Source organism: Camellia sinensis, chromosome 5, assembly GCF_055761805.1.
Source record: "Camellia sinensis isolate YWXY chromosome 5, ASM5576180v1, whole genome shotgun sequence".
Taxonomy (NCBI): Eukaryota; Viridiplantae; Streptophyta; class Magnoliopsida; order Ericales; family Theaceae; genus Camellia; species Camellia sinensis.
Window position 1 is genome coordinate 31,352,748 of NC_138965.1, and position 72,013 is coordinate 31,424,760.

Sequence of the window (72,013 nt, forward strand, 5' to 3'; positions counted from 1 at the left end):
GCTATATCAACACCTCATCAGATAAGCATATAAGCTATATCAACATCTCAACGGATAAGCATACAAGCTGTATCCACACTTCAACAGATAGGCATATGAGCTATATCAACACTTCCATAGATAAGCATATGAGCTGTATCAACACATTAACTGACAAGCATATGAGCTGTATCAGCAGAGTCCATCCCCTATCTCCTCTCAAACAACATCCGGTTTAGAGGTCCATCCCCTATCTTCCCCTAAACCGTGGAGTACATCCCCTATCTCCTCCCACATACACAGCGTATATACACATAGGTCATATACATAATCAATCAATACATACAGTTAATGTATTCTGTCAACCGTCATACTCTATGACACATCCAATTGATTAGTTTTAGTTTGCCTAATCATCATGCAGTGTCTACAACAATCATAGTTACCCTCCACCGGTAGCCCAAAGCAATTATTTCTAAACAGATAATAAAAGCTCCAACAGATAAAATATCAATGTTTGCAAAAGTGAGCGATTAATAAATCCAACTCCACCATTTTATAATATAATGAGCCAATTTCATTATTTCCAACTCAATTCCATATAATCACAATTTTCCCAAATTAATTATACCAATTAATTTATACAACAAATTATGGTTTTCTACCCCATTTCCCAATATTGGCCCAAGAGTCCAAATATTCTCAACAAACACCAACAACTTCATTTTGAAACCCAATATACATATTCAAGGATCAAAATGACAAAACCCCCATTTATACTTTTTGAAACCCTAAGTCCCAAAATCATTCCATTTAACAAAATGCCCAATAATCTAGGTCAAAACCCATAAGAGTGAGTAGGAATCCCTACCTCAAAAGATAACACCCAACGAAGAAGATGAAGAAAACGAAAATGCTCCAAATCACAAATTTCTCGGATCAAAAGATAGCCCTCGACGATCAATAACTTTTTTACAAAGGCCAAAAGTGAGGAAACAACTCCTACTAGATCAATACTTAGAGAGAATGTAAGGTTTTAGAGAGAGAAGGTTTCTAATGGTGTTTTTGGAAAAGTAAGAGAGAGAAGAGATGTGAAAAAGTGATTTAAAATGTCAAAACTCAAAACCTTTAACCAGTAGCCCCGCTCGAGCGTGGAAACCCTCCCTCGAGCGTCACTCACAGACTCCCCGCTCGAGCGTCCAAACCGCCGCTCGAGCGTCCAAACCACTGTAGAGGAAATACTGGAAGGGTGATATTCCCGCTCGAGCGCCAAAACCCCCGCTCGAGCGGAGAAACAACAAAAGGTTCTACTCGAGCGTCAAAAGCTCCGCTCGAGTGGACAGGTCAAAATCTGGGCAACTACTTTTGGTTCCTAAGCTCAACCAACCTGTTTCGAACCTGCCCAACACAACCCAAGACTCAAATACAAAGAGTAAAGGATGTAAACAAGATATACACAACAACCAACTCCACGGAACCTAAGTCCGGATACAACAATCAAAGAAAAGGGAAACCGGGATCGCTATATCTATTCTTCCTTTCAGCAATTTCATTTTGCTGTGGAGAATAAGGGGCTGTAGTTTGGTGAATAATGCCATGTTGTGCACAAAATTCATTTAATGGTGCATCATATTTACCACCCCTATCACTTCTAACCATTTTAATGGTTTTACCAAGTTGATTTTCAACCTCTGTTTTGTAGAGTTTAAACATTTCTAAGGTTTCATCTTTACTTCTAAGTAAATAAACATAACAATATCTTGTGCAATCATCGATAAATGTTATGAAATACTTTTTGCCTCCTCTAGTTTGAATAAATTTTAGATCACATACATCAGTATGAATTAATTTTAGAGGTTCGGTTTTCCTTTCAACCAATTTAAATGGAGCCTTAGTTAGTTTCGCTTCTACACAAATTTCATATTTATGATTAGGATTAATTTCAAACTTTGGTATATAATCTAAACCAATTAATCTACGCAAAGCATCAAAATTCACATGTCCTAATCTACCATGCCATAAATTCGACTCAAGAATATAAGCAAAAGATGTGTTATTCTTATTCATAGCAACTTTTGGTACAACTGTCATTACATTCAATTTAAAGAGACCATCACTCATGTATCCCTTACCAACATACATACCACTCTTTGTTAATACAAATTTATCAGACTCAAAGACAAGCCTAAAACTATTTTTACTTAACAAAGAACCAGAAACTAAATTCTTCCGGATGTCAGGTACATGCAGTACGTTGTTGAGGGCCAGTTCTTTTCCTGATGTCATCTTCAAGATCACTTTCCCTTGTCCAGCCACAGAAGAAGTAGAAGAATTTCTCATAAAAAGTTGTTCACCATTTGCAGCCTCATTGTAGGTAGTGAACATCTTCTTGTCCGCACATATGTGACGAGTTGCTCCAGTGTCAACCCACCACTCTTTGGGATTTCTAACCAAGTTAGCCTCAGACACCATAGCAGATAGGTTGATGTCATTCACTCCGTCAGAGATGTAATCCAATTCTGTTACATTGGCCTGATTGGTGGTCTTCTTACTTGTACTTCCATGATCCTTCTGAGGGCGGAGGCAGTCAGAAGCACGATGTCCAGTCTTGCCACAGTTATAGCATTTTTCTTTGAACTTCTTGTTGCTATCGCCTTGTTTAGGACCATCTCCAGTAAACTTCCTCCTTTGTTATGTGGTTTATGAACTTGTTCAACCACATTAGCCTTGGACTCAATGGGATTTTTCCCATTCCTCTTTTCAGCCTTTCGGTTATCTTCCTCAATTCTTAATCTTACAATCAATTCATCCATGGTCATCTCTTTGCGTTTATGTTTTAAATAATTTTTAAAGTCTTTCCAAGCCGGTGGTAACTTTTCCACTAAAGCAGCGCCTTGGAATGACTCGCTAAGAGACATACCTTCTGAATGAATATCATGCAAAATTATTTGAAAATTTTGAACTTGAGAAATTACCGTTTGGGAGTCTACTATAACAAAGTCCAGAAATTTACCGACGACAAATTTCTTCGTGCCGGCATCTTCTGTCTTGTATTTCTTCTCCAAAGAATCCCACAATTCTTTTGTTGTTTTTAGAGGACTGTATACATTATACAGCATATTGTCAAGGCCATTTAGGATGTAGTTTCTGCACAGGAAATCTGAATGTTTCCAAGCATCTACAGCGGCAACAACTTGCCGATCACTTTCACCCTCTTAAGTGCTGAAGCCTCTTCATGGAGAAACCGGGCCAAATTAAGAGTTGTAAGATAGAACAGCATCTTCTGCTGCCATCTCTTAAACTCAGTATCGTTAAATTTTTCTGGTTTTTCTCCATGATTGATTGGTACATGAACATGGTTCTGGACCGGTGTTGGTGTAACAATAGGAGTACCACTACCAGATGCAGTTTCAGTTGCAGTAGCCATAATCTCTGATTACAAAAATCAGAAAAAATTAAACAGAAATTAATTTTCTAGTTACTAAAACCAGAAAATAAATTATAACACAAAATAATTTTATTTTCCTTGTTACTAAAACTAGAAAAATAAAATATCACAATAATTTTCTGTAACACAAATTAATATTCTGCAATTGTTAATGATACCAGTATATTACTATCAGTTATCAAAGAAAAGAGACAGTATATTACTACTATCTGTCAAATAGCATAAACCACTATTTGTTTTTCCAACCAGAATATGTCTTATGAAATCACATAAAATTAAATACAATGAAGATACCAAAAAAAGGTCTGTCTTAAGATTGTTGGACAATCTTCTCTGTATTTAAATAAATTAAATTCTGTTGTGTACTAAACAACAACCAGAATATAAAGAAATAAAGGAAATGAGAGAATTTGTTTGATTACAAAAATCAAACTCGAAATAAAAATAAATAAATAAATAACAGATTTTATTTTGTTACAAAAATAAAATTAAAATCTGATTTAAATAAATAATAATAACACTGAAAATAAATTAAATAACTTACTTGATTTAATTTCTTCGAATTATAATTTGATCAAGTCCAGTGTTTGGCACTGTGTCCTTAAGACAGATTCGTCCTCTCCACGGTGTTTTTAGAATTTGGACGTCTATCTCCCAGGATGAAATGATCTACTACAAACAATAGTAGCACTATAAATTATTTGCCTTACGAACACACTAAGTGTTTACACTCTTTCTTTGAGAAATTAAATACAACAAAATGCAAAGATTTATAGCAGAGGATGGAGTACGAAAATTCGAGTAAAATCCAAATGGGAGGCTAGTCTATTTATAGATGTAAAGGTGGCTGCTGGTTTTGAATTGAACAGGTATGAAACCTGTTGGTTTTGAATTCAAACAGATTTGAATCTGTTGGGTTCATAATTTAAACAGATACAAAAAACGGAAAGGGCCATGCTTAGATGTACAGTAAAACCAAACCAGTTTATTTCCGGTTTAATCTGAATTCTGGATTTTATTTTATACAAAATAAAATAAAATTCAAATGTTTTTTGCCCAAAAAGATTAGTATTAGGCTGAACAAGCCCAACCAAACCTCACACCCGCGCCCAAGCCCAGGCCGCCCGACTAGACGAACGGCGCCGGCGCACGCGCGTGTGGTGATTTTTGGGTCCAATGGGTCTAGCCCATAACCTCTCCCTCTAAAACACTTGGGTACCCCTTGGGGCACACCCCAAGTACCAAACTCAAGCCTTATAAACCCATTCAAAACTTCCCACCAATTCAATGTGGGACAAGCCATTTTACAACCTTAAGGAATTTCCACCAAAACTCCATTTCCATAGAGCACACTTTGGCTTCAATTTTCCATTCACTCGGTAATATTTTTGAGCAACCAAATATACCACGTGAATCACAACGCGGCATAGAACGCGTTACCACTTTGACCCGTAAAAATCGACGCACGGGGCCCACTTAAAAAATAGACCAAACTTAAGAAAAAATTCTAGTTTTATCCAGAATTTTATAACTATTTCCAACACTTCTAACTCATTCTCTCTCTCTCTCTTCTTCTTCTTCTTCTTTTTCTTCTTCTTCTTCTTTTAAATATATATACTCTAGAATGTTTAAACAAGATTTTAATGGTATCTAAGGTCTTGTTTGGTTAGAGGTTATTTAAAATAATTAATAAAGATAAAATAAGTTAAAATAGTCAATAAAATAAAATATTACATCAAACTCATAATCATTTCATTATTTCTATCACAACTATCAAATCAACTACCAAAAATAAATGAATAAAGAAACTATATATTATCTTAAACACAACTTTTTTAGTCAGGTTAAACTAATTAAAAAGTCAAATAGCTATCTAAAATAATCTATTTTTAAGCGGAACCTAAATATTTAGTATTTTATATTTATTATTATCTTTTAAGAAAGAAATACACCCTATATATCAAGCATACTCCTAAAAGATAAGGAAGAGAAGCTGTTAGGCAACAATTGTGGTAGATTGAAGAAATAAAAATTAAGAGTAACGTCAAGGATCGTGAAAAAAATATTTATAGAAATGATTATGAAAGATTTTTCACTCTTAAATTACATATATAATAAAATATTACACATTAATCAAAAGATAAAAAAAATTATAAAACATTTCATAATATATACATATATTTTATAATTCCTAATATTATTCAAAAATTAAAAAAATATTTATAAAAATGATCATGAAAGATTTTTCACTCTTAAATTACACATATAATAAAATATTACACATTAATCAAAAGATAAAAAAAATTATAAAACATTTCATAATATATACATATATTTTATAATTCCTAATATTATTCAAAAATTAAAAGGTCCTTTACCAAAACTGCCAAACTCTCTTGGCTCTAGCGAGAGTCAAGCCCCTAATCTCTTGTACGCGGGAAGTGAGTTCCTACCGCTAGATTATAAGTTTGTTGGTTTTTTATTGATTTTTAGTGAATATTTTAGTTAGTTTTTTTTTTTTTTTTTTGAAAAGTAATCAAAAACTAAAAGTAAATAGGCAAAATTAAAAATGTAAATTAAATTAGTAAGACAAAAAATTGAATGCCAAATAATTTTCGTTTTCTAGTTCAAAAACTAATAATAAGATTTTCGTTTTACTTTTTTTGGATTATCGTGGACACATGGCATAGTATATACGGGTCATTAAGATTAGATTGAAAGTTTTTGTCACGCTTGTACCCAATGCCCAGTACCCACATGTATCAAAAAATTTGTCCTGATTATACATGATTGTTGTACCCCGTCACAAAATGATGATTAGGGTGAGCGCGAGTCGGTTGTGGCCACGAAACCTCCAATCTATCATCCGTTTGCTAGATTGATAGATTGGAAAATCAATCCGCATCCGTTCGCCAATCTGGCGAATGTGGATTGAGTGGATTAGTGGTTTGGCGGATGGATGCGAATCGGTTTGGCAGTTTAAAATTTTATAAATTTTCAACATAATTCAACTTGTGCACTTCCTCAAAAAAAAAAAAAATGAAAGTATTATAGTCAATGACTTAAAAAAGTATTACAATCACTGCATGCCTCATCCAAAGAAAGAAAGTTTGAAATTTTAGAATATCACAATCACTATAAAGTATTACAATCTGTGATTCTTAAAATATAAAAACAATTCAAACCACCAAAAGTATAAATAGAGCAGTAGTAGAGATTGTATGTTTCTGTATTGTTACATCTATATATGTTTTTGAAAACAAAAACCAACCAGCATATATTATATTTTCTATAAATTATTTTTAGAGTTAGATTTAAAAACCAAAAAATATACATAAATAATATGTTTATTTTTTTCAATTCAAAAAATATATTCAAGTTGAAAATTTTTTTTCAATAGAATATTTAAACTCATTTCCAATTGAATACATAAACAAAATATTTAAACAAATTGAAAACACAAAGTCTTATAAATTATTAGGGGTACTCACGGTTTGGCGGTTTGGTTGTGGCCAAAGGAATCTCAAATCCGCCATCCGTCCACCAAATTGGCGAATTGGAGAAAATCAATCTGCAACCGTCCACTCGTCATCACGCATCCGTCCAAAATGCGGCGAATCGATTTGATTCGGTCGATTTTGACGGATCGGTATATCCGCTGCTTACCCCTTATGATGACAAAGATTGATCGATCTAACAGTCACCATCAAACAATCTGGCAAACCTCTGTGGTAGTTGAAGTGGGACCCATCGTCGGTGCGTACATACCATGTGATAATATGGAGAAGTTATTCAGTGGTTTTAGGGTATAGTTACGTGGTATTTTATAAATGTTTTGATTGGTGCAAAAAATGGGATTCAGAATTTTTGCGTTGGATGATTAAAAAAAAAAACAAGAGCATGCTATATAATAATTGGTAAGTAACACGAACACGTGACGTCCCAAAAACACCAAATAACTTTTCAATAATATGGCCTTGCACCACGGATGCACCCATGGACAATCGGGTCGGGTTGATCGGGTTCAGACTATGCTGCCGATATTATGTAATGTATGGGGAATTACTCTGATATTGAACAGTCGAAAACAATTTACAAATAAATAAAAAATATTATAAATATTAATAATTAATTATATAAACTTTTTCATTGATGTGTAATTAATTTTTTCTGAACTAACTGCACACTAATTGTCCCATGTAAGTATAGGTATCATTTCAAGTTGTATTGGATGTAATCTAATTATTTCAAGTATGTCTCTAATGTTGTTGTTGTTGTTGTTGTTTTTTTTTTTTTTTTTTTTTTTTTTTTTTTGAACATGAAGAAAATGATGTTCTGAGGTGTCATCACTACATCCGTAAGCCCAGGCCTCGTGGTAGCCGGTTGCCAGCCTGATTTTACCCAACCCATAGGAAGGGACCCCCTACCGAGGCATCAGTGGAGTTCATCAACTGCCCTAGCCACGGCCAAGTTTCGATCAGAGTATAGCGCGAGATCTCCAAAGAGAGTCCCTGGAAAATCTAGGACTTTTCGCGCCCCTTAGGAGTCGAACTTAACTCATGGCTGTGGAAAGGCAATGTCTTCACCATTGGGCCACCACCCTCGGTGGTCTCTAATGTTGTGTTTGAATCATAAATTTTGGTAGAGATTTAAAAAAAAAGAGAAGGAAAATGTAAGTTTTTGGTATAGTTACATGTCATCCTCCTTTCTTCTTTCTCTTTCAAAATCTTACCCAAATTTATGATCCAAATTAGGGGTGCAAGATGGACGAGTTCGAATAGGTTGAGAGGTTGTCCAAGCCGAGCCCAAATTGTGCTGAGAGCTACCCAGGCCCATGCCAAGCTAGAATTGTAACCAATGTTGTCTACCCAAAGCCCAATCTGAGTTAAACTCGAATTGCCCAAATTACCCGAATTGCACATAAATTTCAATTTTTTTTTGGCTTCTTTTTTTAGTGCAGTTAAGGTAATTAATTTGTTAAAATTAGACTATTTACATTTTTTTATAAAATAATTAATAATAATAAAACAAATAATTTATACAATATAAGAGAGACGACGTTATAACTGTCTTCGTATTTTATAAGTGAGAAAAAATAAATAAACAAAATTTTGTATAGTGTTTGAGAGGGAGATTTGCACCGGGCCATGGTGCCGAACCAAATCTGCACGGCCTCCCGAGCTATCGTGTTTGGCCGAGCTATGTCGCTAGCCAGAGTGCAAAGACGTGCATGTGTATAACCAGGCTGTGATTCGGCTAAGTACTCGGTTGGACCCGCAATGGTGCTTCTAGACCGAGCCAAACACAGCCTGGAATGAATTTGGACCGGGATGAGGGTCGGCATGCCTCACAGTCAGTTAATTCGGATGGACCGACCTCTTACAGCTCGGTCGTCTTGGTCGTGGTGGTGTTTCTCTCCAAGGGATAGGCCGGCATGCCTCACGGTCAGTCAGTTCGGATGGACCGACCTTTTACAGTTCGGTTGCCTTGGTCATGGTGGTGTTTCTTTCCAAGGGATAGGTCGGTCATGATATCCCGATTAAGTGTGCCATCTGGACCAGTGGTGTGAAGGAGGGAAAATCCACTCTTGGCACGCGTCAATATCGTTTGGCAGTTCCACACATGCTGTTTGGAGGTTTTGGCCTTTACACACGTAAGGTAATGAGAAGCGAGCACTGCCACCTGTCCAGGGAAGGACAGCAGAGGTAGTGAGCGCACAATCCCTGAGGCTACATGGCCAGCCTAAAAAAAGGAGGAATGAGGGACGTTGGAGGTAAGCAATCTGAACAACTTTTTCTCTCCCTAAAAGTGCTCTCTTCTTCTTCAAGTGGTCTAACTTGATCATCGGAGGGACTATCCGGCAACACACCACCGGGCAGCTCACCGTCTTTCTATTTTCAGGCCAAGCAACGTTACGTGGAGCTTGAGTTTAAGGAGTACTGAAAGAAAAGGATATTTCACCCCCGTACAATTGGTGCCGTCTGTGGGAAAAACTTGAGCTACAAAACTTCATCTTCAAGATTTTTCGACCGTTTCCATGGCTAACAATGATGAAACTCCACTGTCTGTCATCGATGGTGTCACACCGGAGTCTGTTCAACGGAGAGAAGGCCCCTCTGCTATTCCAGCCATTGCGGACCTGGAGACCTCTTCGAAAGGTGCGCGAGACAAACGCGCAAGGAGTATTGATCGCTCAAAGAGTCTAAAGGGCCGTCGACGACGGGGGGAGTCGCATGCACAGTGCCTGGAGCACAAACTCAAAGACCAGGACACCTTCATTCACAAGATGGAGGCAGAGATAGAGGTGCTGAAACGCTAGATCAAGGGGAAGGGTGTTACTAGAGAGGGCAGCCTCAGTGAGCGCACCCCATCTCTTCACTCTGGCAGTCGCCGCCAAGAAAGGACGCACTCTCTCTCTATCACCAGAAGCTATGGGGTTGGGGACTTCGACCCACAGGTAGGCAAATCTCACACTCGCGACAGCACCTACCATCCCTTACGCCCATCGTCGACATCGCGATACTCTTTTTCTATAGCGATCCCGGATTTACCCTTGTTGTACAGTAATCCGGACATGTGTCCGTGGATGTTGGTAGTTGTTTATTATCTTGTTTGCATCCTCTTTACTTTGTTTATTGAGTTATAGGATGTGTTGGGCAGGTTTGTTACAGGTTGGTTGTGTTTGGGAGCCTAGTGTTGCTGCCCAGATTTTTGGACCTTCGCTCAAGCGAGTAGTTGGTCGCTCGAGCGAGAGTTGAGTTTGTGTCTGGTGGGTCGAGCCAGAGTGGCTTCGCTCGAGCGAGTGATGGCGTCTGGTTCTGGACCTGAGAGTTGCATTTCTTGGCTCGAGCAAGCTTTTCTTGGCTCGAGCGGTCTGGGTTTGTTCTTCGCTCGAGCGAGAGGTATGTCGCTCGAGCGTGCTTCTGGTTGCAGACCTGAAGGTTTGAGTTTTTGGCTCGAGCGAGAGTTTCTTGGCTCGAGCGAGAGTTTTCTGTGTCTGGTCGCTCGAGCGACCAAGTCTTCGCTCGAGCGAGAGTGTTTTATATCAGCGGACAGTAGCGTTTTGAAACATCACTTTTTCACTTTATCTTTCTTTCAAACCCTTGATCCGAGACCCTCTCTCTCTAAACTTACACTCTCTCTAAGAATTGATCTCCCTAGAGTGTGAATCTAGCCTAGGGCCTTTGTTAAAAAGATAGAGGGCGTTGAGAGCTTTGATTTAATCTGAAAAAGTTTGGATTTGGAGCACGTTGATCTTCGAGTCTTCATCTCCTTTTTGGCTTAAACTTCGAGGTAGGGATATCCTACTCCTCTCTATGGATTTTGTCTTTAAATTTTAGTATTTTGAGATGTTGGGGTTGGTTTGGTAATTTGGTAAAAGTTTGGGGCTTTTGTGCAATTTTACAAAAGTTGGGGTTTTATTCATAATAAACCTAGATGCATGTTTGGCATAGAGAAATGGAATAAAAGTGGAATCATTGATGAAAATGGAACCTAAGGGTTGAGATGTTAATTATGGATAATGACTTAATTACATTGTTTGATTAATTGGGATAATTAATTGTGAGAAATGAGGAAATGTAATGTTGATTGAATATCCATTGTGCATTTATTTTCTGTTTAAAAATAACTGCTTTGGGCTATCGGTGGAGGATAGTCGTGATTGTTGTAGACAATGCATGATGATTAGGCAAACGGAAACTAATCAATGGAATGTGTCATGGAATTTGACGGTTGATAGAATACATTAACTGTATGTATTGAGTGTTTGTATACGTTATGTGTAGAGGAGGAGATGGGGGATGTACTCCGCGGTTTAGGGGAAGATAGGGGATGTACCTCTAAACCGGATAGTGTTGGGAGAAGATAGGGGATGAACTCCGTAGATACAGCTCATATGCTTGTCTAGTAAAGTGAAGATAGAGCTCATATGCTTATCTGTGGATATTGTTGTTATACATATCTGTTGTAGAATGTGGATATAGCTTATTTGCTTATCTGAGAATGTGGATATTGTTGTTATACATATCTGTTTAGAATGTGGGTGGTGCTTATATGCCTATCCGTTGAAAAAGGGAAAATGAAAGGTAACTTGGACTCGTAAGTCATATGACATAAATATGTGATTTATGTGAATGTATCAGTGTTGGCCATCTATCAATTGCTAATATTTTAGTCATTGTTCATGGTTGGTTTAGTGTATTTCTACTGGGCTGTGGCTCACCCTATATGGTAATATCATTTTCAGGTACAGGTAGCATGCCACCTCCAAGGACATAGCTTGGGAGGCTAGAGGCGGACATACTATTGTCGTTATCTTTTTGATGTATTACATGTAATTTCAAGCCAAGGGCTTTATGTGTAAACGAGTTAGAACTCTTTTGTTGTAACCAAGTGTTAACTTGGAAAGCTGTAAGTCTGTAAGGCATTTTTCTTTTGTTGTTAACATGTAATACTTTTGTATGAAATTCTGATAAAATGGAAGAGTGTGGAGCTTTTACATATTAATGCATGTCTCATTGTTGGGTTTGATGTTATAATTTTGAGGGCATTACATTTTCCGCCCATTCGGGAGACCTGAGGGATGTATTAGAGGAGAGGGCTCGCCGGAGGGAGACTCAGAGATTACTGGCATTGCAGAAGCTAAGCTCCCAAACTCGTTGTAGTGAGAAAGTGGTAATGCCAGCACCTAGAGTGGTGGCCCCCGCGCTTGTAGACAAAGAGCTAGCGAGACTTACAGCTACACCGTTGTCTCCAGAAATCGAGAGTACACCACTCCCTATCGGATTCCACCAACCTAAGTTTACGTTGTACGACGGTAGGACAGACCTGTACATGCACGTGAGTCATTACCGGCAAGTAATGGCTGGGCACCGGCGCAATGACGCCCTGATGTGCCTCATATTCCCAGCAAGTTTAGGAGAGTTGGGCCTGAAATGGTTCGAAAGGCTTCCGGAGGAGAGTATCGAGGGATGGCAGCAACTAGTGGAGGCCTTCGTCACCAGATTCAAAACCAACACTCGAACGTCAAAGAAGGTCAACCATCTCCTGGGCGTCAAGATAGAGTTTGGAGGTTCGCTGAAGGCGTACAATGCGAAGTATTGGAAAAGTTACAACGAGATCCTCGACTGCCCTACCAATCTGGCGATTACTCAATACAAGCGTGGTCTCCTAGTCGGACATAGGCTGCGAGATTCGTTTACGATGCACCAACCCGCAACCATGGAGTCCTTAATGCAACGAATCAACGAACACATCCGTGGGGAGGATGATGCCGCTTCCACAACTGAGAAGGCTAATCCGGTCGCGGCGGACAGAAGAATGGCGGGAAAGGTTCGATCGGTGGGGCAGGAGGATAACCGCCTGAACGACCGATCAAAAGATCAACGTCGTGGCTCAAACCGCGATGATAGAAGCAAAGGTTGCAGAAACGACCGAGCTAACGCTCATTGCAATGAAGAGGAAGATGCCAAGAGAAAATTGAAAGCGCGAACCGGTATCACCACAGTCTTTAAAATCCCTATTTACCGCATCCTGAGTGAAATCCGAGGTGAACCATTCGTTCGTTGGCCGGCCAAGTTGGGGAATACACAGAGGGGCTTCAACTCAAGATATCGTTACACCTTCCATAAAGAACGGGGGCACCGAACGGAGGACTGCTTGCCGCTCAAACAACATTCGGAGAAGCTGGTGGCGGCGGGACATCTGGACCAATACATAGATGGGGGTATGAAAGTGTCACGACCCAAGCCCGCCCTTGTACGTTTAGCATCGTAACCGGCCAGTAATCTGTGGATTACCAAAGGCCTCTGAACAGATAAACACATAATAAGGGGCTGCAGAAGTAATTATACAAAATAGACAAGGTCCAATGAGCTGTGATAACATACATGGGACAGAAGATTTCAAACTTACATATACGTAAGCGTGTCGGTCGAAGGACATCAATATTTACAAAAGTGTAATCCCCACGACCCGACTTCACAAAAAGACAGAGACTAGCATAGGTACAAAAACAACCATGTAACTAGACTTCGATCGGAACCTCCTCGGGAGGCACAACGGTTGGCTAACAAAACAGAGATAGGCCGTCGACTTTGGCCCTGATCACACGATGGCTCACCTACATACATAATATAAACTGTGAGCGAAAGCTCAATGAACAATAACAGAGTAAAGGGGTTTCAATGAATGAGTCCGTACAGATTCAGAAATCATAATTCAGTTTCGTATCAAATTCGTAATTTGTCCAGATCATATACAGAAATCATAAGGTATGCTTAAGTATACGTGATACATCCATTAGCATTAACAGAGCAGATACAGAACAGATGCAGACACGTGAGGGTTATGAATAACCAGTTCCATAAAGGAACCTCCGGATCCTGGTAACAGAGAATAAATATGCTGAGCCCCATGATGGAGCCTCCTGTACGGGTAACAGAGTGTAGGCAGATTAAGTTCCATGATAGAACCTCTGATACCGGGTAACAGCCAACACATATCACATGATGCTAAGGATGTCACGAATACATATCAGAAATTTGACAGTCATTCATTGTACAGAACATAGCACTTTAGAAAACAGATCTTATTTTATCACACAGAAAATAAATACAGTTGAACATAACTTTACTACGTTATTACTCACAGTTGGCCCTGAGACAGATAGACGGAGCAGATTGGTCAAACGATACGCGGCACGTGACCTACATAACACATAACAGACACACACTTGAAACACACGTTCTAATTGTACATAACTTATGTCGTGCTCTTAGTGTGTTTCTAACCTTTAATCCTCATTATGGAGTCTTAAACATGGCATAGGAATGCCTAGGATGGAATGAGGATGCAAGAATGCATTGGAAAATATTTCTTGAAACTTGCTGAAAATAAGGTCCACGCTCGAGCGTGGCGTTCCCCGCTCGAGCGGACATGTAAACAATGAAGCTTCGCTCGAGCGAACTGTAAACTCTTGAAAAAGTGCTGGATGCAAGATTTTTATGCTTGACGGGCGCTCGAGCGTGAGACTTAGAACCTCGCTCGAGCGTGGATTCCCTCGCTCGAGCGGACTGTAAAACACAAGAACTTCTGGGTATATGCATTTCACACTCGAGCGTAAACATCGTCGCTCGAGCGGAAGTGCACGTACTCAGAGTGTACGCTCGAGCGTGGATCAAATTTTTAGAAATTCCAGATTTGATCACCAAGCTCAAACTCAACTCCAAATGCAACAAACTCAATTTTCTGGGCCCAAAACTTGAGGAAATACATGAAAACTCATAAAACAAAATGTTTTGAAGATCATTTTACAAAATCAAACCCTAGAAGTATGCCAATTGAACAACATTCAACTTGAAACTTGAAATTAATTCGTGAACATAACATGCATGTACATTTTTGAGCTAAGGCTCTCCAAAACATGATCAAATGCTACTAAATAACATGAAACTTATTGTGTTTCCAAAATTAGAGTGAATTCAACACATGCATGAAGGAATTCTTGGAAATCAATCTTCAAAATGCTATGAAACATTCATGCATTCATGGATTGATCTACTTCCCTACTCCTTAAGCTTGATTCTCACATCCTATAGCTCAATTTACTTGAATTCATGCATGAACAACCTAAATTCACAATTAAAAGAATGAATTTCCTACCTTAAGTCTTGCATTCCAAGTATGCCAACCCAATTTTGCAAGTTCTCATCAATTCTTCTAACTTCCAAAGCCAACTCTTGTTGAATCAAAACTTTTCTCCTACTCTCCCTCTCTCTCTCGGTTTCGTCTTGTGGATGGAGAAGAGTGGGGAATCAAAGTGTATGAATTAAGCCTCAAAAAAAACTTTTGAAAGTGGCCCACTAATGGCAAGAATGAAATAAACTCAAACTAATGTAATTTAACCTCATTTATTCTAATTTAATCGTTCTGAATTGAATTTTAATTAAACATACCATAAAATTCTATAAATCCTAACTAGTACATAAATCAAGTCAATTTCTGATTCGGACGCCGATAAGGCTTTCAATTCGCAAACCAAAACTAAAACGTGTACAGATCTTTCTACGCCTAACAGATATAGACACAAACAATGCATCACACACATGCAGTTTAATGCAGAATTTACCTCAATTGCTAATTAGGCATAATTAATCATGGATTAACGTTAATCAGAGGTTGAGGTTGTTACAGAAAGCCGCTCCACTGGGACAAACCGAGCCAAACGGCCTAGCCGCCCTAGACGCAGTGCCGCGAGGCGTAATCAATGTCATTCATGGCATCATTGAACCGGCACGGGTCTGCGAGCTGAGTGGGATGATCAAGAAAGCCGAGCACATGAGGGAGGTGCTCTCTGTTCAGCCCGCTGTGAAGAGAGGAAAGACCAAAGAATAAGATATCCTTACCTTTTCAAGTAAGGACTTGGAGAGAATTCAAATGCCCCACAACGACGCCTTGGTAATGACTCTTCACATCAAAGACTTCGACATTAAGAGGATTTTGATTGACCAGGGGAGTTCGGTCAAAATCATGTACTATGACGCGTTCAAACAAATGAAGTTTGAGGACAAGGACTTGGCCCCTGCAACGTCTCCATTGGTTGGCTTTAACTCTCAACCAGAATGGCCGATCGGAAAGATCATACTGCCGGTCAGAGCGGGATCAGTCATGAAGCAAGTGGAGTTTTGGGTGCTTAAAGTCCCATCAACCTACAAATTAATTTTGGGCAGGGGCTGGTTGCACGCCATGCAAACAGTAGCGTCGACCTACCATCAGGTTCTGCGCTTCCCAGCACAAACCGGGCAGGTAGAAGAGGTTTAGGGAGAACAGGTAATGGCAAAACAGTGCTTCGTTATGGTGAACATCGACCGAGCTACCAAAGGCTTCGTTCAAATGATAGAGGGCCCGGAGGGAAAAGAAGTCCTAGAAGACGTAGGAAGAAAGGCCGAGGAGAAATCAGTTGAAGACTTGGTAGAGGTACGCATTGTCACGACCCAAACCCACCCCTGTAGGTCTGGCATCGTAACCGGCCAGTAATCTTTGGATTACCAAAGGCCTCTTGACAGATTAGCAAATAATAAGGGGCTGCGGAAGTAAATATATAAAATAGACAAAGTCCAATGAGCTGTGGTAACGTACATGAGACAGTAGATTTCAAAACTTAGATATATATACATGAGCATGCCAGTCAAAGGACGCTAATATTTACAACGTATTTACAGAAGTGTACATCCCAAGACCTGACTTTACAAAATAGTCACAGAGACTAGCATGAATACAAAAGCAGCCATGGCAATAGACTTCGATCAGAACCTCCTCGGGAGGCACAACGGTTGGCTGACAAAAACAGAATAGAAGGCCGTCAACTCTGGCCCTGGTCACACGCCGGCTCACCTACATACATAATATAAACTGTGAGCGAAAGCCCAGTGAATAATAACAGAGTAAAGGGGTTTCAATGAATGAGTCCGTTCAGATTTAGAAATCATAATTCAGTTTCGTATCAAATCCATAATTGGTCCAGATCATATACAGAAATAATAAGTCATGCTTGAGTTTACGTGATACATCTATTAGCAATAACAGAGCAGATATAGAACAGAGGCAGACACGTGAGGGTTACAAGTAACCAGTTCCTTAAAGGAACCTTCGGATCCAGGTAATAGAACAAAAGCTAAGTCCCCATGACGGGGCCTCCGGTACGGGTAACAGAGTGCAGACGGATATAGGTTCCATAAAGGAACCTCCGATACCGGGTAACAGGCAATAAATATCACATGATGCTAAGGATGTCACGAATACATATCAGAAATTGAACAATCATGCATTGTACAGAACATATCATTTTGGAAAATAGATCTTATTTTATCACACAGAATATAGATACAGTTGAACATAACTTTACTAAGTTATTACTCACAGTTGGCCTTAAGACAAACAGACGGAGCAGATTAGTCAGACAGAACGCAGCACGTGACCTACATAACACATAACAAATACACACTTGAAACACACGTTCTAATTGTACAAAACTTACGTCGTTGGCTCTTAGTGTGTTTCTAACCTTTAATCCTCATTAAAGGGCCTTAAACATGGCCTAGGAATGGCTATGATGGAATGAGGATGCAAAAATGCCTTGAAAACCATTTCCTAAATTTTGCTGAAGATAAGGTCAACGCTCGAGCGTAGATTACCTCGCTCAAGCAGACGTGCAGATATTGAAGCTCTGCTCGAGCGTGAACTTCCTCGCTCGAGCGGACTGTAAAATCGGCAAAAGTACTAGATGCATGATTTTCATGCTCGACGGGTGCTCGACCTCAGCTCGAGCGTGAGACTCAGAGTCTCGCTCGAGCGTGGGTTCCTCTCCGCTTGAGCGGACTGCAAAACACACAAACTTCTGGGTATACGCATTTCACGCTCGAGCGTAACTATCGACGCTCGAGTGGAAGTGCGTGTACTCAAGATTCACGCTCGAGCGTGAAAGTACCCGCTCGAGCGTGGGTCAAATTTCTAGAAAATCCAAATTGACCTCCAAGCATGAAACTCAACCTTTAAGCCTTCAAAACTCATTTTTCTGGGCCAATGTTTGAGGAAACATAAAATAACTCATAAAACAACATGTATTAAAAATCATTTCAAGAAATCATGGCCCAAGAGTAACCCAATTTGTGCAAAATCAACATGAACTCTAAGAACATGCCATTAATACAACATGCAAGAATCTCATTGAATCCAAACCCTCCAAAACATGATCAAACTTGATAATTTGATGGACAACAAGATGAATGACCATAATGTGAGTGAAATTAACACATGCATGGAAGAAATCCTAGAATTCAAACTCAAAGCATGGAAATTTATGCATGCATGCATGGATGGACTCTCAAAACCACACTTTGAGCTAAATCTTGACTTTAAATACAATTTCACCAAGAACCTAGCAAGAACAACTCACATTCATAATTAAAATGATGAATTTTCTACCTTTAGGTCTTCAATTCCAAGTGTGGAAGCTTAAACATGCAATCCTCCTTCAATTTCTCTAACTCTTCAAGCTAATCTCTAAATGAATTCAATTTCCTCCCTCACTCCCTCTCTCTCATGGTTTTGGCAAGGAAAGAGGCTGAAAATGGTGTATGAACTAATTCTAAACAATGTATGAGAAAGTGGCCCACTCAAGGGCAATTTGGTAATAAACTTAACTAATGTAATTTAATATTATTTAAACTAATTTAATTAAACCAAATCAAATTTTAATTAAACCTACCATAAAATCACATATATTCTTACTAGTATAAAACACAAATCAATTTCTGAATCGGTCGCCGATAAGGCTTCCAATTCGGAGTTTAAAGTCAAAGACATGAACAGGTCATTTTATCGCAAACAGATAGAAACACAAAAATATTGAAATACACATGTAAATTAATCCCAAATCCTTCCTAAATTACCATTAGACATAATTAAGTGCAAATTAACATTAATCAGAGGTCGGGGTTATTACACGCATCGACGAGAACGATCCAACTAAGTTCTTTCTTTTGGAATCATCCCTGTCCAGCACTGAGCAACTCGAATATGTCGACTTCTTGGTTTCCAACATGGAAGCTTGCTAGAAGCGGGGGCAATAGAAGAAGTGCAATATCCTCGGTGGATCTCTAACATGGTAGTGGTGCCGAAGAAAAACTGTAAATGGCGAGTGTGTGTCGATTATAAGACGGTCAACTGCACGTGTTCAAAGGATAGCTTCCCCCTCCCGAGAATTGACCAGCTGGTAGATTTAACCGCTGGCCATCAGAGGTTTAGCTTCCTGGATGCATACCGTGGCTACCATCAGATAGCCATATATGAACCAGACCGAGAGATCATTTCATTCACCACTCCGAGAGGCCTGTATTGCTACAAAGTCATGCCGTTCGGACTAAAAAACGCCGGGGCAACTTTTCAGATGATGGTATCCAAGATGTTCGCTCCCCTTCTAGGCCGCACTATGGAAGCTTATATCGATGATATGGTGGTAAAGAGCAAGGAAAAGTCCAAGCACCTTGCCGACCTGGCAGAGATGTTCGCCATATTTAAGCACCACAAGCTTCGTTTGAATGCCTCCAAGTAGGAATGGCAACGGGGCGGGGCGGGGCCGAGGATCCCCCTTCCCGTCCCCGACCCTTGATGGCAGAACTTCTCCCCGTCCCCGTCCCCATCCCCGACGGGGAACCAACTATCGCCCCCACCCCCGCCCCCTAACGGGGATCGGGTTTCCCCGACCCCGAAAATCCCCGGCCAAAAATACAATATCAACGACATCAAAAAAAAAAAAAAAACATCTCAACAACATCAAAAAAGCAGCATCAAGAACAGATCTTCATCACCTTCAAGAACATCATGAACATCAACAAAAAAAAAAATCCATGAGAGAGAGAGAGGAGATCATTTTCATCTTCATCAGAAAATGATCTTCATCACCAACAAATCTGAAAGCAACATCTTCATCTTCATCGCCATCATTTTCTAGATCTGAAGAACAAAAGCAAAAAACAAGAGAGGGAGAGAGAGAGAGAGAGAGAGAGAAAAAGAGATCCGTGTGAGAGAGAGAGGAGATCTGTGAAAGAGAGAGAGAGAGGGAGATACCGTGAGAAGAAGAGAAGAAGCCAGCGGTGAGGGAGCTGCCGGTGAGACGAGAGGAGCCGGCGGTGAGAGAACTGTGAGACGAGAGGAGCCGGCGGTGATGGAGCTTCTTCAGTTGTGTGTGTGAGAATGAGAGAGAGAGAGAGAGGGGTAGGCCAGCTATAACACACAACACACATATATATATATTTATATATATGAACACTGTGTTCAGAACACACACACTCATATATTTATATATATATATATATATATAAACAAGGTCGGGAGGCTGAACGGGGAGAGGGCCGGGGCCGGGGTTGGAAAATGTATCCCCATCCCCGGCTCGAATATCATCGGGGATTTTTTTTAAATACCATCCCCGGCCTGTCGGGGGTATTTTTCGAGAAAAAACCGTTCAATTCGGGGTCGGGGGGTCAGGTCACCGTCGGGCCGGGTTGAAATTGCCATCCCTACCTCCAAGTGCGCCTTCGAAGTTCGCACCAAAAAGTTTCTGGGTTTTTTGGTCACAAATCATGGAATTGAAGCTGACCCTTCCCAAATCAAGGTGATACAAAAGCTGGTGCGCCCAAACTCCATGAGGGACGTGCAATATCTTACTGGGATGGCAGCCGCGCTGAACAGATTTATAAGCCGGTCTTTAGATCGTTGCAGGCCCTTCTTGAAAATTTTGAAGGCCAAGTTCTTTTGGGATAACGAATGTGACCGTGCGTTGGCAGACCTGAAAGTATACCTTTCCTCAGCACTTATCCTAGTCACACCGAAACCAGATGAAGAACTGTATCTTTACTTGGCGGTCTCTCAACATGCGGTGAGCGCTGTCCTAGTCCGTGCAGAAGGTACCCAGCACCTTCCCATCTTCTACATAAGCAAGACCTTGCTTCTGGCTGAATCAAGATATCTGCCGCTAGAAAAATTGGCCCTGGCCCTGATGATGGCTTCTAGAAAACTGGCACACTATTTTCATGCCCACACAATAGTTGTTCTAACGGAGTTTTCACTTAAGGTGCTCTTTGAAAAGGCGGACTTTACTGGGAGGATTTTGAAATGGGCCGTAGAATTGGGGCAATACGACATCAAGTTCCAACCGCATACCGCAATCAATGCTCCAGCTCTTGCCGACTTTGTGGCAAAATTTGCCCCTGGCATGCATCCTGTTTGCCCAGTCAATTTAGTTGGCGCAGCCTTCGGTTCAAGCAACTAGGACAAGTGGCGAATCACAAATGGAAGAAGGGCAGATGGAAGCCGACATGGAAAAGCTAGATAACTTATCGCAATGCAGACCCAATTGAGACATGGAAAGAGGCCAGAATAAACCAACCAGTACCTTGGAGTTGAGAAGCTCCCAAAACCCATCAGACTGCTGGAAGTTGTTTATTGGCGAGATGTGGCAGCTCTTCGTCGATGGGGCCTCCAACAGACATGGCGTCGGGCTGGGTATCGTGCTGACTTCCCCGGACGGGCTGGTTATCGAGCAAGCAATTACGCTCGGCTTCCCGGCGTCCAACAATGAGGCGGAATACGAGGCCCTCCTTGTCGGATTGAGAAGTGCATTACGAATGAAAGCGTCGGCTCTTATGGTATTCAACGACTCCAAACTGGTGGTCAATCAGGTCTCTAGGGAGTATGAAGCCAGGAATGAAAGAATGGCCAAGTATCGGGGCACTGGTGCGCGCGAAAATCAAAAAGTTCACCACAATAAGAGTGGAACAAATTAACCATGAAGAAAACAACACAGTTGACGAACTGGCCGACCTTGCATCCACGCAAATAGCTTTCCCCAATCCTTTGATGATAGAATTTTTACCTCGGCCAAGCATTGAAGAACCAGAAGTGTCTGAAGTACTCTGCACCGACTTGGGACCATCTTGGATGGACCCCATCATCGCCTTCCTAAAAGATAGAATTCTACCAGAAGAAAAGAAGGCGGCCAACAAAATCCGGGCCAAGTCAGAACGGTTTTGGCTCTCTCCATTTGGAGCCTTATACAAGAAGTCTCTCACCGGGCTGTATCTAAAGTGCGTCTACCCAAGCAAGGTGGAAGCTTTTCTCTATGAGATTCATGAAGGCATCTATGGGAGTCATATTGGAGGAAAGTCTTTGGCTTACCGAGCAATTTCCCAAGGTTATTGGTGGCCGTACATGCAAGCAGACGCACAAAAATTCGTCCGTAGGTGTGAAAAATGTCAAAAATTCGCTCACCAAATCCACCCTTGACCGTTCGCGCTTTGGGGGTTGGATATTGTGGGACCACTCCCAACAGCTCCAGGCAACCGCAAGTTTTTCATCGCTGCTACCGACTACTTCACTAAATGGGTTGAAGCCGAGCCATTGGCAACCATAAAGGAAAAATATGTGAAGAGGTTCGTCTGGCAAAATGTTATCACTCGTTTCGATATACCGAAGGCCCTCATCTCAGACAATGGCACCCAATTTGATGGGAAACTTTATTGCGGATTTTGCGATGAGTTAAAGATCGAGTTCTACAACTCAACACCGGCCTACCCTCAGTCAAACGGTCAAGCAGAAGCCTTAAACAAGACCATCCTGGACGGGCTGAAGAAACGGCTAGAGAAGGCCAAAGGGAAGTGGACTGAAGAACTCCCCAATGTGCTCTAGGCATACCGCACCACATCGAGACGCTCGACCGGGGAAACACCATTTGCCTTGGCCTATGACATGGAGGCCGTCATCCCACTGGAAATCGGCATGCCAACCATCCGGTCTGAAAGTTTTCAGCCGGACTTGAACAATGAAGCAGTGGACTTTGGAACTTGACCTAGTTGAAGAAATAAGAGAATGGGCTCTGATCCACATAGCAGCCCATCAGCAAGAACTCTCCAGGAAATGCAACAAGGCTGTGCATCCAAGGCTATTCAAGATCGGGGACTGGGTCCTGAGAAAGGTGATAGGCAACACCGTGATCCCTGGCGAAGGCAAACTTGGTGCAAATTGGGAAGGGCCGTATAAGGTGACTGGCCTGGCAGACAAAGGGGCATATCATTTGGAAGACTTAGATGGTAAAGCTATCTCCCAGACCATGGAATGCAGCTAATCTTAAGATTTTTTACTTTTGAAATGTAATTGTTCCTTAGCCTTTCGAACCTTTAGCCTTTCGGCATTTGATGTAAATCGCTGACATGTAATGAAAGATAGCCCTACTTTTTTCTTGTATTATGTGTTTCTGTAACAATGACATCACAAAGATATTGGGCCACTATGGATGCAAGGGGCAAGGAGACCAACTTGCACTAGGCCGAGCTGATTTTTCCTCACCGGTGTGGAGACAGGCCGTACAAACAGTTGGTGTTCTTCCCAACTTCCGTAAGGGCCGAGCTGAATTTGCTCGCCCTAGTGAAATGTTGGCATTTTGCCCAAATCGCAAGAGGCCGAGCTGACTTTGCTCGCCCTTGGAAAATGTTTGCGTCTTGTCAAACTTGCTAAAGGCCAAGCTGAGTTTGCTCACCCAAGTGAAGTGTTGGCGTTTTGCCCAAATCGCAAGAGGCCGAGCTGACTTTGCTTGCCCTTGAAAAATGTTTGCGCCTTGCCAAATTTGCTAAGGGCCGAACTGAGTTTGCTCGCCTAAGTGAAGTGTTGGCATTTTGCCCAAATCACAAGGGGCCTAGCTGACTTTGCTCGCCCCCGTAAAATGTTTGCGTTTTGTCAAACTTGTTAAGGGCCGAGCTGAGTTTGCTCGCCCAAGTGAAATGTAGGCGTTTTGCACAACTTGCAGAGGGCCGAGCAGACTTTGCTCGCCCGAGTAAAATGTCGGTATGTAATCAAAATTGCAAAGGGCTGAGTTGATTGCTCTTCCGAATAAAATGTCGGCATTTTGTCCAATTTCCTTATGGGCTGAGCTGATTTTGCTCACCCGACGAAAACGTTGGCGTTTTGTCCAATTGGTGTAAGGACCTAGCTAATTTTGCTTGTCCACAACACCAAACTTTGTAGCCGAGTTAATTTTACTCGCCCGAGCTGGAAGTTGTATTCGATAAACATTTCAAATCAAAGAATATTTGCACATTATAACCGAGACAATAACGACCGCACAGAAACAGATACGTGGCGGGCAAAAAGTTGAAAATTTCATTGATGGAGCAAGTTGGATTACAAAAGTGGGGCCAAGCCCCGTTACATTCAAAAAAAAAAGAGAGATCAATCTAAATCTACAAGAGCATCTTGTTCCGCCAATCCCACCTCAACTTCATCTGTCGCAGCATCAACCACTACGACAAACTCCTGCTCGATCTCTTGATCCTCAACCCCTTCAGAAGCTTCGGAAGGATTTTGATCAGCCGGTTGCACGGTGGTTGCTTCTTCTTCAGCTGCCTTCTTTGCCTCTTTAATAAGCCTCTTCTGCACGGCGCTTGCATAAGCTTGCATGTAGGCCGGAATGAAAGCAGTGGGCGGGTTTTGGAACACCTCGGCATCTTGACCAAGGCCAAGTTTTTCCACGGTGGCTTTCCAACCGCACTGGAAAAAGATGTCCTTGGTCACCTGAACTTGCCGCTCGTAAGTCCTCTTACCCTCCGCGTAGCCACGGTCCTCGACTGCGTCGACCGCCTTGTCCCACTCGACTTCGTGGGCGTCACGAAGTTTACACAGCTCGGTGATGTAGCGAGCCTTTGTCAATTAAAGGGCCCTCTGATTTTCCTCGTCTGCCCGGGCCAACCGCTCAGCGAGTCTATTGCGCTCGGCCGTAGCTTCTTCGTGCGCAGCCTTCAGTTTACTCAGCTCGGCCATCTTGGCCTTGTTATCGGTTATGGGCTCTCACAAACTTTTTCGCGCAGCTATCATTCGCTCGTGGGCAAGATAGTTCTTCTGTGCGGCCTGCAAACACATGAAGATTGTCAGAATGGAAAAGATTGAGCAACAACTTGACAACCAAGGAGACTGCCAACTTACCAACACTATTGACTTCGCGGCCGACTGGAGCACCTTCAGGTCGGACAGCTCTTCATGCTTTTTCATGTCGGCGAGAATGATCAGCCCCTTGGTCATATTGAAACCAAGAGAGTAATCCTTGTCCGCGTAGACTAAGTCTGCAGCGGAGACAGCCCGGCCTTTGTATGTGAACTCGGGTGACCAGATTGCGGGGGCACTAGATCGTACGGATGGCCTAGTAAGCGGTTGTTCGGTCTGGTCTCCCAAGTCGGTGGAAGCATGCTCGGTTGAATCCTCATCCGCCAGATGCTGTTTCGTCTGATTTTTTCTCGGTCTCTTCTTCAACCGACCAGCAGATTGTTCGCTGGCCAGAGCCAGCACAGCACAACCGGCGTGGAGGAAGTCCCCCCAGATGCCTCCGGTGGCTGGAAGTCGCTCACCTCACCGGTGATCATTAACTTAATAGCTCGGATCTTGGCCATTTCTTGCTCGGCCGTCAAAAGGACCAGTTTGATCGGTGGAAGGCTGGGATCTGGTTCTGGAGAAGGTGCACGCAGAAAGTCGGTCACCCTGCTCTTGCGCGGCACCGTGTAGTGATAGCTCGGTTCGAAGCCGAGCAATTTGGGTGATTCTCGCTCCTCAGCCGGATGGCACAACACAACCCTTATAGCTTCCTAGTTAGCGCGGTAGTAATCCTCTGCCAAGAGTTTATAATCTGCAACAAGAAGGCAAGTGTTAGACCGGCAATAAGAAGATTAATTCAGAAAGAAAATAATATATATTCGCCGAGACGCTCACCGGCACTCCCAAAATCTTTCCTAATGTACCAGCCCGATATAGGCGCCTCGGTGTCCTCATAACGACCGGACACCCATAGGAAGTTGTCATCGTTTGATTCTTTATCTGGATTACCCTCGATGAGTTTTGCTCGGCCTTTTTTGACCTTCAGATACCAGCAAAGCCCACCTTTATTTTTGCTAAGACTGTATTGGTGAAATATCTCGGCGAGGCCGAGATTTAGACCGAGTATTCTATTTAGCTCAGCCACACCGTTTATTATCTTGTATGTATTGTTGGAGACTTGGGTCGGGCACAACCTAGTTTGCTTTAAAAACTCGCAGATCAGCGGTTGGACTGGGAAACGCAGGCCTCTTTCTACAATGGGCACCATCGTGAAAGGGCATTTGTCCAACTTACCCCAGGGAGTGTCTCCTTTCTTGGCGAGCTCCAAGTGAACATCATCTGGAATGTTGTACTCTCTACGGAACTCGACAAGGGCCCGAGAGAACTCACCATGAACCGATAGTTCCCCATCTATCCCGGTTTTATTTATTGGGGTGATTTAGGTCGTATCTCGGTGAAATGTTTTCGAGTGTTTGCTCGGACTTTGAGCTTCATCGGTGGTAATGCTGAACAGGCCTGGTCAGTCCTAGTTTGTTCTGCATTATTAAGAAATAAGTCCAAGGATTAGCGTGGCATAAATTGCATGGCTTCTATGTGGAGTTCCTAGCTCGGTGAAAGTTTTCTGGGGCATTTGACCGGTCTGACTCTTACGTCGGCTCAACTATCTGGCTGATTTGGCCTTCCTAGTTCAGTTTCGGCTTTCAGCTCAGTCGAGGCCCCAAAAAGGGACCACAAACCAGTTTTTGCTCGGCCGAACCCCTATCTACGGATCTAAGTGCTGGCTTTTCCTTGGTCTTACCCAGGGCTCGTTTTGTTCATCCCAAAAATGAAGTTCATTTGTTGAAGCTAAGGGAAACCAGGGGCACAAAGGCCCCATCCGTTTCTTCAATTTCAGTTTTCCCTAGTGTATACAAGTTTTACGCAAAAAATGGAGGGACTGGTGGAGCACCAACAGTCCCAAACTAAGAACGTGAAAAACATAAACGAAGAACACGAAGAACACTGACATAAAAATACGAGAAAGGGGTATAGAAACTTACTGATGCCGGGTGCCACACAGAGATCAGTCAACCACAAGCTTGATTGCAGCTTCTGAAGGAACATAAATGGATGAAAATGGGGCGAATGGCAGTAATGTCAGTGATGGCAAAAGCTTGGAGATTTGGAGGCTAGGGTTTGGCTTGAGAGAGAAGATGAACAGTAGGGGCGCATGTGACCCCTTGTGTGCGTATATAAAGAAAGGGGGAAGCCAAAGGGCGGCAACCATTTGAATTTTGCGCGTGAGGAAGACAGCTATGGGGCTGTACAGGGCCAATGGCGTGAGGCCACGTGGTGTCGAAAAGACGGCTCTGTTAGTACGGTTGTACGATCGATGACAAGACTACTGGCGCAACCCCCGATTACCGACCAATCTTGATAGCCCAGTCAGAAAGATAATCCCAAATCACGCTCGGCTCGGATGGGATTAAGGGGCAATTGAGAGAGAGATTTGCACCGGGCCATGGTGCCGAACCAAATCTGCATGGCCTCCCCGGCTATCATGTTTGGCCGAGTTATGTCGCTAGCCAGAGTGCGAAGACGTGCATGTGTACAACCGGGCTGTGATTCGACTAAGTACTCAGTTGGACCCGCAATGGTGCGTCTGGACCGAGCCAAACACAGCCGGAATGAATTTTGGACCGAGACGAGAGCCGGCATGCCTCACGGTCAGTTAATTTGGATGGACCGACCTCTTACAGTTCGGTCGTCTTGGTCATGGTGGTGTTTCTCTTCAAGGGATAGGCCGGCATGCCTCACGGTCAGTTAATTTGGATGGACCGACCTCTTACAGTTCGGTCGTCTTGGTCGTAGTGGTGTTTCTCTCCAAAGGATAGGCCAGCATGCCTCACGGTCAGTCAGTTCGGATGGACTGACCTCTTACAGTTCGATCGCCTTGGCCATGGTAGTGTTCCTTTCCAAGGGATAGGTCGGTCATGATATCCCGGTTAAGCGTGCCATCTGGACCAGTGGTGTGAAGGAAGGGAAATCCACTCCTGGCACGCGTCAATACTGTTTGGCAGTTCCACACATACTGTTTGGAGGTTTTGGCCTTTACGCGTGTAAGGTAGTGAGAAGCGAGCACTGCCACCTGTCCAGGGAAGGATAGCAGAGGTAGTGCGCGTACAATCCCTGAGGCTGCATGGCCAGCCTAGAAAAAGGAGGAATGGGGGACGTTGGAGGTAAGCAATCTAAATAAGTCTTTCTCTCCCTAAAAAGTGCTCTCTTCTTCTTCAAGTGGTCTAACTTGATCGTCGGAGGGACTATCCGGCAACACACCACCGGGCAACTCACCGTCTTTTTGTTTTCAGGCCAAGCAACGTTACATGGAGCTTGAGTTCGAGGAGTACGGAAAGAAAATGATATTTCGCCCCCGTACAGTGTTAATTTCTTGTGTAAATAATACATATTCAATATAATATAACGATCTAAATTACTTTAATATCATCTAATGACTAATAATTTATATGTATATTCAATAATTACATATATATAATTCGGACTTCGAGTTACTCGGGTTGTTTGATATTTTTGCCCAAGTCTGTCCAAATTTAATTCAAACTTCTAAATTTTTACCTAAGGTCATACCGAATTTAAAAATATTTTGTCCAAATCCTGAAAAATTTCAGGCTAGGCTAGGCTAAAGTTGAGCCCGCCTAAGTTGCACCCTTAATCCAAACAACGTTTTTAAATTCTGCATACTTAACCAATTAGATATGAGCTATTAATTTATTTATTTATTTTTTGGTCTTCAAGTTATAATTCTTTTAATTTTGAACATTAATAAAATTTAATTGTAAAATAAATATGACCTTATAATAAGTTTTTAATTTGTGCTCTAGAAAGAAGTGTGTATATATATGTGTGTTACTTTTCTTTCTAGGTTATTTTGTAATTAAAATAATATAAAAATCAATATTAATATTTCATTATTGTATTTACTTTCTATCAATTGCAAAATAAAATAAAAGATAATAATAATAATAATAATAAAAGTTTGGGTAAATTACAAGTGCACTCTTTGAGATTTGTTTAAAATACAGATTGCCTCTTGTGGTTAGAAAAACTACAAATACCCCCTTATTATAATTTTTTATTTAATAGAATTAACTAAAAAAAATAAAATTCATAATTGCTATCCTATATAATACTAAAATTACCTAAATTATTAATTGGAACATGTTTTTAACATCATTAAATTGTTAATTAACTTGATGATTTATTAATAAAATGAGCGATTTGTTATGAAATTAGCAACTTGAAGAGGTGGAATGTAATTTTTAAAACCACAGAAAGATATTTGTATTTTAATCAAATCTCAGAGAGTGCAATTGTAATTTACCCTAAAAGTTTGAGAATCCTAGGCTTGGTGTGGATCAACAATATCTTATGGACTCAAGGTTGTAAGAGGCTCTTTTCATAGTTGATGATATGCTCCATGTCAAGGAAGCATAGGGCTGCAAATGAACAGAGCTGTTCATGAACAAGTTCGACAAGTTCGAGCTCGGTTCGATAAGAGCTTGTTCAAACTCGGTTCGTTAATTTTTTTTGCCGTTCGAGCTCGAGCTCAAGCTCGTTAAATTTTTAATAAACAAACCCAAACATTCTAAAGCTCGGCTAGTAAGCTCGGCTCGTTAGCTGGCTCGTTCAATATTTATTATTTATATATTAAATAATATAAAATTATGTATAAAAAATAAGAGAAATATGCTATTTATATATTTAAAAAATATAAATGTAAATAATACTTAACTATAGATAGTATATTTATATAATAGTGGTAGTAGATATTATTATTTTTGTAAAATATGGACTTTTTTTTAGTATGTTTATATATATTGTATATATAATTGTATAATCAAAGTTTTAATTGTAACTTTAGTCTCACATGCAAGTCTAAATTTATAAATTTTTTGGCTCGTTAAGGTTCGTGAATAGGTTCGAGCTTGAGTTGAGCCTAAGCCAACTCGGCTCGAGCTCGGTTCGTTAAATTTTTATTCAGCTCAAGCTCGAGCTCGAACTCGTTAAAATCTTAATAAACAAGTTTAATTACAAGTACAAAAATTGGAAAAGTTACTAGGAAAAAGAAGTGTGTGGTGTAAATTTAAATTTAGTCCACGTATTTCAATTTTTTTTGGATAACTCTTTAAGACTATGTAGCATTACTAATAGTTTATAGGGTAAATTACACTGACTCGCTTGAGATTTTTGTTTAATACAAATCTCTCATCATATTTGAAAAATTTTCCTTCCCGAGGTTCATAATCTCATTATAAATTGCCCTTTGGATTGTGATGTCATATCTTAAAATTTTCTAAATAACCATCTTATCCTTTTTTCTATCATTTCTTCCTATCATTATGACTACATTCTACAACTTTTTATTATTAAATTCTACCTGAATATATTTTTATTGAGTGATGATATACAAACATAAATTTTATATACAATTTTCAAACACAATGATATAACTTAACGGTGACTTTTCACTTTAAAACAAAACACCTATAAACATAATTTATATTTACAACAATATCACTGTCATAACAGTTTTATGATATATATATATATATATTTTTTATAAATTTTTATATATGAATATAATTTTTCATTTTTATTTTCACCATTATACCTAGATTAGATCAATTTAATCTAGATATATTTAAAAAGTATAAAATTTGTACAAAAAATTCTAAAAAAATCTATTGAATACAACAAAAAATCCATTTAATATTTTAAGCGATTTAAAAAAAAATCATAAAATATTATACTTCTTAAGTATATCTAGATTAGGTATATCTAAAAAATAAAAAAATTGCTTAAAATATTTAAAAAAATTTAGTAAAAATAAAAAAAAACACAATTTTTTTTAAAAAAAATACTCAAATTTTTGTGTGAGTTAAACTAAAGAAGATAATTGTTATTTTCTTTGAAATGATATGAGCAAAATATTTACATTATTTTATTATTTTATATGTATAAAGGTTAAGAGGCAAATATGTGATTTTAATCTGATAAGAGGGTAAGATAATTTTTCAAATGGGAGTATCAGTATAATTTACCCTAGTTTATATATCTATGGTGATCTCATTGGCAAACCAAGGTAATTAATTCAAGATTAACATTATATATTAATTAGAAATATATATTCATGATCATGATCATCATATAATGTTTTGTATAGTAGTAGTTGATGAATGACGATGAGTCTTACCGTTTGAGCTCATCTTGGTTTTTTGGTGGAAGTAAGTTGGGGGAAATTTTCTCTTCAACTTCTTCAAATATTACACTAGGCAAACCAGTTTCCGAGTTAGGGATTGCAACATATCTCGAAATAAGGTCATTGCCAATCTTTTTTAGGTTTTCAAGGTTCTCCTTTTGCGCGTTGTCCATCTCTGCATGCTCTTCCTTCATTTCGTAATCCTGTTAAGTCCATTTATTTCATAGTTAGTATCTATGCATGCATGAATTAATATTATTGATAATCCAACTATATATATAGGTCTTACCATATATTTCATCTTTATAATTATTTCTGTTTTCTAATTCTGTATTCATAGAGTTTTTCTATGGTTTTTTTTAGCAGAAAGGGTTGGCTCACTCACTGAAAAATGCTAGTGATATAAAATTAAAACATAAAACCAATTTTTCGTTGAGTCCATAAAATCCTGTTAAAACATAAAGCCAATGAAAACATAAAATCCTGTTAAGTCTATTTATTTATTGTCTCATTTTAATCTAATTGATTATAATTGTTAACATTTTTTTAATAAAAAATACATATATAAGTGGCATATGTCGTACTTTTAAGAGAAAAAAAACAAACTACTAAACTCAATAAGTTAACCTTAATCAATTTCGTAATTATTTTTCTTAAAAAATCGTAACGTTATCAACTAGATCAAATTGATACAAAATCTAAAATTAAAAATTAAATTTGATCTAATTAAAAGTGTAGGAACTAAAATGATATAAAAAACAAAATGAAAAAAAATTAATGGTGTAATTTGCCATATGCCCTATTTTGTATTGACGAATAATACGGCGATTTGACAATGATCCTACAGTGGTCTGGTGGCGGTCCAACAATGGTTCCGCAGTCGGCTAGCGGCAATGGGGTGAAATTTAAAAAAAAAAAAAATTCCATCAAAATAATAATTTGTTAAATAATTTCACTAAATATGTACTTATCAATAAAAAAAATAATTATTAATATATGCCCATAAGTGTGAACATTTATTTTAGAGTTAATTATCTAAAAGTCCTATTTACAAATATTGTAGTAACTCAGATCTTATTTAAGATTTTTTGAACTAATAAGTCTTATTTAGTAAAATTGAAAATATTGTTAGTTTTTCCCAATTTTAAAAAACTAATAACATTATCAATTTTGCATAGTAATGTTCGAGATAATCGTTTCACTAATTGATAAAAAAAAAAAGAGAGTATGAGATTAAATTTTTTTGCCATTCTACTTATCGGTATGATTCATCTATTCAACAAAGCCGAGAACACTAGTTTTTCCAGTTTTAAAACTGAGAACATTATCATTTTTTTCATTTTTAAAGTTTGTTTTTGTTTTTGTTTTTTCTTTTTCTAGTTTGCACATCAATGTTCTATCATCATCCTTATTTATAGGTACAAAATTTTCAGTTTTGCACAAAAAATAATTCATTTTTTTTCAATTTTTTTTAAAAAATATAGTTTTTTTTTTTTTTTTTTGCACACACACACACACACACATATATATATATATATATATATATATTTAAAGTTTTTGCCAATTTGAAAGTAGATATTTTAAAGTTTTAAAAATTAAAATAAATGTTAAATCATCATGTTCTATTATATATAATCATAAATAATGAACAATCATTATTTGAAAGACAATTCCGACTATTAAAAATTTAATGAGACTTAAAAGATCTAAAATTTTTTAGTTAGAACTTAATGGAATATAAATTCATAAATTAAGACTTGTGTATAAATATCCCTTTATTTTATTTTATTTTATTATGAATTATCCCTATTCAATATTGATGAACTAGGAGGGGTCGATCGCCCCCCTCCTACGATTTCAAAAAGCTTTTACGATAGTAGTTTTAGTTAATAATTATCTCCAAATTGTATGGGCTCACCCCTATGTTTTTGTAAAACTTTTAAGTGGTTATTCCTCTTAGGTTTTGAAAAAATTTAAGTGGCCACTCCACTATATTTATGGAACATGAGTTGGTTTTGAACAATTTAACACACTAAAAAAAGTTTCTCATATTCAGTATCAACTATAAGTGTTAACTTGCAATAAAAGAAGATGGTGGAGAAAGATTCGACAAGTGACTTGATAAAATTTATTGAGAAACACATAATTTGTGTTTTTAATTCAATCCTATCATAGATGTCATAAATAACATGAAAGATCGTTGAGCATACTTTACTTTAATAAATAGATTATTTCACAGTTATTATCTTTTATAACTCAATATGAATACAAGAAAACATAGTTATTTATATATATTTTCATGTTATTTTTCACCTTTTATATAAGTAAAAATTATTATTTTAGTTCATATTAATTAGTATATATGTTCGTTCCGTCTATGTCAAAAGCCCGAGTCCGTCCTATATGTATTATATAGGATGTTGTAATAGTTGCATTCAATATTTATTGGAGAGAGAGAGAGAGAGAGAGAGAGGGGTAGGCGTACCTGGATTCGGAGGTAATTGCGACGGAGATTACGTTCGCCAAGGGTGTGAGAAGTCATGATATCTGCAACATCCTCTGAGACTCTAAAAAAGACATCCACTAACGGCGGCGTTTTGATCTTGAGAGCAACAATGGCTTCTAAACCAATGAGCCAATCAACGATTCCACCAGTTAGAATAGTCCTATCACCCGAAAGCTTTTCCTTTCCAGTTCCAAGTGATAGTATTAGATAATTACTGTAGTCCCCTGCTTCTGGAAACAACTTGCTTGCTTCTCTTATGGCTAACATTGTCTACACCCACCCACATCCACATATAGTGAGCCATTACACCAAAAATTAGATAAAATAATAAAATTAATTACATAAATGGTCTCCAAAGTATACTACAAGACAAAATCATTTTTCTCAACGTATAAAATTGTCACCAAGTTAAAATTTTGTTGTTAAATTTTTTTTTGCAATAATCATAAAAATGTCGCCAAGTTGTGGCCAAAGGGTTGTTTTGCGGAAAAATCATTAGATAGTTCTAGAGTAGGACAAGGTGATATTGTTGTGTCTTAAAGGCATAGTAGGTTGCTATGCCCCTTTTGGGAGTTGATACCGATCGTGGAAGATTTAAATTGTTCATGTTGTCTAATTCATCAAGTAGATTATTCAAAAAAAAAAAAAATCAAATCAATTATATATTTGTAACCATATAATGATATCACATTTGTTTTCAAAAAATAAGAAGTAATAAATTATTTATTTTTAAGGCTATGATCATGTGGTTATGAATGTTTGATTAACTTGATTTTTGCCATGAATGCTCTATTTGATGGATCTTACAATATGAAGGTTCGGATCACTAAAATAGACCCTATACCAACTCCCATAAGGGGGCATAGCTGCCTGTTGTGCTTTTAAGGACAACAATATCTCCATTATCTCTAGATTATCATGTACAATCTACATGATTATTCCTGACCAATGAAAAACTACAACTTACACTAAGTGATATTCTAACTTCCTAACAAAGGTAAGTCATTATGTCCCACCTTTAAGATTTTTTTACTACGTTATTAGTTTGAACCCCCACTTGAACAATGTCACATGATGTGTTTCGGGAGTATCCAATAATTACTCCTCCGAATTATATTTTAGTCTCCAATCATTTAATTGTTCCACTTTTTATTTAACTTCAGTCCATAGCATCAACATTTTTCAAAATCAATAATAGGAAGATGCATATATATGTTATAATTTTTCAGGAAAAAAAATGTAACAAAATTGAAAGATTAGGAAAAAAAATTATAAGAAAATGCATATTTTAGAGATTAAAATGAAACAACATGCATGTTTTAAGAATCACTACAAACTACATACGTATAAACTATGGGGTAAATTACCAATAAGTTTTAATAGTTAGACTTAATTTCTATCAAGTCCTATTGAAAATAAGTTTAACTAAGATCGTCGCTAAAAATAATTTTTTGTAGCTAGTTTTTGCATATGTCGTTAAAAATTGACAATTAGTGACTTTCTTTTGTCACGGTTTATAAATTGTGGCTAAAACTTACAATTAGTGATGTGTTTTTCTATGACAAAATTTTCAAATTGTCACTAAAAGTTGAAAATTAGTTGCTTTTTTTTTTTTGTAATAATTTTTGTAATCTATTGCTAAAACTTATAATTACTAACATTTTTTGTGACAAAATTTTAAAACTATAGTTGAAAATTAACAATTAGTAATATTTTTTAATATTGTTTGATAAAAATGCCATTAATTATTATAGAACCTATTGAATAATAAGTCTACCTATTAGGACTTACACGTAAGTCTCCTAAATTATGTGTGTATTTTGTCAATTTAATTTTGTTTATGCTTCTTATAAAATTTCAAAAACATTACTCCTCTTATTTATTGATTTTAAACGATGTTTATATTAAGAACTAGGGTAAATTACACACCCTCTGAGATTCTGTTTAATACATATCATTCCACCATGTTTGAAAAATTATACTTATCCCCATGTCAAACTAAAATGACATATTTGTCCCTTACTATTTATACATATAAAATAATAAAATAATGTTGATATTTTGTTCATGTCATTTCAAGAAAAATAATAATCATCTTATTTGGTTTAACTCACATACAAAATTGAATTTTTTAAAAATATTTTTATGGCTTTTTATTTTTTTATTTTTGCAGAATTTTTTTTATATTTTAAGCAGTTTTTTAAATTTTTTAGATACACCTAATCTAGATATACTTAAAAAGTATAATATTTTGTGTTTTTTTTTTTGTGTGTGTGTGTGTGTTTTTTTTTTCTTTTAAATTCACCAAATACAAGAAAACTATAAATATATAAAATTATATAATACTATAATAAATGTGAATGGCAATGTTTGGTAATACTGTAATAAATGTGGGTGGATAGATGAGAAAGAAAAATGATGGTGGAAATAAAAATAAAAAATTCTATTCATGTATAAAAATTTATATAAAAATATCATAAAAATGTTGTGATAGTGATATCGTAAATATAAATTATGTTTATGTGTGTTTTGTTTTAAAGTAAAAAGTTCATCATTAAACTATATCATTATGTTTTATATAAAATTTATATTTGTATATCATTACACAATAATAATATGTTTAGGTAGAATTTAATGATGAAAATTTGTAGAACGTAGTCATGATGATAGGAAGAAGAAATGGTAGGAAAAAGAGCAAAATAATTATTTAGAAAATTTTAAGGTATGACATCAGCAATTTAGAAAACAATTTATAATGAGATTACAAACTTCAGGGAGGGGAATGTAATTTTTCAAACATGAAAGGAGAATCTGTATTAAACAAAAATCTCAGGGGGTGTCAGTGTAATTACCCTAAGAACTAAAGTGTAGCATATTGTAAATTTTAGAGATGAAAATGGAATAATTTTAGAGTTTTGGGAGTAATGTGTAATAAAACCTATACTTTGTCGACCATTAATGAAATTAACCACATAAAAAAAATAGGGTATATTGCTCTTTGCCGCCTTTTTGTTTTGGAAATTTTTTCATTAATTGACCCTTAAAATTTAGTTTTTTAAAGTTATTCCAAAAGTTAACTTATATCCAAAATTAGACAAAAAATACCATATTGATAGTCATGTAACATAAAAATATTTTATTATATATAACTCACATTTGACACAAACCGAAATCCTAATTTAAAGTAATATATTTTTATATTATGTGATAGTTAACATTTTATATATAATTTTGAACATAATTTAGTTTTTAAAGTAAATTAGAAAAAACTTTAATATGAAGGGTTAAAGTGAAAAAAAGAAAAAAAACTATAAAGGGCAAAGTAAAAAAATTACAAAACATAAAAGGGCACACTATAATTAACCAAAAGGAAAAAAGAAGAAGAGAGAGAGTGAGGGATGTTACAGGATTGTTAGCGAAGAGGCCACCATCAACGAGATTGTACTGTTCTCCATCGGCTTCAAATTTTTTGGGAGGGAAAAAATATGGAGCAGAAGCTGAGCTCACAACTATATCCCTCAATGTTATCTTTGAATTTTGTTCCTTAGCCTGTATTTTTTAAATATATAATTAGTCAATTTCCCATAACTAAACACAGTTGCATTGTTAATGAATGGTGAATAAAATGTCAAAATAATAAAATCACAATTAGGAGGCTCGACTTCAATTTTGCTGAGAGTAGCTCCGATCCACCTAGATATGGCCTCCAACCCAAATTGCCATAATAAATTAAACTCGAGCTAGGTTCAATTACCAAAAAAATTGAGTTTTTTTTTTTCTTCTTCAACTAGGCTAATTAATTTGTTAAAATTAAAATTTTTATTTTGGTAAAATCATTAATAAATCAAAATAAATACTTTATAGAGAGTTTAGATTTGAGAAACTGATAGTGATATTTGTCATTTCTAGTAAGAAACGAAAATAGCCGTTTTTGTGTTGTATTATTATTATTATTATTATATATTGTAATATGTATAGTAAATATCATCCAAAGGTCCATATTATAATTTGTCATTAAACTCAATTAAAAAAATATATTTTTTGGATATTTTTTGGTATAGCTAAATTGAATATAATGGCTAAAATGTCATGTTTTTGTTAGTTTTACTTAACAAAAATATGTAAATGATTTAACTTAAAAAAGAAATCAAAAGATTAAGCTTAAAACTATCAAAATTAAAAATTTACAAAATCTTTTATTAAAAGACTCAAACTTTGAGAATTTTTTTTTTAAAATTTTATCAACAATTATATGTTGGTAAATAAGTAGAGAGAGCGGAACTTGATTGACTGTTGTGCTTTACGTAGAGAGATAGAGAGACATACTAGTCGGGTAGTGAAGACAACTGGACGAAGTTTATTGACGTCATAAGTTGGGATGACAATATTGGTTGATAGGTCCTTTAACAGAGTATCTTTTCCCAACAGTTCCCCAGCAACCTCATTAAGATGTTCCCCAGTGTAAACTGTGTCAACCGCTGCCTTTATTGCAGCTTCTACTTTCTTCTCGGCACTTTGCAAGATGTCGTAGCACTTTTTTTTAAATCGGTCGACGAAATCCAGAGCCGCCTTGTTGGTTTGATTACTTAAAAAAAAAAACACACAAATTTTTTAGAATAGATTGTCTCCGGTCCATTCTTGTGGATTGGATAAAGTAATTTAAGTTCTTGGATGAATTGGTTTGTTCCTTTTATAGGTCTTGGCGTGTGGATCAGTTATATATATATAAAAATTAAATAAAAAAAAAATTATATTTTGTCTCTAAAGTAATGGACGAATTTTTTTAAAGAAAAATATGATGAAATTAAGTGGTTGAAATTATAAGATCAATATGATTTTTTTAATAAATGATTTAGACTCAAAAATTTAACTTGAATTGTAGAAGTGAAATATGTGATGAACCCACGAACCAAAACTACGCAATTCCATCCACAAAAAATGTGGACTAGAAACTATCCCTCCCAACACTTTGATTTTTACCTGGTTGTTGTGCCGTCGACTGGTTTGGAAGTTTCCTTTTCGAAGATTATAGGGCCTTTGTCACAGAGCAATTCAGTAATTTCTTCTGCAGTGCGAGGTCGTGGTAATTGGCCAACAATTTGTTTTGAGGCATCAATTTCAATTGATTCAGGTAAAGCAAGCAAAGATGTGATAAGTGCCCCTGCACTTGTTCCTGCGATTACATCAAAGTAGTCTGCAAGCCTCACCTTCTTGCTACTTGCCTCCCCCTCTTGTTTTTGTTTATTGCCATTTTCCAGGATCTATGCATGGTTCACATCACAGACATTAGGATTAGCATTTTGAGTTACATGTTCAATTTGGTCTTCAAAATTTACACAAAATAAGGTAGACTAGCTTCTGTGCTTCCTATCATTTAAAACTATTAACTTTATTGATATGATTTAATTATATATTTTTAAGAAGGGAATAACTTCATGCCAATAAAGTGGGGGAATTTTTAACACGATTCAAATCATATACGAAATTAGTGGGTTATGGTTTATCATTTCTTGACACAAACACGTATATGACATGATCTCTTTTGTTTTTTTGTTTTTTATTCGACATATATGACATGATTTAATAATATAAATATTAAATAAGTCGGGTTGATGTTGAATCTGCATAACACAAAGTTAATACGGATAAATCGTATAATGAATAATAATTAGTTATATATTTTGATATTATTTTCACTCAAGGTGCCATGACATTTCTAATTTTTTCTTTTTATTTTAATGTAATTCCATCTAACGTATTAAAAAAAAAATATGTAAAAGAATTTTAAGGCAAATATAAGGTTTGTTTTTGCTTTTAATTGAAGATAATGCATTTTTTCCCCTACTATTTGAGTTAATCTAGTAAGAAAATATTATAACATGATATAGTTTTTGTAAATTAAGAAAATAAAATTGAGTTGAAATCAAATATTTTTTATAAATAATTTATTCAATAGTGATTAGTTGAATTAAATTAGGTTGTAAAGATTGATATTTTTAGCTAATTGTGAAATTTTTTGATATGCCATGTTCACACACACAAATTAGATATAGATCGAAAATGATATGACACGATAATACAAAATAATAAATAGGCTCAAAATGATACAACATGAATATTACCCAATATGACCCTACAACCAACCCTATTGCCAGTGCTGGAATGGACTGGAAAGAAAAGTTTGGCCTCTAGATTTTGCCACATCGGCACCTTTTGTAAATAAACGGACAAAATCTAAACTATAAATATAAAAAAAATTAGTGTCAATAAGGCAAAGATCAAGACGCCCAGTTCAGAGTTCAATCCTTTTGAGAAAGTTAGTATTACATCATTTTCATGTAAAATTATGTATAAATTTTCTATTTATGAATTGTTTTTCTTAAATTATGCATTCAACGTACTTGCATGTTGAAATTACACACATAATACTATATTGGATTGGGCTTCTCGAGTAATTGAACTATCCAATCTGGAAAAAAATCAAATTCTAATAGTATAATACTATACATAATTTCATTTCTTACTTCTCTTTTCACTTTAGATACAAAGCAATGTGACTCACGTCCATAAATATATGTGACTTATTTACTTATGTTTTGGAGTGAGAAAATGAGGTATTATATGTAAATATTTTTCATAAAACAATATATTAGGTGAATTGGATCTAAATGACAAAACGAAATTATAAGCAAGAAAATAAATTTAAGAATATAATTAGCTAACCATACCTCAAGTTCATCTTCGAGGAATTGGAGGACTTTTAGAGGGATGACACCCCTAATACCACCTCCATCAATGCTTAGTATGGTGACTTGTCTCTTGCTAAATAGGTTACCCATTATTTAACTGTTATTGATAAATACTATGCAGTGCAAATAATTGGGGGATGGGCACTTTGTGTTTTGATCGGAGGAACACACCGTACATGGATTATTTATACTGTCGGATTTGCATCAAGTACAACTCAAGCAACGAATTTGGGCTTTTTTCCCAAAAAAGGAAAGCATATAGTTGCAATAACTTTACTTAATAATACTGTTTATTCCAATTCTAGTCTTCCTCATCACATTTACACTATGCTTGGATTATGAGAAAAGAAATGAAATGATTAGAATTTCTCACGTGTGTGAGAAAAGAAAAATATAATTGTGATTTCTCACATTCTTATTTGGATGGACAATGATTAAAAAATGGGCAAGACTTCTCCCCAGTCCAAATCAGACTGAAGGATGTTATTGGGCCTCCGTGGACCCTCCACAGAGTCCGCATCGATAATTTAAACCATTTAATGCAGAGGGCTCATCAAGTACTTCATCCTTGAAAAAATATCACATTAATTAAATATCGATAGCTACTTGATCCAATCACATTTTTTTCAACGGTAAATATGATTTTTAAAATAAATTATTTTTACAATTGCAATATGCTCAAGTGACTATCAATATCCGATCAACGCAATTTTTTACAGAGACGAGGTACTCAACGAGCTCTATATATTGAACGGTTTGGATCATCAATGTGGATGTTGTGATGGGTCCACGGAGGCCCAACTCCAATTGGGATACCTAACTGGAGAGAAGCCGCTCCCTTAAAAAATATTACATCTGTTTTTTTATTTTTTATTTTTTTATTTGCTGTGTAATTAAAGAGGTAACTTAGGTATTATAAATTTTTTGTAAAGAGTAATTTTGGTTTCTTATCAAACTTATCACTTTTGGTGAGAAACAAAACTTGAGATTGAAGTGATTTCTCTTTTACACCATTACTCACCTCATTAATTATCCAAACAAATGATGAAAAACCTCTTTCTCTTCATTTCTTTACTTTTCCTATCAAACCCCTCCATCCAATCATAGTGTTAAGAAAGGCACCTAACATGATATACACACAAAATAGTACTAAATTATGAATTGGGCCTCCCTAGAAAACACAAATAACCTCATGGGTTCATCAGGTAGTACAGATTAGAGGACAAGATTCAATATTTCAAGTTCGGGTCTTTTAAGGGACTATTAGAGATATTTTAAACTTCTAATTTCAGAGCCTCCAAAAAATAGTTGCTGTCCAGAGACATGGTAACTCTCAGGCCCAATTGGGCTGAATTGGACACAAGGTACCTTGGATTATCCAAAAGAAAAGAGAGAACATAAATTAAACATAAATTGGGACACAACCCATGCATTGTAAGAGTCGTTATTATTTGTTTGGGTAAAAGTCATAAATATTTGTAGTGTGTTATGTCATTTTATGGTAACAGTTAGGATTTGGGGTGCCTGCTGTGCCTCTGATAGCCTCTGATTTGGAATGAGTTATATATAACTTAGTGATATTATGCTGAAATATGGCTGATGAAATGTTGAAATATGGCCTGCTGTGCATGGGTGCACAGCAGGCACCCCGAATCCTAAAAAGTTATCAATGGAAAATCTATCATATGTACCCATAAAGCGAAACTTATCAATTATTATAATTATGTTATGAATCTTGTCTCTTAAGAATTAGTTTGATAAAAAATAATGGCTTTATTTGATTTCATTTTTAGAAATTGTTTTCTAATTTTAAAAAAATAGAAAACAGTTCAACAAAAACAAATATTTAAAAGATATTTTTGAATTTAAAAATTATTTCTATCCTCCAAAAAGATAAAAACTATATGAAATGATGAATGTTTTTTAATTTTAATTTTTTCACTAAATTAGCTTTTAGTTTTTTAGGGAAAAAAAAAAAATTAAAAAACAAATTCTAACAACCAAACCAAATAAAGTGATTATAATTTGTTGGGGTGTTTGTCGTAAAATATTATGATTATGTTGCATATGTTGTGGTAGGGTGTATAATGTATGCCCTTTTTAATAGTACACACGGTAACAATTCTCCAAATTTTATGATTTATTTATGTGTTTCTTAGTAACTTTGAAAACATTAATCTCACAAGAAAAAGAAATTTCTCTATGCTTGCAATTATCCAGAAAAGATGGCCAAGACAACTGGTGCTTTAATTTCAGAAGATCCCTTTATGCTTGGGAAGAAGAAGATGTGGCAAGGCTCCAAAGCATGTTGGGTGCAGGGCCAAGCTTAATCATGGATTCTATGGATTCTTTTAGATGGATAGCAGATCCATCAGGGGTATTTAAGGTCAGTAATGCTTACAACTGGTGTGAACTTGTCAATGGCCCTGCCTTGTGCACTCCTGGCTTGATTTGGATCACCTCCTCTCCTCCTAAGGCTAAATTCATCACTTAGCTTGGAAAGGTAGGCTAAAAACAACTGATTTTTTTTTTTTTTTTTTTTTTTTTGTGTGTGCGCGCGCGCGCGCACACACATAGAATTGGAGTTCTGAGGGATTTTGGCATTGTTTGGTGAAATTGTGGAAAAGTGATTATAGATTATGACTTAATAAATTATAGATTATAATTTTAAATATAAGTTGTTAACATGTTTGATGCAGTTGTGGGATTATTGATTTAATCAACAGAATAGTGTTTGGTTGAATAAGCTGTAAAATAACTTTTTGCTGTGTAATGTCTTTTTTGCCCTTATAAGATATGAAAATTATTATTTTTTCATTTTCTTCAGTTTTAATTTAAAAAAAAAAAATTGTTTCATTAATGAAAGTTAATATAATTAGTATCAATTAATATAAAAATTGATACATTTCATTACAATAATTGTTATTTCATTTTTTTTTTAAATTTCATTTAATAAAAGTTATTTCATTTTTTTTCATTAATCTCAATTAGAAAAAAATTGTTATTTATTTTTTTATTACAATACCAAAGAGTTTTATATCAATTCATAATTCTTTTAATAGAAGTTATTTAATTGAAATAAATTTATATCAATATTAATTGAAATAAATTGTGCAATTTATTTCTTTATTTAAATTGTGCAATTGTGCAATTTATATCAATATTAATTGTGAAATAAATTGTGCAATTTATTTAATGGACATAAATTGCAAAACCGTAGCCACCGCCGGTGTTCTGCAAGATCGTCACACTGTCGATCGTCACGCCGTCGATTGTCATCATCATCACCATTTTAGATCGTGACGTGGTTTCAAATCATGAGAGAGAGAGAGAGAGAGACAAGCTTAGCGATGGCGACAAAGCAACAATGGGTTACTACGACGCGGCGGGCGATGGTTTGCAATAGTGGGGTGGTCTCTTGAGACGCAACCGGAAACAACAGTCGGTGAGAGCAACGGGAAGGGGAGATCTAGGTCTGTGTTGCATTCTCGCCTGGTGGAGAATGTGGGAAAGAGGCGACAGAGGTGTGGTGGTGACAGAGGCGACAATCGCAGTGCAGGCGAGGTAGAGGAATGGGTTGCGGTTCAAATTGTGAACAGAGAGAGAGAGAGAGAGAGAGAGTGAGAGAGAGGGTTAGGGTTTGGTTCTAGAATGAGGCATATATATATATATATATATATATATATTCGACGGGCAGTTTGAGAGAGAGAGAGATAGAGAGATCCTGATGTGGTCTCATGCCACCAGAAATCGCCTCTCACTCTATCTTTCCCTGAGGAAGTGAACAGTGTATGGTTGTGGATTTATATATTAGTTTTTTGGTAATATTTGAAGTATATAAGGGGCATTTAAGTCATTATGCCCCTCAAAACTTAGCTGTCCGCTTAAGCTGTTTCTGTAAGCACCTCTTAGCCAGCCTAGAGATTTAAGTTGAAAATCACTTAAAATAAGCTATAATCCATCTCTTAAAAGTTATATCAAACACCCCAAAATCACTTATTTTAAGCTATAAGTGGATTTAAGATGAAAATAAGCTCTACTAAACAGGCAATATATGGGCTTATCTTGTGTGCTTTGCAAATTTGTGGAGGAAACTCCAAATCATGTCCTATTTGTTTGCTCTTTCGTGTGGAAAGTTTGATCCATGATAATTATACGAGCACGAAATAATTGTTCTCGTATAATCCTATTGATCAAGTTTGCACTCCCCCAAACATCATCGTTTTATCACATGAAAACACAAATGTGAGCTAGCCGGCGGGTGTGTGTCGGAAACTTCTCCGATGCCTAAGTCAGCAAATAGACTAAAGAGGAAAAAGCTTTGTGAATTCAGCAAATAGACTAAAGTTAGCTCGACCTTTTTCATACGACCATCTTCTATCAGCTAGTCCTAAACTCACTGACCAGCCTATCATCTAATCTACCCAGGACCGAGCTACCTGAGCTCTTTTCTCAACCCACTATGCGGCCTAACTTCTACAAGCACTGCTACCTAGTTCAGCCCAATTTCTTAACAGACATTACCCTCGCAATTGCTCTTTAATTCCATCTGTAGAGCATGATTGTGATTATATTCCTCCAACTGAGCTAGAAATACTTAAGTCAACGGAACCAATAACGTTGCTCGGTCCCTTCGATTTGCTTGGTGCCCAGGAGTCTTCTTAGTTGCCCAGCACATTCGCTTGTCACTTTGGCACCATTTCAATCATGGGATATGTGGCATGACTCTAGTGGCCCCGTACCTCTGTTAAAGTCGTCATACACCATCAAAAATTTGAAAAGACCGCACCCTTTCACTTTTCATACACACACACACATATATATATATATATATATATATTCATATACTTGCCGATACATATTCACTGTTCATCTTCTTCCATTGCAAGCCTTAGCTCTAGAACCCCCAAACTTTTCAACTCGTTTATTGCTGCCTTATATCAAAGAAAATCTTCGGTCTAGTGTGCTCGCAATCACGCTAAGAGGCATTTCCTCCATCTAAAAATCGATTCAAGCTAAAAATTGATTCAAGCTTCAAATCTGGAAGTTCTTCAATTTAGTTTATTGGGCTTTGCATGCTCTGCGAGTTAGCCAACTCGATCCTTGTCAATCTTGCCAACCTTCTTCCGCTGAGATAACCATCTTGGTCGAAGAACTTCAAAAATTTGGTGGTCGAACTTAACAACCTTCTTTGGCCGAGATGACCATTCAGCCAAAAACTTTAAAATTTGTTGGTCAAACTTGTCAATCTTCTTTGGCCGAGATAACCATCTCGGTCAAAGAGTCTTAAAAACCTGTTAGTCGAACCTGCCAATCCACTTTAGCAGAGATAACTATCCGGCCAAAGACTTCCAAAATGTGTTGGTCAAACTTGCCAACCTACTTTGGCCGATATAACTGTCCGGCCAAAGACTTCCAAAATGTTGGCCAAATCTACCAACTTACTTTGGTCGAGATAACCATCCCGATCAAAGGAATAAAAAAAGTTAGTTAAACCTCTAACCTACTTTGGCTGAGATAATTATCTCGATCAAGGATTTAAGGAAAGAGTTCGTCAAACCTGCTAACCTACTTTGGCCGAGATAACCATCTCGGTCAAAGGAATCAAAAAAGTTGGTCAAACTTGCCAACCCACTTTGCCCCAAATTGTGTAAAGATTTTTTTACATACAGATCGAAATAAATACAAGTATTGAAAACTTTTCAGCAAAAAATTGTCTATTTGTTTATTAAATACCAAACAAAAAGATAGGAATATTATAATTACTAAAAATAAAATATCTTAAGATTGGCAATATTCCATGGCCTTGGGATAGCTCGGCCGTATACATTTTCTAAGTGGTAAGCTCCTTTTCCTACTAATCCTACCACTTTGTATGGCCCCTCCCAGTTGGGTCCTAATTTGCCATCACCAGGCACCAAAGTATTTCCTATCACTTTGCGCAGTACCCAATTTCCAATCTTGTATGGCCCCTTCTAGTTCATCTGCCTTGCTATTTTCCTCTCGGCCGATTTGTTCTATCCTCACGACTTTGAATTTCATGATCTCATTTTTGACCAGCTCCTGATACTTGGCCATTCTATCATCCTTTGCTTCATAGTCACCAGATATTTGGTTGACCACCAATTGGGAGTTGCTGTACACCATTAGCTCAATGGCCTTTATCCGGTAGGCTGACTTCGAACTAGCTAATTGTGCTTCGTCCTCTGCTTCATTATTGGATGCTGAAAATCCAAGTGTGATTGCTTGTTCAACGGTCAATCCATCTGGAGAGATGAGGACTATCCCAAATCCAGCGCCATGTCTGTTGGATGCGCCATCTACAAAGAGCTTCCACATCTCTCCCACAAACAACTTCCAGTATGTGAAAGGATCTGAAGATGTTTTAGGGTCTAGGGCCTCAGTGATTTCTTCGAAGTTTTTGTTCGCTGTTTGGATGTTAACCTCATTGCTCCATCGCCTTACCATTTCCCTTTCAGGCATGTCCTCGCAAATTGTGCTTGTAGTTGCGCGGCTTGCACTTTTTCCCTTTGGCAACACGTTGCTGGCCTCAGTGGACGGTGCAGCCACTATTAGGCTTAATGGCATATTATGCAGTTGATCAGCTCGCTCTGAGGGATGAGTTTTTCCCGCGGCACTCTCCTTCCTTTGTTCGGTTTCCTCTGTCAAGTCAACCGGACAAATAGAGTGACTTCTTGGTGCAAACTCTGCCATAAAGTTTGCCAAAGCTTAGGCCTTTATTGCCGTTCTAGGTTGGAATTTGATGTCGAACTGTCCTAATACGACTACCCACTTTAGTATTCTTCGAGAGAAGTCTACCATTTCAAACAAGGCTTTTAGAGGAAATATCGTTAATATGACGACAACATGTGCATGGAAATAGTGTGGCAGCTTTCTTGAAGCCATCATTAAAGCTAAAGCAAGCTTCTCTAACGGCAGGTACTATGCGTACCAACACCTCGCTAACTGCATGCTGAGAAATTGCCAAGTATAAGTAAAGTTCCTATCCAGGCACTGGGGTTGTTAACAGTGGTAGAGAGGTCAAATATTCCTTCAAGCTCTCCAAACCTCAGTCACATTCTTCATCCCAGTCAAATTTTTCTCTAAGCGCCCGGAAGAATGGTCGATATCTGTTAGACGATCGACTGATAAATCAGTTTAATGCGGCAGCTAGGCCTGTCAAGTGTTGCAATTCCGTGACCGTGTTAGGTCTTTTGAGCTCTTGAATGGCCTGTAGTTGGGAGGGATCTGCTTTTATACAGCTGTTGGTTATTAGAAAGCCGAGAAACTTGCCGGATCCCACGTCGAATGCATACTTGCAGGCGTTTAGTCACAGTTTGTGGGTCTTGAAGATTTGAAACATCTCAGCTTGGTCGTTGAGATGGTCTGCTTCATTCTTACTTTTGACCACCATGTCGTTAATGTAAGCCTCCATAGATTTGCCTAATAATGGTTTGAACATTTCAATGGCCATTCGCTGAAACGTTGCCCCTGCATTTTTTAGGCCAAAGGGCATGGCATGGCCTTATAGCAATACAACCCACTAGGAGTTATGAAAGATGTGACATCTTGGTCCGGTTCATACAGAACAATCTGATGGTATTCATGATACGCATCAAGAAAGCTAAGTCAGTTATGGCCTGCATTTAGGTCCACCAGTTGGTCTATCCTTGGTAGAGGAAAACTATCTTTTAGGCACACTTTGTTAACCGTTTTATAGTCCACATAAACACACGATTTCATGTTCTTTTTGGGCACCATCATGGTGTTGGAGATCCACTTGGGATAGTGAAAACTATTTGATTGCTCCTGCTTCTAGTAGGTTCCCACTTCTTCAGCCACTATTTCAGAGTGGTGTAATGCTGATCTGCGAGCCCGCTGTATAATTGGTCTAGTGATAGGGTTAATGTTAAGTTGATGGCAGATGAAGTTTAGGTCAATTCCAGGCATATGGTACGGTGTCCAGGCAAACAGTTCGATATTGGAGATCGAAAATTCCATGATCTCTTTTCTCTTAGTGCTAAATAAAGATAAGCCGAGCAAAAAGAACTTCTCTGGATTGTTCTCATCGATTCTTACTTCGCTAGGGAATCACATCACTCGATGGTAAATCGAAGCTACAGCTCGCATGGTGTGTAACCATGCTCTTCCCAAAATGATGTTGTAAGTAGAGGGAACTTTCAACACCCAAAACTCCACTTATTTTTTCATCGATCCAGCTTTGACCAGTAAAATTATCTTGCCAACCGGCCATTCTGGCATTGAGTTAAAGCCAACCAATGGGGAAGTCACTGGTGCCAAGTCTTTGTCCTACAATTTCAATTGTTTGAAGGTCTCATAGTACATTATCTTGCACGAGCTTTCATGGTCTATCAAGAACTGCTTGATATCAAAGTTTTTGACATGCAAAGTAACAACTAGCACATCATTGTGAGGGTTCTGCAACCTTGCTAAGTCCCTATCAGAGAAAGTGATAACGTTCTTTGCTTCTGTCTTCCCTTTCTTTATGGTCAGTTGAACACTCAGCACCTTCCACAGGTGTTTCACTTTTTTGATCATCCCTCTGAGCTTGCAAACTCACTCTGGTTCTATGATCCCATGAATCACATTCATCACACCTTGAGGTGGACCGTCTATCGACATCCCGTCTACCATATTACGATCTTGAGGGGCAGGCCGATCTCCCTCTTCAATGTATCAATCTAAGTGGCCTATTTCCACCAATTCTTCCAGATGTTTCCTGAAGGGCATACAATCTTTAGTTTGGTGCCCTACTTCATTATGGAAGGTGCACCTATACCTCTCGTTGTAGCCCCTCTATGCTTTTCCTAACTTGGCAGGTCGCTAAACAAAGGGTTCATCGCGTATTTCACTAAGAATTCAGTAGATGGGTTTCTTGAAAACCGTTGTAATGAAGGTATGGACCCTCAACCTCCTTTCCTTGTTGTCTTCATCATTGGGCGGTGCACTGTGATTGTTGTTGTTAGGTTGACCCTTTTTTCCAACCGTATTAACCCTCGCCGAAGGTTTTTTATCTGTAATCGTTATTGTGCCAGGCTTTGCTTTGGTGCGAGCGCCATCCTCCTCTACCCTGATGTGCTAGTGCACTCTCTCAATTAGGGCTTCCATGGTTAGGGGCGGTGTCATTGTCATGGAGTCTCTAAGTCTGTGCCCAACCGGTAAGCCACGCATGTATTGCGCGATAGCAAGGTTGGTGGGACATTCTCCAATCTGGTTAAAAGTCTCCCAATATCTATTATTGTAGGACTTCAATGTTTCTTTCTCGCCCATATCTATGGCGAGTTACTGATCTATCTTAATTGGCATTTTGGTGTTTGTCTTGAACTTGGTAACAAACGCCTCAGCCAGTTGCACCTAGGAGGCAATGCTACATTCTGGAAACTTTTCAAACCAAGTTAAGCCCAAATCTCCAAGGCTAGATGGGAACATGATGCACATTAGAGCCTCATTCCGCCAGTGTATGGCCATAACTTGGCAAAAGTGGCTTAAATGCATGTAAGCATTTGACTTCCCATCGTAGATCGTGAACTTCGGTTGGTTAAAGCCTAAGGGCAGTGGTGCATTCTCTATCGCTGAAACGAATGGCGAGCTCTGCAACCTTGCTAATGCCTTATCGGCTAGTTCGTAGGCAAGACACAGTACTGGTATTCCAACCTGCCAGTCGCTGTAGAGCTGAGATCTTTTAAGGGTCATGGGCTTGGGCATCTTCTCTCCTTTGTGCTCATTCCTTCAAAATTGGTCATAAATCCACCTACCTGGGCAGCTCGGTGTGCCGAGAGGTGGTTTGGTGAGTATGTAAGGGTCGATATCGGCTTCCCTCTGTGTAAGATTTTTTAGTCCTCATTCTCTCAGACCTGGAGTAACGAGTCCTAGAGGTCCTTGAATGTGTATCGCCTGCCTAGAGGCTCCTACTCTCAGAATGCGTAGGCGTGGCTTACATATCCCGACCTCCTAAGTAGCGAGATCGTATTCTGCCTTCGCAGATTTCCACCCCTACCACGCTTTTTCCCTTAATCTGGCATTTCATGGCTTCTATGTCAGCCGCCATTCTCTTAATTAATTCGTCTTGCTTCCTTACATGATCCTCCAGAACCTAGGCATCCATCATCCTCCTTTGTCCATCTGGGCTTTGAGAGAGACGATGATGCAAGCCTCGCTTTTCTTGCACTTCTTGATGAGGGTTTCGTTGCTGAGGGTCTGAGTCTGTTATAGGCAGAACAAAAAGGCAAATCCTCGCACCTCTTGTTCCCTTCTAGAGTTTGTCCATTGATGGCAGACTGAGGCAAGTCTTTGTTGTGCGTCATTAAAACTAGTTGAAGAAAAACTTAATTAAAAGGTAAGTTCTCTGTATCTTTCCCACAGACGGTACCAATTGTATGAGCATGAAATAATTCTTCTCATATAATCCTATTGATCAAGTTTGCACTCCCCCAAACGTCGTCTTCTTATCACCTGAAAACACAAATATGAGCTAGCCGGCGAGTGTGTGTGTAGACGTCCCCGAACGCCCCGGGAGGATGAGTCCCGTTCTGTTCATATTGGGCTCACTACAGTTCGGACTCTCGAATTGTCACGGTTCTTAATCTGAACCAAAGAGTCCAAATCCGGCAAATCGTTTTGAGAAAATAGATTTTTGAAAGAAGTGGCAAACATGGACTGCTTTGCCAGATACAGAGTCGCCACCTAAATATTTTATTTTGGGAAATTTAGGAAACCCTGACTCGTTGCCTAAGGCCACGTGTCCGTCATTACCAAAGTTGCCTCGCTCGAGAACTTGGGTACGATTGGGGAAGGTCACATCGTGAGCACCCCCGCTCGCCCGATCAAAGATCGGCCTCTACTAATCATGATATCTAGTTTTGAAAACTTTATGCATTCTTATTCCGGTTATTAGCCTAGATTTACTATGTGATGCGCACAGCATACAAGTATAGACTGGATCGTCTGAATTGGAACAAAACATTTCATGTTTATTTTTGAAAGTGGTTTGATGGTGCTACCCGCAAGTAGGCTAAGACGTGGATTTGCCACCCTCGGGTGGGCTTAGAAAAACATGATTTTGCCACTATCTAGTGGGCTTAAAACTCACAGTCAATGCTTTTATTCCAATTCAAATAATCCAACCTTCACTCACAGGCATTCAGGCAGTTATATCACATAAGCACATAGCCTCATGGTAAGCATGCTATCATGGCAGTCACTCACACGCATGCAAGGATGCTAAAGCATAAAACTTACCGAGTACTCCAAGCCAAAACAGAAGCTAATTAGAAATCCATGCATGATCCTAACTATACAGAAATGCCTAATGCAACACATGCAAAAATACAACTATAGAAGGCTCGGCTATTCTAAAGATGGCGTGCGAAATGCTACAACTAACATGTATTCAACTTGGAATTGAGATAAAAATGCAGTTAGTATGATGCGCCGAGCCCGGTGCATGCAAGACAGATGAATGAATGCAAACATGTTATCATACTGTATGCTAATTGAAACATGCCATAATCTAACCATCATAAGCTGATAAATAAAAAGGAGAAAGACGTGGGGTTGGAAGACATACATCACACACACGCACACTTATTACAACATTGCCCTCACGCAGAGGGTCCGAATAGATAATACAGTCCCAAATGAATAAATAATACAGTCCCGAATAAATACAGAATCCTAATTAATTAACAAATTAATCTAGGAAAGCAGTAAATTGGCAAGCAAATCCATGGACCGCCTCAGCTCTGTTCCAAATGATGAATGATGCATGCTCGGGTTGCCTTGTGCGGAGAATCCCTTGCGATGCCCCAGTTTGCCTCTGTTTGCAATTATTCTTGGGATGCGTGCCAGGCTCCGGAAGGTTGTTGATTTTTGATTTGCTGCAACAGAGAGCAACAAAGGGGCATGGCAAAGTATTTTCACATATGTATGCATGACTACTCTTCAGAGAGTGTAGTCCTCGATCCTCGTGCCACTAATCACGCATCTCAATGCATGATGGCCGAGAAGTCAAATTGCATGACTCAATATGAAATGAATGTACATATGGACACAACAAGGCCTAGACTCCATCATGGATAATCCGGAGTGTCGGCGACCGGGAATTGAGACACGTTCCGTCACTCAGTGTACGAAACGTCCCTCGTTTCCCGTGCTTGGGCTAACTCCTATCCCAAGCACAATGCAATATGCATGACATGCATGAATGCAATCCTAACATGCGACCTAGCATACACAATGCTATGAAGTGGCATACACAATGCATGATGTAACGAGGCATACACGATGCTCTAATATACAACCTTGCATACGCAATGCTATGAAATGAAATGACATACACAATGCATAATGGACTTACACTAACATGAGTGGACCTCAGTCACACTCACATCAGTAGCCATTAGGTGAAAATGAGACTCTTGAAATGCGTGCACGCATACACGCAAACCGAGGACCGATCCTAGGCATAACATGCAACTCTAACAAGGCATGGCAAGGGATGCAAGATGGCATACAAACTCACAAATTCCAGCACTGAAATATGATGCTAAACAGCCCCGAAACATGGAAAAATGGCACCCGATGCATGAGATGAAACCCGAAACTCGAAACTAGGCACATGGAATGACTTATAGCTATACAAAGCATGCATTATTTGATCATGAAGCATGAAGACAGAGCCAAGGCAGTCCCAAAACATGAATATTTCCAGTTCAAAGCATGGCCAAAAGATGCTAGCATGGTGGACAAAATAGCATGCAATCTTGACTAGCAATCATGGTTTACATGGCAAGTATATGAAGCAAATGTAATCTCACCAAACCAGAAAAAATCAGTGGATAAATCATGTGAAAATAGGCCCAAATAACCACTGATATGCAACCATGGTATGCAAAAATAATGGGTTACTTTGGAGGGCCATGCAAGGAGTTATTAAGCACATGCAAGGTAGACATTTAGCATGGCATAAACAACTATGAAAATCAAATATGCTAGTCCTAAAACTCACCAAATTGACCCTGGAAAGTGACTTCGAAGCATGCAAGATAGGGTTTCTTTGGAAGGCCAAAATGACCACCAAACAAGTCAAGGAGAGAGGGGGTCACCCCCCTCTGATTTGGAGGCTCAAAACAGTGTGCTAGCAACTGAAAATCCACCGGATTTCAGTGGCTAGAAGGCCAAACCAAGCATGCAACAAGAGCTTAGGTGTAAGGCTCAAAACAAGGGACAATCAAGCATACAAGGAAGCATGAGACCTCAAATAAGAAAATTCCCTTTATAAAACATGAAGATGATGTCAAAACAAGCCTTTTTCTAGTTTATAACAAATCTCAAAAATGAACACAAATAGGGCTAATCTATCATGCAAAAATGGCCCTAAAAGAGAGAATAGAGACAAGGGACAGCATCTGGCCCCAAACAGTGAAGAGCCCTTCAACAAATTTGAAGAGGGGCTCAAAATGAAGCACTTTATAGTTTACATCAAGGCTCGAAAATGAACAAAAGTGAGGCTAAATCAGCATGCAAGAAAAAGGCCTAAAAGAGGGATAAAGAGGCAAGTGGTAGCAGCTGACCTCAAATAGAGGAGATCCCTTCAACAAAGTTGAAGAGGGGCTCAAAAAAATATATTTCACAGTTTATGACCAAGTCCAAAACAGCTCACAAATAATCCTAAAATATCATGCGAAAATATGCCTAAAAGAGAGTTTAAACACAAAGGGGGAGAAGAAGACCTCAAACAGAGAAAGACCCTTGATCAAACATGGAGAAGAGCTCGAAATATGACTATTTCCAGTTTGGGTCGAAGCCCAAAAATGCAAGCAACAAAGGCTAACCAATCATGCAAAATAAGGCAAGAAAAGGGAAAATAGGGACTCACCCTTGAAGAGAAGCTTTCCAGCAGCTTTTGGTCCAAATTTCTGAGCTTTTAACCTTTGCAAATGGCCTCCAAGGTGCTGGAATGAGTAGTGGAGGTGTTGTGCTATGGGTTGTAGTGCAAATATGCAAGAAATATGGACTTTTAGCACCAAAAGAGAGAGATATATGGAGATGTATGTATAATTCTAGCCCAAAAGCTTCTAACCCTTAACAATGGAGGTGGAGTGTGTGTTATATAGAGGGAGAGAGGCTAAGCTTATTTTGAAATCAAAAAGGGGGGAAAAAACCAATTTGAATGGACCAAAACAAGAGGCAAAATCTCGGACAGTGGATCCAGTGGAAAATAGCTGGCACAGCTGGAATACACTCACAGGGGCAAGAATGGCCGGCCAGCTCAAAAGGGCCAAAGTGGTCAACCGACCAGGCAAGTGGTAGGCCGACCAGTATAAGTGGCCGGCCGACCAGCGGTCAAAAGGGTCAAGCCCTAAAACTGGTCAGCCATGTAGCCCTTGAAGTTAGCTTTCCAATGCCGCAAACTTTGCATCAAAATTCCTCATGTGGAAAAAGTTATGCCAGTTTCCGTGAAGCCGCGCAGATTCGGTCCAACCAGATTGATCCCCTACTTCAACCAACCATATCTCCCCCGTCCGGACTTGGCTCTAGGAGATTCTTGAGTGAAAAATGAAGCCCGGAAGTAAGCTTTCCAACGGTGGTGGCCCCATATCTTAATTCCTCCTGTGCAAAGAGTTATGCCCGTTTTGGTGAAGCCGCGCAGATGTTTTCCTCCTTTCCGGATTCATGCTGAATCACTTTTGACCAAAAAAGCGGGTTTTTTAGAAAAATTGCTGGCCTCCCACTCTCCTACAACCTTTCTAACAATGGAAATAAGGTCTCCACCAAAAATGAACCAAGGCGGATGCAAAATGGAGGCTCGGGGGCCGAAACATGCAGTTCGGGGCCCCGAAAACAGGCTGTTAGGCACCGGAAGTGGCGTTCAACCACGAAGTTGGTCTCTCGGACCACAGTGTCCCTCAAAAGGGAGGAAATAAGGTGTATGCCAAAAATCGGAGCAAACGGAGGTGGTTAAGCGGTCCCGAACCGAGGCACACGGCCGACGGCTCTGAAAAACTGGAAACCGAGCTCCAAACGGGAAAAAATGGCCTACGACCACGAAACGTAGCCTACGGCCGCTGAGAGATGATCTAAGAGACCTCTCCCTCCCTTCGAGAAGAGAAAACGGAGAAAACAGAACCTGGTTCGCAAACCGAGGCAAGGTACAAAAGAGTCCGAAAGTCCGGAGGCAAGGCTTGCAGCCGAGACTCTGAAACTTCTGAACGAGCACAATATGCGACATCACCAAGCGCTCAATCGGTGACGTCTGAGTCTTAAGGTCGGTCAAAAATGGGGTGTCTACAGTTGCCCCTCTTTGACAGAACTCGAAAGTCAAGAAGTGACGGAAGTGAATGTCAAAGCCTAGAGACGACCCATTTTTGACAAGGCCGAAGACTTAGACAAACATACAAAGTACAGACAAATAAATGGTTGTGCCCGCAGGCTGCCTACATATCCCTTTGTAAGGAATCAAACCAGCGTAGTTCAGGGGCAGGATAAAATGATATGCGGGAAGATTTTGATGATTGGACTTATACGCTACGCGAAGCCGGTTTAAAAATTGAGGATTTATGCGATGCACTATAATGTAGTGGCTAAAATACAATGTAATAGCTAAGAGGTGAAGGTACCTTACAGGGGCAATTGGCAATGACTTACCTCATGCCGCTGGGGATCTTTTGCTTCTTCTTGGTTGAACTGCAGGTACTACTTTTCTCCTTGACTATGGTCGCAGCTTTCCCTATTCTCCAACAGGGTGACAGACTAGGTTGATTCAGTATCTAGAATTGAGGCGCATACATATGCTATCTCAATCTATGGGGCTGCCATACAGATTTCAAGACGAGGATATACCCCTGGGTATTTAAACCAGACTTTAGTCTCAGAAATCCCGAACCTTTACGTTCTAGGCAAGAGCCATTCGAACTCTAGTTTCCACCGTCTCAGTTGATCTCCTAGGAACTCACTGCTAACACAGGCAGGTGGCTATACCAGACCACTGGAAGTCGTTCGGGCACGACAAACACCAAAGGAATTGTACCTTTAGAGGATTTAAGGTCTCCTAGACCCGGGAGTGCACAAGACAGTGCGAATAAGGATGCAGGATTTAAGGTCTCCTTAGACCGGAGGATTTAAGGTCTCCTAGACCAGACAGTAAAATAGATACGATGTAATAGATGTGATGCAATAGATGCAAAGGGTGAACACACGCCAACCACACTGGACTTGTGAGTGGAGGAAGAACAAAGAAAATCAATCAGGAGCGCGTTCCATGTAACCTAAGATAAATTCCAAACACGCTGAAATCGTGTGAGGAAGGGGAGGCTCCAAAAACAACCCGCCCAGCGCGTCTACAACGCAACCTGGGATAAATTCCAAACACGCTGAAATCGTGTTGTAGACGTCCCCGCACGCCCCGGGAGGGAGGGTCCCGTTCTGTTCATTTGGGGTCACTATAGCTCAGGACTATCAAATTGTCACGGTTCTAAATCTGAACCAAAGAGTCCAAATCCGGCAAATCGTTTTGAGAAAACAGATTTTTGAAAGAAGTGTCAAACATGGACTGCTTTGCCAGATACAGAGTCGCCACCTAAATATTTTATTTTGGGAAATTTAGGAAACCCTGACTCGTTGCCTAAGGCCACGTGTCCGTCATCACCAAAGTTGCCTCGGCTCGGGAACTTGGGTACGATTGGGGAAGGTCACTTCGTGAGCACCCCCGCTCGCCCGATCAAAGATCGGCCTCTACCAACCATGATATCTAGTTTTGAAAACGTTGTGTGTTTTTATTCCGGTTATTAGCCTAGATTTACTATGTGATGCACACAGCATACAAGTATAGACTGGGTCGCTTGAATTGGAGCAAAACATTTCATGTTTGTTTATTTGAAAATGGTTTGATGGTGCTATCCGCAAGTAGGCTAAGACGTGGATTTGCCACCCTCGGGTGGGCTTAGAAAACATGATTTTGCCACTATCTAGTGGGCTTAAAACATACATTTTAACGAATTGCTCCAACTCAAATAACCCAACCTTCACCCACAAGCATTCAGGCAGTTATATCATATAAGCACATAGCCTCATGGTAAGCATGCTATTCATGGCAGTCACTCACACGCATGCAAGGATGCTAAAGCATAAAACTTACCGAGTACTCCAAGCCAAAACAAAAACTAATTAGAAATCCATGCATGATCCTAATTATACAGAAATGCCTAATGCAACACATGCAAAAATGCAACTATAGCAGGCCCGGCTATTCTAAACATGGCATATGAGATGCAACAGCTAACAAGTATTCAACTTTGAAATTGAAATACAAATGCAGTTAGTATGATGCGCCGAGTCCGGTGCATGCAAAACAGATGAATGATGCAAACATGCTGTCATACTGTATGCTAATTGAAACATGCCCTAATCTAACCATTATAAACTGGTAAATAAAAGGGAGAAAGACGTGGGGTTGGAAGACATACATCACACCCACGCACACTTATTACAGTTATGCCCTCGCACAGAGGGTCCAAATAAATAATATACAGTCCCAAATAATTACAGTCCCGAATAAATACAAAAATCCTAATTAATTTACAAATTAATCTAGGAAAGCTATAAACTGGCATGTAAGCCAGAGACTGCCTTGACTCTGATGAATGATGTATGTTTGGGCTGCCTTGCGCGGAAATCCACTAGGATGTCCCAATTAGCCTCTGTTTTGCAATTATTCTTGGAAAGCGCGCCAAGCTCCGGAAGGTTGCTAATTCTTGATTTGCTGCAACAGAGAGCAGGAAAGGGGCATAGCAATGTATTTTCACATATGTATGCATGTCTCAATCCTCGTGCCACCAATCACGCATATCGATGCATAATGGCCGAGGAGTCGAATTGCGCAACTCAATATAGAATGAATGCACATGAAAACAAAACAAGGCCTAGACTCTATCATGGATAATCCGGAGCGTCGGCGACTAGGAATTGAGATACGTTCCGTCACTCGGAGTACGAAACGTACCTCGTTTCCCGTGCTCGGGCTAACTCCTATCCCAAGCACGATGCAATATGCATGATATGCATGAAATGCAACTAAGATACAACCTAACATACACAATGCTATGAAATGGCATACACGATGCACGAGATAACATGGCATACACGATGCACGAGATAACATGGCATACACAATGCGCTAACATACAACCTAGCATACGCAATGCTATGAAATGAAATGGCATACACAATGCATAATGGACTTACACCAACATGAGTGGACCTCAGCCACACTCACATCGGAGGCCATAAGATGAAAATGAGACACTCGAAATGCGTGCACACATGCACGCAAACCGAGGACCGACCCTAAGGCACCAAATGCCACTCTAACAAGACATGGCAAGGCATGAAATATGATATGCTAGCATGCAAATTTCAGCGCTAAAATATGACTCGAAACAGCCCCGAATCATGACAATATAGCACTCAATGCATGAAATGGTCCCGAAATGCAAGATTAAGCGCATGAAATGACTTGTAGCTACATCAAGCATGCATTATTTGTACATGACATGTGAAGACAGATTCAAGGAAGCCCCAAAAAAAGCATGTTTACAGTTTTAAGCAAGGCCAAACAGAAAACACAAATAGGGCTAAACCGATGCGCAAAAATGGCCCTAAATGTGAGATAAAGAAGCAAGTCACAGTTTCTGGCCTCAAACAGATGAGGGCCCTTCAACAATGTTGAAGAGGGGCCCAAAATATGACCTTTTACAGTTTATAATAAGCCACAAAAACAAACACAGGTATGGCTAAACTCTCATGCAAGAAATGGGCCAAAAGAGGGACAAAGAAGCAAGTGATGGTTTCTGGCCTCAAACACAGAGGGGCCCTTCAACAATGTTGAAGAGGGGCCCAAAATATTACATTTCACAGTTGGTGACCAGACCCAAAACAGTATACATGTAAGCCTAAAATGCTATGCAAAATAAGGCCAAAAAGAGAGCTATAACACAAAGTATAAAAAGGATGCCTCAAACAATAAATGACCCTTAATGAAACATGAAGAGGGGGTCAAAATAAGGCTGTTTTTAGTTCGGACCAGAGTCCAAAAACAGAAGAAAAAGAGGCTAATAAATCGTGCAAAAATGGAGCCAAAAAGGGATATAAAGGCAAGTGGAAGATAGAGGCCTCAAACAGTGATGAGCCCTTCAACAACATTGAAGAAGGGCTCAAAATAAGCCACTTTACAGTTTATGATATGCCTCGAAATAATTTATACATTGGCCAAAAATACTACACAAGAAAATGGCAAGAGAGACAATGAAGCAAGTGCAACAAGGAGGCCTCAAACAGTGAGAGGCCCTTAAACAAAAGTGAAAAGGAGCTCAAAATAAGCCTAGTTCCAGTTAGGGTCGGAGCCCAAAACAGCAAGCAAATATGGCTTAGAAAGGATGCAAAATATGGACCAAAAAGAGGGAAATAGAGCTTACCCTTGAAGACTAGTCTTTGGCACCTTTTGGCTTGAGATGCAGCACTCCTAGGCCTTGAAGAACAACCTCCAGCTTCTGGAATGGAGGATGGAAGGGTGGGGCTATGGGTTGGTGAAGAAATGAGTGTAGGACTTAAGGGTTTTGAGCTTGGAAGAGAGGGAGAAGAAGGTGTATATATGCAAAGCTCTTAGGGCAATTTTGTAACCCTAATAACAGAGCTGGAGCCCCTGTTATATAGGCAAAAAGGGGGGAAAAATGGAGAGAAAACAATCCAAGTTTCCCTCCAAAAATACACCCCCCCGGATACACAATCTGGGGGGAAAAGAGATGCATATTTGGAATGTGCCTGCAGCAAGGAGCATGGCCGGCCGGTTATTGGGACTGTAGGTGGCCGGCCGGCTTTCCCCATGGCCGGCCGGCCAAGGGTCAAAACGGTCAATGAGAATTAATGGCCGGCCACCACAGAAAGAGGGCCTCCCATGTGTGCACAACACAGCCCTGTGGTCAAAAACTGGAGAAGGTGAACGAGGAGAGAGAACAACCCACTTTTCAAAGGGGTTCAAAAGGTTCAAAAGCAATTACTGGCCGGCCACCAAATATTGGTGGCCTCCCAGATGTGTACATCACAAATATGGGGTTTAGGGTGCAAGAAAATGGCCCAAGGGTGGTCAACATTGGCTTTGAAGTGAGAACAATCAGGCGACGGAGGGCGATGAAGGGATAAAGTTGGATGACAGAACAATTACTGGCCTCCCATCCTTCTATGACCTTTCTAGCAATGAAACAGAGGTCCCTGCCAAAAATGAACTCAAACCGATGCAAAATGAAGGTTCGGGGGCCGGAACGCGTAGTCCGGGGCTCCAAAAACTGATTGTTGGGCACCGGGCGTGGTGTTCGACCACGAAGTTGGTCTCTCGGACCACAGTGTCCCTCAAAAGGGAGCAAATAAGATGTATGCCAAAAACCGAAGCAAACGGAGATGGTTAAGCGGTCCCGAACCGAGGCACACGGCCAACGGCTCCGAAAAATCGGAAACCGGGCTCCAAACGAGCAAAATGGCCTACGACCACGAAACGTAGCCTACGGCCACTGAGAGATGATCTACGAGACCTCTCCCTCCCTTCGGGAAGGGAAAACGGAGAAAATGGAGCCCGGTTCGCAAACCGAGGCAGAGCACAAAAGAGTCCGGAAGTCCAGAGGCAAGGCTCGCAGCCGAGACTATGAAACTTCTGAACAAGCACAATATGCAATATCACCAAGTGCTCAACTGGTGACGTCTGAGTCTCAAGGTCGGTCAAAAATGGGGTGTCTACAGTTGCCCCTCTTTGACAGAACTCGAAAGTCATAAGTGACGGGAGTGAATGTCAAAGCCCAGAGACGACCCATTTTTGACAAGGCCGAAGATTTAGACACACATACAAAATATCACAGATGTGCCCGCAGGCAGGGGCAAAATGCAACCGAAAATGCAAGAAGCCGAAGGTAACTTAATGATCATGCAAATGCAGCAAGCTGTAATGACGCAAGTATTCGCAAATAGATGCAACAGTTTTAAGCAAGAATGCAAAGCAACAACTATATTTCATGCAGTTAAGAATGCGGAGAATTATTCAATCCTCGCCACGTCTCACACGGAGAAGATACGATACCTGCGCGATTCGTCTGGTCGCACTAGCTTCAAATGAACCATACATACAATATCGTGCCTGCAAAAGGAAGAAACTCAACAAGTACAACAAATCTAACAACATATGTTCAATGCGATATCGCATGCAGACAATCGCGGTGTCGATGGAAAAGTGCATCGCAATGCGGGAAGGAACGCGCGCGACAACGCGAGTTCAAGCACGGAGGCTCGGTGATGTCAAAGAGACGTGCATAACAATGCAGGTATGTGCAAGAGAACGCAAGTTATATACATGATAATGCAAGTTATGTGCATGATAATGCAGAACAAGCGTAAACCAGGATGCATGTTCGTTACAAAACAATGAGCAAGGAAATGCGCATTTCGGCGAGGGCGATTCGATCGCGACCTCTGGTTCACCTCCTGGAGAGGTTACAACATGTTCAAAAAGGATACATCTCACTTTTAATGAGTAATGACGAGACAAGCATCGGAAGTTAAAGCTGAGGTCCCGGCGGAGCGATTTCGCGACAGGAAGTGCACTTCTCTTGTACTTTTTCAGGTCCCGGGGACTCCAATCCTCCTCAAAATTTGCAGGGACCTTGGGGGGCATGTGGGGAACACCACCGGCCAGTTCTATTGGGAGAGGGAGGCCACCGACCATTTCTTGAAAAGTGAATGGCCGGCCTGCCAGAAAAAGTGGCCGGCCGGCCACTTTGCCAAATCCGGGGGCAATTTTGTCCTTTTAGCCTCTTTTCTTTAAATACACTTATCCAAACACTTTGAGCTCATAAGTGCAGCTCCAAAATCCTCCTCTCTAGCTTCCCAAACCATTTTCTCCCTCAGATCTGTGCTCTATACATGTTTTCCAACGTCCCACGCAAGTTGTTATCGCGAAAATTTTCAGTTTCAAGCACTTTGAACCGATTAAATTTTGGTTTTGGGGCTTCTTTTCTCATTTTCACCACTTGAGGTGAGTTTGTCTCAATATTTGGAAGATTTTCTCGGGAGTTGACTTTTGTTGACTTTTTCATTTCCCAAGAGTTCACTTTTGTTGACTTTTTCCAATTTTGGCTCATTTTTGCTCATTTTTGCCCCTTTTGCAGTTTTTTTGGAAATGGCGGGTTAATTTCCCCACGGTGGAGGTTCTCCAGGCGCCGGAGGCGAGCCTGACATCATGTCTCTGCCTCCGAGGGTTCGCCCCTTCATACCTGAGAGGTATGACCCACCAGTACACGTTCTTCCGCGGGCTATTTTTCATCATTTCACCGAGTTCGACGAGCGAGCACCCGGGGATCTCCTCCTGCGGGAGCCTGAGTATCATCTCTCCCATGAGGCACGAGAGGTATTTACTTCGTTTTTACCTTTTCTGTAACGTATTACGAATTTTTCTTGTATTCTGCTTGCACTCTGAACACACGGTTCAATCACTTGAATTTCTGAACACTCAGCCAATAAATTGATTGTGAACACACAGCACACACCGGTTGAGGGTTGAACACGCAGCTCACACACTGATTTTCTGAACACACAGTCCAAATTGAAGGTGAACACGCAGCACACACTGATTGAGAGTTGAACACGCAGCCCAAACACTGATTTTCAGAGCACACAGCCCAAATTGAAGGTGAACACGCAGCCCACACTGATTGAGAGTTGAACACGCAGTCCAAACACTGATTTTCTGAACACACAGTCCAAATTGAAGGTGAACACGCAGCCCATACTGATTGAGAGTTGAACACGCGGCCCAAACACTGATTTTCTGAACACACAGTCCAAATTGAAGGTGAACACGCAGCCCACACTGATTGAAAGTTGAACACGTAGTCCAAACACTGATTTTCTTAACACACAGTCCAAATTGAAGGTGAACACGCAGCCCACACTGATTGAGAGTTGAACACGCAGTCCAAACACTGATTTTCTGAACACACAGTCCAAATTGAAGGTGAACACGCAGCCCACACTGTTTGAGAGTTGAACACGCAGTCCAAACACTGATTTTCTGAACACACAGTCCAAATTGAAGGTGAACACGCAGCCCACACTGATTGAGAGTTGAACACGCAGTCCAAACACTAATTTTCTGAACACACAGTCCAAATTGAAGGTGAACACGCAGCCCACATTGATTGAGAGTTGAACACGCAACCCAAACACTGATTTTCAGAGCACACAGCCCAAATTGATGGTGAACACGCAGCCCACACTGATTGAGAGTTGAACACGCAGTCCAAACACTGATTTTCAGAGCACACATCCCAAATTGAAGGTGAACACGCAGCCCACACTGATTGAGAGTTGAACACGCAGTCCAAACACTGATTTTTAGGGCACACAGCCCAAATTGAAGGTGAACACGCAGCCCACACTGATTGTCTTAGCACACAGCCCAAATTGATTTTTCAGAGCACACAGCCCACTTACTTTACTTTTCACACAGCCTACTCATTTCATTTGTGCGCATCTTCTTCATTTTATGCTGAAACACCTATTCATTCTGAATGCAGGTGACTTCTCGCAATGTGCGGGGGTATGGCTCCACTGCGGCGAGAGACTGGTATGCTGAGCTCCCGGAGGCTGTTCGGGATTTGGTTGACTTGACGGGGTTTGGGCCCTTCTGTTCTGGGCTATCCCGTTGTCCTGCCAGGAGGACGCTGATGGCTGCTTTAGTGGAGAGATGGTGGGACACCACCAACTCCTTCCATTTTTCCGCCACGGGGGACTTGACTATGACCCCCTTTGACTTTGCTGTGCTGACTGGTCTTGACATGGGAGGTTGGCCCATCCCTTACGATGAGGACATGGGCCAGTGGGAGGCTGCCTGGATATATTTGCTGGGGGCTCGCCCGCCTGTTGATAGAGCTTCGGGGAGAGTCCGATACACCTGGTTCTCTTCCCATTTCCGGCGGGTGGAGATGGAGCCCGGGACTCCTGATGAGGCGGCACAGTATGCCCGCGGCTTCTTGATGTTCCTCTTCGGGACCACTTTGTTTGCCAACAAGGGGAACACTGTAGGGCTCTATCTGCTGAGTGCTTTGGTGGACCTATCACAGGTCAGGCGATACGACTGGGGTGGCGCCGGCTTGGCTACCCTTTATTGCTATATGAGCGCGACCTCTCGCGGACGGGGGGACTTACTCAGCGGCTATTGGAGAGCCTGGGAGGTACTTTCTGCCCTCTTGATTTACATTTCTGCCCCTCATTACTTGCACATTGCACACACGGCGCACTTTATATTCTGTATCATGCACTTTGCCCTCAGCACTTTGTATCCTGCTTTGTTTTCCACAGTTGTGGGTCTATGTATATTTCCCGACATTGGCCCCGGAGTTGATGGTAGCGGCACCCCTCATGACCCCATACTCACTGGTATTTGAAGGCCAGCACCGGCCGAGACCTCGGGAGTCTCTCCTTTACCTGCGGCAGTATTTCGACACAGTGCGGTCGTCGGAGGTATTTCAGAACTCTCAGTTCTTTCGGTTTTCATTTTTGATTTGTCCTGTACATTTTTGATTTCTACTTGGTTTATGCATCTGTTATCCGCAGATTACATGGCAGCCATGGGCGCCTTTAGGTGAGGGTCTTCGATTCCAGTTTGCCGGAGGGTAGGGTGCCTCCCGGTACAGGATTCTGTTCGAAGGGCCAGTTGGCAGGGCCTGGTTTTTGGGAGACCGCTTCTTGCGTCAGGCCTGGGGGTACACTTCTCAGGACCCTCCTTCAGCACCCCCAGTTAATATGCGGATTGCCGATATGCTCATTTCCCAGGATGTTGTTAATGCTATGCTGGGTACTGACGCCTTGCTACATCTGGAGGAGGGGGATTACGCTACTTACCGCCACATATACCTGATGCCTCCACTGACGGGAGTTCGTACTCCGACGATGAGGCCTGCTGGCATGCCATCTTCGAGCCAGGCCCGGGCTCGGGCTGCAGACGCCCCTTCCACCAGCAGGGCTGGTACATCTAGAGGTGGGGGTGGATTGGGTCCCCCGATTCCTCCGACTTATCCTCATCCCGGATGGCCAGACATGCCGGCCGAGTTAACAGGATGGCGATACGGGACCTCCTACATGATTCCGATAGAGCCTCCCATGCCTGACCATCAATACATCATTGATCCCGACTCACCGCCGGTATGCCCTACTATTTTTCATCTGTCATTCAAACACTTAGACATTTCTTTATTCACTGATGATTATGAGCTCGTATCTGCAGCCACGCAGAGAGTACATGGAGGGAGTGATCGGATTGGTGGCCTCACTTGAGGGCATAGTCTTGCGGAGAGAGGCGCAGCTGCCCGTCATGGGTTTCCAGGTACTCTTTAGTTTTCTGGTATTTATCATACTTCTGATGATATGTTGATTTCTGCTACATTGATAGGCTACTTGTGTAGAGCACATCTGACACACACCTCATTTATGCACTGTGTTTACATGTACCCACTTCATGTAGTTTTCTCGCATCCGCATCTGATGTACATATTTGGACTGATGTATTTGAATTGAACTCTTTATTTTCAGATGCCCCCGGTATATGCAGAGCTGCAGGCCAGGCCATCTGGGCCTTCTCGAGGAGCTGGGCCATCCAGGCCTTTTCGAGGAGCTGGGCCATCCAGGCCTTTTCGAGGAGCTGGGCCATCCAGGTCTTTCCGAGGAGCTGGAGGGGGACCGTCTCATAGGTGCAGGGCACACATTATAGAGGAGGAGCCCGATGAGGACGAGGTTGCAGATCGTCAGTCGGAGACATCTGCCGATAGAGAGGATGGCTCCGGTCTTGGTTCTGGGAGTGGAGGCGAGGCTGAGGGGGATCCCGAGGGTGACGACTCTGATTCAGATGATGACGATGGCAATGTGGGCAGAGAGGCTATTCCGCAGAAGAGGACGAGGAGGGCCTCTTATTCCTGCTCTTGATAGCGCAGATGCAGCCGTTTCCTGTTTTATTTATCTTTTTGCTAGTAGTTGTAGCACATTTGTACATTATCGGGCAGTTTTATTTTTGTAAAACTTGTGCCTTAGTCTGTAAAATGTTGTAACAAGCGAGGCATGATGGAATGAAACAGCTTTTGAAAAAAGTGTTGTATTTTAAACTCTTAGCATCATATTGCATCATTTTGCACCATAATGAGATTGAATGGAAATGTGCATTGTGCATTTTGCCCAGTCAGGTAGTGAACCGACGCAACAACTTAACTTTCTAAGATATAACAAAACCTTAGCAAGTTTACAATTCGATAAGCAAAACACAATAGTATTGACAACTCAAGACTCAAACAAAATTATTTAAACAGAGAGTAACAACTCAAAAACACGGAACACGACAGCTCGAAAAACAACTCGATAAGCAAAGCGACAACTCGATAAACAAAACAACAACTCGATAAACAAAACAACAACTCAAAGTGTACTTCGGACGATCTGGGCAACGGAACGCATCCAAAACAGAGGGAAATGGAGGCCTTCGACACACCCGTTGCAGGGAAATGCTTGAAACTTTCTCTTGGAGGGTACAACAAGGCTAAAGACACACATTGGAGCATGGCCGGCTACTTTTTGGAGCCGGCCGACCATATTTATTGCAAGGGGGTAGTCACCGGCCAGTTTTTGAAAAAGGAAATGGCCGGCCTCCCAGAAAAGGTGGCCGGCCGGCCACTTAGTCCAGCAACTGTCAAATTTTTGACACTTGTCCCCCGAATAGTGTCTTTCCCTCTTTAAAAGCCTTAGCTCCGTGGTTCATTCAATTCACCTTAGTTTTGCACCAAAAATGGAGGCGTTTCTTGTTGAAAATCTCACAGCTTGGATCGCTTCTCTAGATGGTTCGGAAAAGTTGAACTTCCGAGGTTTCGGCTTGAATGCACTGTTCACGCTGAGTCGCACTCCGCTGCACCTTCCTTTCCTTCATGCCGTGGCGAGGTTTTGGAACCCGGTGACACATGTCTTTAGCTTTGGCGGGCAAGAGGTATGTCCAACTTTTGAAGATTTTCAAGTTTTGATGGAATCTGAAAGTCATGAAGAGATTTTGCCCCAGTTTCGCTTTGGCCACGCCCAAGCTTTAGGGCGAATGTGTGGACTCACCGCACACGACGCTCGGTCTCTGATTTGTAATGAGGAACTGGATATCCTCGGTTTGATTCATCGCTTTTCTGACGCTGGTGACCGCAGTAACCATTATTAGCAAGGTCTCCGACAACACGCCCTTTGCTTGTGCCTGCTATCTCACTTTCTGCTTTCCCCGGGCTTTGGCGGATCTAGCATTCGTCTGATTGAAGTTGCTCAAGGCTTGAGAGAAGGAAAGAGTTGCATTGCTATGACCTTGGCCAAGACGCTGATGGGCTTGGATGCTCTCCATCGCCGGGAGACGACTAGATTTGCTGGGAGTCCACTGCTACTGCAGGTAATGTTTCCCACCCAATCTTACATATGTATTTGCTCACATCACTCGGCCCTCAGGCTCGATTTTTCTCACAAAACCCTTGTCTTACTTTTCTCTCATCGTACACCTCTCTATTCTTTATTCTCTCATTTTTCATCCCTCTCCAGGTATGGTTGATGGACAAATTGCAGGTTGTGGATTCTTGCCCAGCCTACTCAGCTCGAGGCTATTTCTTTCGACAGCGCCTAGTTGATGCCCCTGACGAAGGGTGGTGGTTTGACTGGATGTGCAATTTGTCTGCAGGTCGCATTGCTTGGCGTTGTCCTTGGCTCAATCTCCCGGCAATGAGCTATAGCATGTCTCGGCTAATCGGGATCCAGTTGATTGGTCTGACCCACTGTGTGTTCTACTTTCCGTTCCGGTTCCTGTGCCAGTTCGGTCATGATCAGATTTGCCTGCCAGAGGGGATTGAGTACCCGGCTGCTTTTCCGGTTCGAGGTGCACAGCTTGCTCGATATGCCACAGCATGGAGGACTAGAGAGCTCCTGGCCCCTGCTCTCACTTTCAGTTGCACTTTGTCTGACGAGTGCTTGGATTGGCTTAATGAGGAGGCACAGATTGGGCCTAGCTTGGCATCAGAGGCTTCGACCAACTCTGGGAGGGGGCGCAGGGACACTTGACTTGACTATGCCCCGGATTTATTGCTTTACTAGTACTTTCAAGTTTTCTTTATGAATGCAATAAAAAAGCAACTTCGATTGTATGCAAGAGCAGGAGAACTTTGTTTTGAAATCAATGAAATTGAAGGTTGTGGTACTGAAAATTTTCGCTTTGGTCCAAAAATGGTCTTAGTTGTAAAGAGATTAATTTGAACAAAGCCAACTTTTATTAAAACTTTTCAAAACCATTTTCGATATGGAGCAGAACTGGACACGCCTAAGATCTGTCACTGAGATGCACAATCCTGGATCCTAGCAACTGGAAAGTTGCCCCTAGTCTGAATAGCACCGCGACAACGTGTGGCAACGGAAAGTTGCCCCTAGTCTGAAAAGCACTGCACCGGAAATTGCGATAAATGCTGATGGATAAAGATAACTGAGATGGTCAAAATGGACAAAGTTGATCGGGGAAAAGTTTATGGCTGAACTTCAGGGTGAAGCTGCCTATGTATCCCAAAGATGGGAATCAAGCCTTACGTAGTTCAGGCTTAGGTTCACTCGAGTATTTTCACTCTCCTTTTACACTCTAACTTTTGCCAAGGTCGCCCTTTGCGGGTTTTCAACCTTGCGAGCTTAGTTTTTATATTTTTCAATTTTTTTGTGCTCTAACTTTTGCCTAGGTCGCCCTTTCGGGTTTTCGGCCTAGCGAGCCTCTCAAGGGTAATATTTCTTCAACTTGTCCATATTGATCGGTTGTGAGAACTCCAAGCTATCTAGATCCATCAGAACCACAGCTCCACCTGGCCATATAGCTTTGATGATATAGGGACCAGTCCAATTAGGTTTGAACTTGCCCCTTGGGTCGTGGATGGGAGCTCGGTTGTCCTTGAGCACCAAATCTCCTTCCTTTAGATTCCTAGACTTAACTTTCTTGTTGAAAGCCCGGGCAATTCTGCGCTGATAGCCTTGAACATGGTACAGTGCTTTCAGTCTTCTCTCATCAAAAAGCATGAGTTCCTCAAACCTGCTCTGCTGCCAATCTGTTTCGGCTATTTGGCACTCAGCCAATACTCGTAATGACGGAACCTCAATCTCGATAGGTAGAACGGCCTCCATTCCATAAACCAATGAATACGGAGTCGCTCCGGTAGAAGTTCTAATTGAAGTCCTGTAGCCCCACAGAGCAAATGGCAACTTATTTGGCCAATCCTGATAGGTTTCCACCATCTTCTGCAGTATGTGTTTGATATTCTTGTTGGCGGCTTCGACCGCTCCGTTGGTTTGCGGCTGGTATGTGGATGACTTATGAAAAGTCACGTTGCATTTCTCCAACAAGTCAATCACTTCCTTCTTGAAGTGGGAACCGTTGTCCGAAATGACCTCGTTCGGGACCCCATAGCGACAGATGATGTTGTTTCTGATAAACTTTGCAACGTGCGACGCCTTCAACACCGTATATGATTGGGCCTCGACCCACTTTGTGAAATAATCTATCACGACCAGGATGAACTCATGCCCATTCGACCCCTTTGGAGTGACAGCCCCGATCACATCAATTTCCCAAATTGAAAATGGCCATGGCGAAGTCATATTGTACAGTTTCGACGGCGGGATGTTCATGCGATTTGCATGAATTTGACACTTGTGGCATCGCCGGAAAAAACTGATACAATCCTCCTCCATGGTGGACCAGTAGTAACCCTGTCTGAGGATCTTCCGTGCCAGCATTACTCCATTCATATGTGCACCGCATTCTCCTCCATGGATGGCCTCCATCAGGCGCTTTGATTCCTCGGCTTCGACACACAGCTTATGCATTCCCAGATGACCTCTTTTATACAGCTTACCCCCACAGATGATGAACTGAACAGCCATTCTTCTGATTGCCCTTTTATCCTTGGCATTTACCCCTGATGGGTATGCTTCCTTCTCCAAGAAGTTCCAAATGTCATAATACCAGGGGTTTTCGTCCTGAACCTCATCTATAGCAGCAATCGACTTATAGGCTGGCGCAAATTTCTGGTCAATGATGACTGGACGCATCCGGATTCCAAACGGGATGTCTATCATGGAAGATAGAGTTGCTAAAGAGTCTGCGAACCTGTTGTTCTCTCTTGGAAGATGAGCAAAGTTTAGTTTCTCAAACCTAGGAATTAACAAGTCCAATGTCTGGTGATACATCATCATCTTTTCTTTTTTGACTTTCCAGTCTCCTTTTGCTTGAGACACAACAAGGTTCGAATCCCCGATGACATCCAACCGTCTTGCCCCTAGTTCCAGGGTTGCTTCTAGACCGGCAATACATGCCTCATATTCAGCTTCGTTGTTCAAGACTTTGAACCGGAGTTTGAAGGCTAGAGGGATACGGGAATTGTCGGGTGCTATCAGCAACACTCCTATCCCATACCCGTATTGATTTGACGCTCCTTCAAAGTACATCGTCCAATATTCGTCGTCGATGTGCAAAATGGCTTCATCTGGGAATAAGTACTCAACTGCTTCACCTCCTTCCACTGGATGATCGGCTAAGAACTCTGCCACTGCTCTTCCCTTGACTGACTTGCGTGTTACATATTTCAGATTGAATTCGGAGAGCAACAACAACCAACGAGCTAGCCTACCCGTAAGTGCCGGTTTCTCGAAAAGGTATTTGATGGGATCCAGTCGTGAAACCAACATTACGGAGTGAGCTAACAAGTAGTGCCGCAGCATCCTGGTAGCCCATACCAAAGCTAAGCAAGCCTTTTCTAATGGTGTGTAGCGAGTCTCGTACTCTAGCATCTTCTTGCTCAGATAGTAGATGGCCCTCTCCACCTTATCCTCTGATTCCTGTGCGAGCATGCAGCCCATTGTGGTCTCAGTCACTGAGAGGTACAATATCAACGGTTTCCCTGGCTCTGGCGGTGACAACACGGGCGGGTTCTGCAAGTATTCTTTGATCTGTTCAAAAGCAGCTTGGCATCGGCCGTCCCATTGGAAATTCTTGCCTTTCTTCAGGAGACCAAAAAGTGGTTCACAAGTCAAGGTTAACTTTGAGATAAACCGTCTTATGAATTGCACTTTACCCAGAAAGCCTCGCACCTCATTTTCAGTCCTTGGTGGTGGCATTTCTAAGATGGCCTTGATTTTTGAAAGGTCGACCTCGATGCCCCTTTGTGTAATCAGAAATCCCAGTATTTTTCCCGCTGTAACACCGAACGTACACTTCTGAGGGTTCAGTCGCAACCGGAATTCCCTGATCCTTTGAAAGAACTTTTGCAAGGCGGTGTAGTGGCCCTCTCTTTCTTTGGACTTGACAATTATGTCGTCCACATACACCTCAACCTCTTTGTGGATCATGTCGTGCAATATTGTGGTCGCGGCCAGTTGATAAGTAGCTCCGGCATTCTTCAACCCAAACAGCATTACTCTGTAGCAGTATGTCCCCCACGGGGTGGTGAAAGCTGTCTTTTCCCTGTCTTCTGGTGCCATTAGTATCTGATTGTACCCTGAGAAGCCATCCATGAATG

The 72,013-nt window shown here is 40.3% G+C and overlaps 1 protein-coding gene across 1 annotated transcript; it reads right to left on the reverse strand.

Annotated features, from left to right (window-relative positions):
• Positions 1–31,072: 31,072 nt before the first annotated feature.
• Positions 31,073–40,492, reverse strand: LOC114257650 (patatin-like protein 2). Its single transcript, XM_082868513.1, has 6 exons — positions 40,332–40,492; positions 38,584–38,864; positions 37,930–38,188; positions 37,009–37,152; positions 33,583–33,873; positions 31,073–31,300 (listed from the first exon to the last, which is right to left on the reverse strand). Exons 1-6 carry the CDS (start codon positions 40,440–40,442, stop codon positions 31,088–31,090), a joined length of 1,299 nt encoding a protein of 432 aa, XP_082724639.1. The 5' UTR covers positions 40,443–40,492; the 3' UTR covers positions 31,073–31,087.
• Positions 40,493–72,013: the final 31,521 nt, after the last annotated feature.

Excerpts from the sequence above, each read along its gene's own strand:
- LOC114257650 (XM_082868513.1), bottom strand. The coding sequence starts at position 40,442 with ATGGGTAACCTATTTAGCAAGAGACAAGTCACCATACTAAGCATTGAT. Across the intron at positions 38,189-38,583 it reads GTCGACGGCACAACAACCAG|TAATCAAACCAACAAGGCGG; the intron begins GTAAAAATCAAA and ends TTTTTTTTTAAG. Across the intron at positions 37,153-37,929 it reads TTGTCTTCACTACCCGACTA|GCTAAGGAACAAAATTCAAA; the intron begins GTATGTCTCTCT and ends TAAAAAATACAG.